This window comes from Carassius auratus, chromosome 16, assembly GCF_003368295.1.
Source record: "Carassius auratus strain Wakin chromosome 16, ASM336829v1, whole genome shotgun sequence".
NCBI classification, from domain to species: Eukaryota; Metazoa; Chordata; class Actinopteri; order Cypriniformes; family Cyprinidae; genus Carassius; species Carassius auratus.
This window is the reverse complement of record NC_039258.1, coordinates 19,831,417-19,903,505: the sequence shown is the minus strand read 5'-3', so window position 1 is coordinate 19,903,505 and position 72,089 is coordinate 19,831,417. Positions and strand designations below refer to the sequence as shown.

The 72,089-nt window shown below is 36.2% G+C and overlaps 2 protein-coding genes across 2 annotated transcripts; both read left to right on the top strand.

The window, feature by feature from the left end:
* The first annotated feature begins 12,388 nt into the window (after window positions 1-12,388).
* LOC113116490 (myelin basic protein-like) lies at window positions 12,389-44,105 on the top strand. Its single transcript, XM_026284680.1, has 4 exons — window positions 12,389-12,569; window positions 18,840-18,888; window positions 26,174-26,237; window positions 40,541-44,105. Exons 2-4 carry the CDS (start codon window positions 18,844-18,846, stop codon window positions 40,825-40,827), a joined length of 396 nt encoding a protein of 131 aa, XP_026140465.1. The 5' UTR covers window positions 12,389-12,569; window positions 18,840-18,843; the 3' UTR covers window positions 40,828-44,105.
* LOC113116491 (myelin basic protein-like) lies at window positions 40,819-49,266 on the top strand. Its single transcript, XM_026284681.1, has 5 exons — window positions 40,819-41,048; window positions 47,758-47,859; window positions 47,973-47,999; window positions 48,378-48,452; window positions 48,543-49,266. The coding sequence occupies exons 1-5, from the start codon at window positions 40,932-40,934 to the stop codon at window positions 48,576-48,578; spliced, it is 357 nt and encodes a 118-aa protein (XP_026140466.1). The 5' UTR covers window positions 40,819-40,931; the 3' UTR covers window positions 48,579-49,266.
* The last annotated feature ends 22,823 nt before the right edge of the window (window positions 49,267-72,089 follow it).

The window sequence follows — 72,089 nt, the reverse complement described above, 5'->3', positions numbered from 1 at the left end:
TTTAAGAAAGGGGAGACGCGATCACAGCGTTGCCATGGTCACACACGCAGTGCGTGCATGAACCATCCACGAACGCGCCTTCAGCGTGCTGAATGCCCAGACATGGAAGAAAGCGAATGTGGCCGTTGTCAGAGAACAGGAAACGACCTCATCCAGAAGGACGCAGACGAAACGGCGTCTTGAAAAAGACACAAATCGTCCGCGATTTGCTCTTTTAGGAAATCTGCTTTCTTAGTTGAAGCGCCCTGGGGAATGGCTGAAAGGGACACCGCTGCTTGCGCCGTACCGCCAACCAGAACAGCTTCCCGACACAGCAGATGAATGGCTTTGTGGAGTATAACAGCTTTCATACAACCACTCGGCTCCGAAGCAAAAATCTAATGAGTGGATGCACCTGTCGCCTTATTTATACCCGTCGGCACGGGAGTGGCTCAGGTATGTTAATCCACTAGCCAATTTTCATTGGCGTTTTCTCTTAAATTCAGAGATGATTGGCCTCCCAAGTGAGACCCCATTTGTCGGTCGACATAACTCGTAGTGACCGACAGATAGGGAACTTTGATCAGCTTCCCAAAAGAACCCAGCATTACATAAACAGTGGATGCAGTTTTGTAAGTTTTCTAAACAAGGCCCAGTTCGATGATGGATTTGCATATCATTTGATACTGAAAGATGAAGCAGTCCCAGCGATAAAACATCATGGTCAGGATTCAGAACTGCAGACGGTAAGTGAAACAGCATCAAATGTCTGTGTTTAGTTTTTAATCGGCACTCAAGCGCTTGTCATACTTTGGATCTGCCCATGGCGAGCATCCAGGAGCTAGGCTGTTTTCGGAGAGAATCTTTCTTTGATAAATATGATAAAAGACTCTTAGGAGGTACCCTTACGAAAAATAAGTTTATTTAAGTGTGCTATTAATGTACTTCTTTTTAACTAAAAATAGGAAAGTATGCTTTTAGTTGTATGTACTTCTCAGAAATATACTTATAATGACATGAAAGTATACTTGACTTATACTTACAAAAAGTATATATTTAAATATATTTCCTAGAATATGCCTTTTCATTATTATACAGTAGAGGACTCTAGTATAAATCTTCTGTACAGAATTTCCACGAAAAAATAAATGAATAATAAAAACACACACACAGGTGAAGAATAAAAAAAGATATATTGGATACTAACACATGTAATCTAACACGATCATCTGATATGAAAAAGGAAACCTAAAATAGGGACATAGTAGTCTAGGTATAGTATAGGTATACTTAAAGTATATAAAGTAAAGTTATAAAGTTCACTTAAAGAAAACTTATGAGTATACTTCCAGTATAAAACTACTAAACTAGTAGTTTACAGAGACTATACTTCAAAGTGTACAAAGTATTTAATTAGTAAACTATCAGTATACTCATAAGTTCACTTTTAGTATAATTAAAGTACAAATTAAAGACAGAGGTAAACTAGTTGTGTACTCAAAGTATGCTACTGTTATACTTAAAGTATACTTTAAAGTATACTTTTATATACTAGAAATGGGGCCAATTTAGTCCCAAGGAGTAATGAAACAGTACAGTTACAAATATACTGCTAGAACACTGTTATTTGTATACTTGCTACATAAAGTATACTTAAAAATACACTTGAACTTTACGTAGTATACTTAATAAAATAAACTTAAAGTATACTACTTTTTGGTAAGGGTATGAAGGATGCAATATTACTTTATAGGCAGTGGCGGCTCCAGACAATTTTGACTGGGTGGGCAACGGTGGGTCCTGGTCATTTCAAGAGGGGTCTCAAGAAAACTAACAAAAAATACAGTGGAAACGGCTAATAACAGCATATTACTGCTACTAAACAACAAAAACAACACAGCATATCAACTACTTTGTTTTTAATTAATTAAATTAATTGCAGTTTGAAACAAAATGCTCAAACTTTATATTGTTAGTTCACCCAAATATTACCTCATGACGTTCCAAACCCGTAAGACCTCCGTTCAACTTCGGAACACAGTTTAAGATATTTTAGATTTAGTCCGAGAGCTTTCGGTCCCTCCATGTGCACGGTATACTCTCCATGTCCAGAAAGGGAAGAAAAACATCATCAAAGTAGTCCATGTGACATCAGAGGGTCAGTTAGAATTTGTTGAAGCATCGAAAATTAATTTTGGTCCAAAAATAACAAAAACTACAACTTTATTTAGCATTGTCTTCTTCCGCGTCTGTTGTGAGCGCGTTCACTGCAATGTAGTGATATCCGGTTCGCAAACGAATAACTCGATTTAACAGGTTCTTCTTAAACCAGTTCACCAAATTGAACTGAATAGTTTGAAACAGTTCGCATCTTCAATAAGCATTAATCCAAAAATGACTTGATATCACGGAGTAATTAATTTACTCAAACAGTGCACTGACTGAACTGCTGTGAAGAGAGAACTGAAGATGAACCCCGAGCCGAGCCAGATAACGAACGAAAGATTGACTCGTTCTCAAGTCAAGAACCGGTTGCATTGGTTTTTTCGGATCACCAGTAGTGATGGGAAGTTCGGTTCTTTTCCGCGAACCGGTTCTTTCGGACAGTTCGATTCAACAAACCAGTTGAAAAAAAACGGTTCACCGGTCCTTTTGCGTTCGACGTTGGCGATGATTGCCCTTCATTCAAGCCTTCAGTCTTCAGTCGCTCTGTGTGTCCAGGCGGCAAGGAAGTCGACCGGAAGTTGAAGTCGGCCGCGTGCCACCATCTTGTAGCAGAACTTCACTTGCGTTAGCATCCCATTGACATCCCATTCATTTTGGCGTCACTTTGACAGCGAATAACTTTACATCTGAGGCGTTTAAAGACTCCATTTGTCCATTATTTATTTCTAAAGATACACGACAATGTATAAAGGGCTCCATTACCTTCTATGTTACATTATGTCCCTGTAGAAACAGTTTTTGTAAAAAAAGGCTAACGATTGTGTCATAACCACTCGACTCTCTGTCGCACAGTAGAGAAATTACCGTACAGACAGGAGGAGAAGCTCACAGGCAATTAACTTAATATGGCGTACTGGCGTTACATGTTAAAATAATATACAAAATAATTAATCAGAATACTTACTCGTGCTCACTCACACCAAAGAACTCCCCGCTCAAGCTCGCTGTCTCTGCAAGATTAACAATGGCAGTTTGCACGCACAGCCACTTAGAAGATTTACATCTGTCAGACAGTTTGCTGACGTCATTAAGCTTAGTTTGAGTCTGCGCGTCAGAAACGGAAGTGCTAAAAAACGCTAAAAATGGGCTTCACTTGTCTCAATTGAGTTCCAATGGGGTCGCTGTGTCCATTTCTTTTACTGTCTATTTGTGTGTCAGTCTGCTGCATGCTGAATCACACATGCGCAGTATCATCAGCTCCTCGGTTCTTGAATCGGACGCGTCTGACAGAAACGGTTCTCAGTGTATGAATAAATGTTGAATTAATTATTATTGTTCTGTGTAGTTTGAAGAGAAAAATTTTTTAATCTTTATCCCGGATATATAAACATGAGATTGGGTGAGACTGTGTGTTATGTCCCTTAAAACAATAAATAAAATAAAACATGTTATCCATTTATATTTTATCTGCACTAACAATGTGAACTTTTAGAAACCAGTAACTTTTAAATGCATCATTATCCAAAAAAAAAATTATTTATCCGCATGAAACACACAAGTGCTAGGCTACTTCTTTTCTCTCTGATGGGGTAGTATGTTAAATTAAATTAAAGTTGCAGGATGTCTGACAAGATGATTGACAGACCAGTTTATAGCAACAATGTCAGAGCATTTGTAAAGAAGACGTGATAGTATGTCCCAACACTTGGCAACTCTTCAACACACTCAAAAGTGTGTACTTTCTCTTCACAAAAAGAAAACTTAGTTAGTGTAGACTATTATTATTATTATTATTATTATTATTATTATTATTATTATTATTATTATTATATGTGTGTTGTTGTCTCTGTGCACTGGAAGCTTGTGACACTAAAACAAATACCTTGCATGTGCAAACATCTGACATCTGACATGAGTGCGTTGTAGCTCCCCCAAAAGGCAGCCGAGTTACCTGCAGCTTCCCCTGAGGTGGCTGATCTATAGACCAATTGTGGACATACTTTTATGTTAATATCTACTTTTCAAATGACCATCTTGTGTTCTCATTTCAAGATTTTATTTGATAAAAATATAAAAAAAAAAAAAAAAAAAAAAAAAGGTTTAAAAATGCTAACTGGGACTGCATACATCCATTTACACTTACATTTATTCATTTAGCAGTGCTATATAAGTGCTATAACAAGTCTAGTTAGCTTTACACAGTACACATAGCAAGGGCTTTTAAATAATATAATAAATAAAAAGAAAACCGATAGAATAGAAAAAGAATAAAGCAAGCTAGTGTTAGAGGTCTTTTATATATATATATATATATATATATATATATATATATATATATATATATATATATATATATATATCCACACATACACACACACACATACAATTGCATAATAAATGAAAAGAAAATAGAATACAAAAAGATTAGAATGGTAGTTAGAATTTTTTCATTCATAGTCAAATAAAGATGGAAGAATTATAAATGCAACAATTTTGTTACTGCCCCCATTTTTCATGAGCTGAACTCAAAAGATCTAAGACTGTTTTCTATGTACACAAAAGGCACATTTCTCTCAAATATTGCTCACAAATCGGTCTAAATCTGTGCTAGTGAGCACTTCTCCTTTGCCGAGATAATCACTCCAAATCTGTGGCATATCAAGATGCTGATTAGACAGAATGATAATTGCAAAGGTGTGCCTTAAGCTGGCCACAATAAAAGGCCACTCTAAAATGTACAGTTTTATCACACAGGACAATGCCACAGATGTCGCAAGTTTTGAGGGAGTGTGCAATTGGCATGCTGACTGCAGGAATGTCCACCAAAGATGTTGCCCATGAATTGTATCTACATTTCTCTACCATAAGCTGTCTCCAAAGTCATTTGAGAAAATATGGCAGTACACCCAACCAGCCTTGCAGACCACATGCAACCACACCAGCCCAGCATCTTCACCTCCAAGATCGTCTGAGACAAGCCACCTGACCCGGACTGCTGCTCCAACAATCGGTTTGCATAACCAAAGAATTTCTGCACAATCTGTCAGAAACCATCTCCGAGAAGTTCATCTGCATCCTCGTCGTCCTCATCGGGGTCTCGACCTGACTGCAGTTCATCATCATAACCGACATTAGTGGGCAAATGCTCACATTTGATGGCATCTGGCACTTTGGAGAGGTGTTCTCTTCATGGATGAATCCCGGTTTTCACTGTACAGGGCAGATGGCAGACAGCGTGTATGGCGTCGTGTGGGTGAGCGATTTGCTGATATCAATGTTGTGGATCGAGTGGCCCATGGTGGTGGTGGGGTTATGGTATGGGCAGGTGTGTGTAATGGACAACGAACACAGATGCATTTTATTGATGGCATTTTGAATGCACAGAGATACCGTGATGAGATCCTGAGGCCCATTGTTGTGCCATTCATCCATGATCATCACCTCATGTTGCAGCATGATAATGCACAGCCCCATGTTGCAAGGATCTGAACACAATTCCTGCAAACATCCCAGTTCTTGCGTGGCCAGCATACTCACCCACATTATAGCAGTCACTATGTCTATGATGTCTATGAATGATTACAGATGCTGAAAAGTAGTTTATATGAATCGTAAACATTAGAATCCTATTTCACATATTTGTTTACATGTGACGTGACATGTGACCAAGTATGGTGTCCCATACTCTGAATTTAACCAAAGTGAACACACACACCCAGTTGCTCAAGGGTCTCACCTCAGTTGTGGTATTGAAGGTGGAGAGAGCACTGGTTATTCACTCCTCCCATTTACAATTCCTGAGACTCAAACCCGTGACCTTTGGATTACAAGTCCGACTCTATTAGGCCATGATGGCCCCCAATGTGCATTAAATGTATTCTGAACAGAATTTTTGTGCATTCAGAACTAAAGAAAGAAAGCTAAGACAAATAATTAAAGCTTAGTTCCTTATTATTATTATATGCTTTAACATGCTGATCAAATAAACTAAAATAATAATAGAAGGAAAGTTTAAAAAAGGCACTCAGGAATCACATAAACAATTTTAAATTTTTTAAATTTAAACAACTTACTAATTAAATACCTTTTTGAAAATGCATTTTTTTTCTGTAGGCTTAGACCTTCTCTACTACATAGATGTTGTTTTCACCTGCAAACCAGCTTTCTGAAGATACTCTATGTGGATAAATTGGAAAATGTTTTAGTGTGAAAACAGATGATGAGTTTAGTGACGCATATTGTATAAATTGATTATTTTTTATGTATAACACTGCCTGCTATGTGCTATCCATTCTTCATTCTGTCTTGTGGCAACATAAGGGAAATCGTGTCTTAGACCATACATGGAATGGTGAATGAGTGCAACCTGGACACATCAGTGAGTGGTGGGATATTTTGAAGTTAAAATAACTTTGCCAGAAGAATAGTTTGAGATCTTTATTACTTCTTGTCTACTGCTTTTATTACATTTTACACAGTAAAGTGATTTTAATGTTTTCCAATGTTTCTCTGGAAAATGCTTGAAAATGTTGGACAGAGAATGTTTTGAGACTAAAAGACCCTTTTTTAATGTATCCGGATAAGATGTAGCCTCAGATAAAGGACACAATGAAATGTATACTGTTGGTCTCTTATTGCAACGAAACAACTAATTTTAGTTCGCACGAGTATACCTAAGTAAAGTGGACAACAGAGGATTCAGTAAAACTCACCACATTGAAAGTAATCATTTCGCACTTGAAATAGTTAACCTGAATCATTTTAAAACCTGGTTAAATTGAATTATGAAGTTATCTTGCTTTATGTTTCACACTGTTGACAATTGAATTTACCTGAGGTTAACAATTAATCCTCCATATTCACAAGATGACATTTCACGCTCCTAAACACTGTGTTAATGTTCTTATTTGTATATTTGTAGAGTCAGTGTCTTAAAATGGGCAAATCGGAGGGAGACATAAGCCTGAAAAAAGTTTTTATTTTTTACTTCAAATATTAGGCATAAAAAATATTGAGTAGTGTTGTACTGACTCTTGCACTTCCCAAAATATATGTGGTCTTTTAGATTTTGCATTTGAAATTGGATTTATTCACCAATCTGTTGCATTCATGCTTAAAATAGTCATATGTTGTGACATAAAAGTTATTCTACATAAAATGAAAATGGAATATACACACCCTAATCAACTAACTTCAACATAAATTGCTATCAATAATATTTTAAGATTAAACATTTATTTTGTGCAGATTCATTAGATTTTGTATTGTTTTTCTAATTCATCATTCAAAGTCAATCATCTCTTCTCAGCTTTTCCAGATATTTTAGATTTATTATGTTAAACCCAGTTATAAATCTACGAAAATGCTTGTGACTCTTGCTGATACTATTTATCTTGTAACATTACATTGACTTTTTTTGTGATTTATAATTAAGAAAGTATTTTTATTGGCACAATTCTGAATGTCACACCAAATTAGTGTCATGCTATATGATGAACCGCACCACTCCACAATTTATCAATGCAAAAAACTGTATTTTATTTGCATTCAACATTAAATTAATTCAATTCAGTTAACATTAATAAGACAAAAAAAAAAAAACATACTAACATTGTTTTAAAACTTTTACAATTTTAAGAAACTCAGAAATATGGGTAAATCAAACACCATCTCACTTCAAGAACTTTCAACATGAACAATTTAAAATTAGAGGAGAGTGTGTGTTGTACCATCAATTCTAATTTTTACACAGTAAAAAAACAAAACAAATAAATTTACAATTAGTTGAATGTTTTAGATTGAAAATTCATAGATATTAGTAAAACCAGATACAGTAAAAAGCATACAATGTATCATTTGCATATGAATTATCCAATGAATCTTTAAACAAAAACAAAAATGTTTTTCACATGGGATCTTAAACATCAGTTGAAGCTGAAAAGCCGAAAGCCGATAACATTTCAGGCCATATTAAACGTCAGCCAGTCAATCTTAGAAAGCTTGGTAGACCTATGAAGAGGATCTGGCTCAGATATTGTGCAAACTATTTGATCAAAGCTTTAAAATATGCAGTCTGGTTTATTTGTCCAGATTAAGTTATTCTTGTCACCAACTTGCTTCATGCAGTTAATCTCTGCCTCGTTGTGACATATCTTCATGATCTGGCCCACATATGGCCTATCATCGTAGTTGACAATGACAAACTTTCCAACAGTGTATTTGGTGTCATCATCAGAATCAGTGCATTCTGCTTCAGCTGGGTGGTTTGCTTCTTTTGGTTTCACACAGGTAACATCTTGTAGAAGAGCACTTTGCTGTTCCACGTTGGCACTGCCCAGCTTTAGAAGAAGAGACGTCAATGTGTAGTTTCTTCGGCTGATAACAAAGACACATCTCTGGGTACTTGCAAAAGCAACTCAGGCGTCTATATAGTATTTCCCCAGGTGAAAAGGAGAGCATTTGGTGTGTGTTACTAATTCCAACCACTGGGCACACTGTTGAAGGGAGCAACCTATCCATGGAAGAGATTTCATCTTCTTCAACCCATTCAATGGTCACTCTTTCTGTGATTTGGCAAAAATAGCTGAACAAATCTTTAGGTGTTTTAAGATCTCCACCTCCATGGATATACTTGTCAGCAATACGTTTGAGAGCTCCACCTATTCCATCAGGAGCCCCCTCGCCATGTGACCTCTCAGAAAAGTTCCAGATAACCATTTTGAAACCCCAAGAGTATGGAATGATGCTAAGAAGAAAGCAATTTGCACGACTACGATACTGGGTTGCAGGACCATCACTTAGGATGTGGAGTGTATCAATTTCATGATCACTCTTGGCCTTACAATCCTCTATAACTGGCTTGATGTGAGCCCACACTGCCCTTTCATCATGTCTCAGAGACCGCGATATAGTTGCATAACTCTGGGACCCACCAATACCATAGGCCACTCTGTTGTCTCCAAAGTGAAATGCTTGAATTTCAGTGTTAAGTGTTGAAAATGCCAATGTTAAGTGTCAGTGTTGATAGTTTTCACTGTAATCAATATGAAGGACCATTTCATTGTTTTGCAAGTTCTCTTTGAGATGTCTGAACTCCCTAACCTGATGAATCCAACTGTAGTGATGACTAGCCAGTTTGTCAAGATCTTTCTGGATGACTACTAGCAGTTCTCCAATTGAACCCGCTTTGTTTCTTTTAACCCAGTTCTTGTAGGTTTTTTCTCTGACTGTAATAGGCTCTCTCTGCCACTGTTCTCATGTGACCCTCTCAGCGGAACTATGCTCTCTGAACTTAACCTCCTCAAAACAGCATTCTGTGCATTGCCGCCTCATGCAAAAGTCATTATCCATGCTGCAGCATATGGATGACAGCAGTTTCGAAATAATTTTGTTGTGATTAGTCCTCTTTTTTAAAGAGTTGCAATCAGAAGCCTCATGTTTTCATGTTGATGGCATGCACAGGTGTTACGATCACATTTTTAGGTTTAGGTTGAGTGATGTAGAATGGTTTGTATCTGGTTAACTGCCTGTAAGACGTTCTGTGCAATTTATCACTCTTATCATTAAAGACTTGATCTATCATCTTGCTTGGGATGGACACTTCAGACACCTGTAGATTTTCACAAGGGCATTCAGGAGGAGAATTGGTAAAGGAATGTGACTGGACAGAAGGCTCTAGTGTGCTGTTGTTTGTTGGTGCCACAGCGTTACCTACATTCAGTGATGCTTCAAGAGATGGAGGGGTCAGGTTCATAATGGCATTCACTTCTTTTTTCCTTTTTCTGTATTTCTTTTGTGCATCTCTCCACATCTCTCTAATTTTTTCTTGTCTTGAAGGAGGAAAGAGACTGTACACGGAATGCCTTGAGTTTTCCCTTTTGTTTCTTCTCTTTATACCTGGTAATGAAAAATATGTAATTAAGATATTTTTGTTTCTTTCAGTTTCACCATCTTGATAATAGTATCATGTGTTGAAGTTACACTATGTTGTGGCCTAGACTTTTATCCATATAGTAGGTGTCTTTTCTGTGTTAATTTGCATGATCTCTTTACTTTTTCCTCCTTTCCCTCAGGACCTCCTCTCTCCTCGCATGGTCAGCATTGAGTCTTTCCCTGTACTTTTTTGTCCTCTCTCTACCTGACATTTCTACCTGACAGACAAAATATTGCATTTTTTTAATATGCAAAGCATTGCAAATATGGTGAAACATGGATAAATTAAGTATAAATTGAAAAGAAATACATTAATTGTATATGTAATTTAATGTTCACTATTAAATTCAATTAATATGTTTTGAATAGTTTGAATATTTATTTATCATTAAAAAAAAGGTTTATGTAATATTCTGTGACAAATATATCATATGGTGTGAATTAGAAAAACAGTCACACCATATGATGCAGTGTCACACCATTTGACGTTTTGCTCAGTTTAGCTAATCTCTTGGTTTAGTAAAAACAGCTAGCTTATACTTAGCATGTAAATTGCCACATGGCAGGAAATATTTTTAAGAATTAATAAGTAATATTTGAATAAAAGTGTTTCATTTTTATGTAAAAAATGTCACACCATAAGACACAAAACATTGACCACTAGTGAGAATATCAGATACAGAGCTTTTTCATAAAAAATTAAAAAGCCAAAACTCAGCTCTTGACCTTGCAAACCCCTCCAGAGATGACACTGCAACTTTCTGGTTGAATGTGGACCTCTTTATCATAATGATGTTCAAATTATTGCCCGTTCAAAATATAAATTGCAGTGTCACACCATATGACACCCATTTTAAGGACAAAATGTATTAGGCCAGAACTTGCTTTAAAATCATACACTGACATCAACACTTTCTGTGTCTGTTGAAATAGCCTTATTTTTATACTTAAACTGTAGATCTATCAATTATTTAGACTTTGCTGATATATATATATATTGTCATATTAGTTAGATCAAACATATCCCGGACAGTCACACCACATGACAATTTTGATGTTTAGATAAAAATTTGAAGTATAGGTCTTTATATACCAACTACAGCAATGATATGCTGTAATCATATCTTGTCAGAGGAACAACATGAATATATATTTTTAACAAATACTCATTTTTATAAGGTTATGATATCATGGACAGGTAGAATTGCATGTCATGTCTCCCACCCAGCATGTGACCAACATTGCTTCCTTAAATTGTACTGTATATTACAGAGTTGGTAATGCCAACTACTTCCAAGTTTTTCCTGAATTGACTTTTTGGACCTTAAGGGTAAGAATAAAACAATCTCTTCTGTACTCCCATTGTCTGTTGCTATCTAGCCATAACATTCTTACATTGCATCGTTCACACTGTACACTGCAATGTGGAACAGGTTTCATAACCCTGGTTGTAAAATGATTTTCTACAAGCAGGGTATGAAACAACATTAATCCAGGGTTAAGTGTATTGTGAAAATACACTTTGAGTGCAACTGTTGTATGTCTGGTTGGCTTCTATCTCCTTTACCATCCCTACACCTAACCAATAGCCTACTCTCTTTCCTGAATGGCTTGCTGTTTCACAAATCAGGTGGAGGTTTCATCATAATTATCAATATGAATTCCCATCCTACGGAATTTCCTCTGAAATTCTTCCCATGGACAGCTGCTGTCAGACATGCAAGTACAGCTCCTACTTTAGTGGGATCAAAGACAAGATACATTCCAAGAAATAAAATATGTCAACAATGGTGGAATCAAATGTACTTTTGATCAAATTACAAGTTTTCTCAGGCCGAGCTACTGCACATGAACATTCTAAAGTAGACAAGCACAGGACTGGCTCTTTTAACTTTTACAGAAATGTATTTTAATGCATTCTACACAATGCAGAGAGATGCATGTAATTTGCTTGTAATGACAACAACAACTGTAAGATTATAACTTCACTAAAAAAAAAGCTTCACTAAAGAGATATGGTTTGAGTAATTTCTTAAAACAATCAAAAGACTCCCACCCACAGTTTCTGAGTTAACAATGAGGCTGGTACAGAGTAGAGAACCAGAGAACCAGCTCAGTAGAGAGACCGAGATGGTGTGGACTCTGGGGCCAGCCCGTGTACACACACACACACACACACACACACGCTATTAAGTTGTGAACTACTAAATGCTTTTTGTTAGTTTTATTCCATCTATAGGTTTATTCCATCTATAACTAAATACTATAAGTGATTTAGAAAGCTAGACGTACGTAAACGTGTATAGCCCCACCCCACTGCACTACCTAGAAGCAGGAAGTAGCAACGTTTAGTGGATCATCCATGCAGCTGAAACCGAAAAACAAACCTACAAAATTATAATTTAGTCAGATGTGGATTTTTTGATGTACTGCTGAGGCCAGCAGCTGAATCTTGTAATCTACATATCGCGTGGACGCGTTCGGGCAAACAAGTACGTCTATGTGTGTGTGTGTGTTTGTGTGTATGTTCGTCAAATCACGACATCGTAAACGGTGCCGTCGCCTTTGAGTAAAATATGCTCTATTTCCGCTCAGATTGTTTTCTAGCTGAGCAGATGTTATAGTCAGTGGTTCTTTTTCTGTCACGACTGTACTTATTATGTAACGTGTGGTGGTTCGGCTACATATTGCGGCCACCTTTTCAACTTCTGTGCCAGATGTTATGGACGCATTCAACGCATGTTAGCTCCTGCTCTTTCTGTCACTGTTACTCACTCATTAAAACAGACTGCAAGGTTTTCAGGACAGTTTAGCACGACGTTCATGTTAACATGAGTACTTGTTTTTTTCCCGTTTCCAGAGGCCCCGATATGTAGAAAAATATGTTTTCAGTTTTATTTGCATATAACGTTACTACACTAAACGTAAGCGCGTGTCGAGCAGATGTGAGGAGATAACGTCCAGCAATACCATTGTGCTTCACGTTTTAATTATAATCATTTTAGTGATTATTTTGTGTTACCAGTATAACACATTAGAGATTAACTAACAGGAAGACATACTGTGAGGTATTTATTTTTATCGAGAGTGCCCTCGAAGTGTAAACAGTTGCCCAATTCAAAAATGTAAATGATTCAAGCTTATAATCGAATAATGCTGAGGATTTTAAGTCCTTGAGGTGAAAACACGACCGTAAGCTATCAGTTTCCGCGTTTACTTCTCTTGTTCAGATAATGTGGGCGACATACAGTCGTATTTTCGTCGAAAGGAATAGATGTATTGGGAAACCAAAGACGTCGTCTCGCTAGCTGTCTGATTCAAAACCGCTCACCTGCCGACTGTTTTAGTGAAATCTCGCCCTCTTCTGATGGAGGTCAGTGTTGCCAGATTGGACTAAAGATTTCCAGCCCAACTACAGCTTAAAACCCGCCCATTAAAAAAAATACCAGCCCAAAATACATACTGTTATTAAAACTGTTATAGAATAAAACACACCATTTTTTTTCTTATTAAACAACCAGACTAACAAATCGCACATTGGAGAGCAAGAGGCTCGCCCCAAGTATATCCAGTGCATCTTTTATATATATATATATATATATATATATATATATATATATATATATATATATATATATATATATATATATATATATATAAATGATAATTTTAATAAAACACAAGGTCTACATCATTTTTTATTGTTCTTGTGCTACTATTGTGAGAACTACAGTTCTTTTCTAATAGGCCAATTCTCAAATCATTTCATTATACTTTTATTTTTGTATTAGTAGGTTACTTACAAATTTGTGCTTAATTACCAACTAATTTTTTTTTTATATTATCATTATTAAAATTATTATTATTATTTAACTTATAGACCACTGGGGGAATCAACATGAATTCTCGTTTTCCTTCTTTTAATTTTAAATAAAATAATGACTGAATGATACACTGAATCATCATCCGCTATTACGTTTCAGAAACGATCAAACATCAGAATTGTACATCAAAATAAAACTGTAGGCTAATAGCATAAACACGCTTACCTTTTAATATGAAGTTAACGTAGATAATCCCCGCAGAACTGATGAAAACGTCTTTATTATAGAACAATTCTAGAACTATTTAAAGATAGGACCAACTTTGTACAGTCACAACCAGTTTGATTAATAGATCAAGTCAAATCTCTCCAGCAACTGCCTGGGAGGTTTGATTGTTGCCGAGGTAAACCCATTCTGACCAGGCCAGTGCGCACATCCATGATGCTGGAGAGTAAAGGTAGTCCAATGCGATTCCTAGTGTCATCTTTTAAAAGCGATACGAGGGAAATGCCTGCTCAACATGGCCATTGGAAACAGGCAGAACAAGAAGTCTTATGGCACCTTGTGCCAATTCCTTGAAACACTTGTGCCAAAGAGCATGCTCTTTCAAATCATTTAACTGTGCTCTGATTTCTGATTGACAGTATTTACAAAATGCCTTTGTATCATCGCCTACCACAGGTGTAATCCATGTTTTTAAAGACTGGTCGCTCTCCCATTCCTTTCTGTAGGACTTTTTATATTTACCCCACTTTGGCATGATGATGATGATGAATGATGATCACTGATGATGATAATGCAGTTTTGACTATATAACGAATTAGCCTACAACAACCCGCCAATCAAGCTTGAAGTCTGATTGGACAGGATTCCCCTGAACCTTATTGGCTAAGCTGAACCATACCTAATTTAAACATCATCCTACATTAGCTATATAATTTATTTTATAGTTAGTTTTCATAAAAAATAAAAAAAAAAGAATACTGTTTATAGTCAAAAATAAAAACCCGCCTGTTGTATCAAAAACCAGCCCAAATTTTAAAGACCCGCCCAATGCATTTTTTTCCGGTCGGACGTGACCAAAAGGAGGCCAATTGGGCGGGAACCCGCCCAATCTGGCAACACTGATGGAGGTCCGCCGCCACACGCTTCCGATGAAATCATTTCTCCGAATCCCCATCACGTGAAAAGCCTCAGTTTATCACACACATAGCAGCATTACACAATCCCCAGTATTCATCTATAGTTTCCCACAGGAAAAGGCACTCTAAAGAAGTGTTGCAGGCACATCAGGTATCCTGTCGATGTGATGACTGACGCGCCCCTGCTGAGAAAAAAAAAAATATATATATATATAATATATATATATATATATATATATATATTTAATTAACATTTTAATTTAATATATACATACATTGGAACCATCACTGAAAATTCTACTAGTTTCCACTACAAATACCATTACAATCATTACAAACCATGAAAAAGTGTTTTTCTGTAGTGTATTTTGGGACACATTCCATTATGATTTATTGATTTTATCAAGCCACCAATAGAAGGTGACCAATTATTAGTAGAAACCAACAGGGTCCATTACAGTTTACATTAAAACCAATACAAGTCCCATTATAACCAGCAGAACCATTACAGAATTGGTGTGTTAGTATCATCACGTTAGTATTATCACATGCAATATCTCTGTTTAGACTATTGGATCCTTTCTGGTGACCCACCAGTGATAATCAACACCAAAATGAGGGAAACTGTAAAAGGTTGTGCCGTCTTACACTTTCTTGCCCCCATAAAAAGTACAAATAAACGAATACTGAAATCTTCTGCATCTTCACTATACTTGCAACTCCCTTCACCCCGAAAACACAGTTCACTTTAAGTCTAAGGAACAAGAATGTGCAAATGTTTATGTACATTTACTTTGTGATGTGCACTAGAGATCAGTATCTTCCGTGTGAATGTATCATCTTTGCAGACCAACTGTGATGAGTTTGTAACTAGAGACTCCAGAAAAATAAAGGAAATAAATGTTGTATATCTTTGCATCCTGTGCCATATATATATATATATATATAACCACTGGCTCATTTGAAATAATATTGTCTCACCTGCCAACAGTTTTTGATAAATTCTTGCTTTTAAAAATTTCATTCCAAACCATTATGACTTTCTGTCTTACAAAAATATAAGGAGCTCTTGATCCTTGATTCATATAAGGTCGTAGGTCTTGGATTATTATTTTTGATGTATTTCTTCAGCCGTCTGAAGATAAGAAGGAAGAATTTGGAGATCCGATAGGGCACTGTTGTTTCAACTATGAAGTGGAAGCTATATATAAGTGCACAGATACTTTGAGCGATCAATATTTCCTGCCAAACAACAATGGGACAAAATACAGAGATACTCAGGTTAACTTTGAAAGAGCTGCTGTCTTGAGTATCTAAGAACAGAGAAAAGTGATCCAGATGGCTGTACAGGAGGGTGGCATTATGGTATAAGACTATCCATAGTAGGGCTGTAACTAACAATTATTTTGATAATCGATTATTGGCTGATTTCGATTAATTGGATTAAACCCCCTTTTTCTTTATTTTAATTTTACTGACAAAAACACACTATTCCACATTCTGCCCAATGTCCTTAAAACAAATGTGCCAACTGAAAGCTATGAAAACATACAGTGCTTAACAATTTATTAGACCACCTTTCATAAGAGAAAACACTAATATTTTAGGAATCTGACAAAGACATGTAATTCTAAAAGTGTTATTGTAGTTTTTGAACAAATAACAAACTGAAACAACTAAATAGTATTTATTCACATAATAACAATAATTGCCTCCTTTGATAACAGCTCACTTGCTGGCGTTGTTTATGTACTTTTTGACTAATTAAAAAAAAAAAACACTATAAAGCACATTACTTATTTTTTCCCCTTTCTTTCAAAGAAACAGCAATAATTATATTATAGCATTAAAAATCGCTTACTACTGTTACTAAAAAGCTTATGCAAATTGGAGGTCTAACCAATACAGAAAGCCAAAAAAAATATTTTAATTACCAATATTTTTAGTTAAGAGCAGTAGTGGCACGAACCTTACAAAACTGGTTAAAAAATTAAATAAATTCGTTTTAATAGATTTGTTAATCAATGTAGGCTACATAGTGAATAAACTTTAAATAGATAAAAAATGAAAACAACAAAGACGAATACAATCACAGTAATGTTGTGCAGGAACTACAGACTGTAGACGGAAACACGCGTCGTGTGCGCTTTGATCACAGTCAGTCTCCTCTTACTGTCATTTCTTTTATCCTGTAAAAGCGTCGGATGTTTACAGTATATTCAGACAATTACATGCTGCTGTCCGTTCACAGTTCCTACTCTCATACATTACTCACACTCGCATGTTGACTTTTAAACCTAAATATACATTTTAAACAACAGATTGTGGCAAACAAAATAATCTGTTCTATAACATCGGTTACTTTCACTTTCATTTTAGCGTGATTTCTGGGTGGAGTGTGTCAATTAACGGCCGAAGGGAATTGTATTTAAAGGGAGCGTGTCATACCTGAATCAGAAGCGTCATCCGTTTGTTTGCACATGAGGGTAGCCCGTATGAGTGATAGTTTACAGTGGAAAGACGGCTGTGTGTCAATCAGCTGTTTCATGGGTATGATGTCTGGTGCGTGACTGAAGCATTGCACTTCCAGACCAACTTCCATGGGCAGTGCTGAAGACAAGAAAAACTGCTTATCCACCTATCTTGGTGTCTGGTGACCCGCGATACTCATTGGTGCGTTCAATACCTGCAAACGTGCGTGACGCGGTCGGTTTCTGGCACGGGCACGGATTCCGGATAGAGACCGCTAGCGGGAACGTGTGGTCATTTCTTATGTTGTTTTATTTTATTTTTGTCCATTTTTGTTTTTCTGTGTTATGATTTTGAACATATGAAAGAAATAAATATCCTGATGACCTTTTAGTCTGGGATTATTATTATTTGTTGTGTAACAGGTGGTTATTTTTCTGCTATCCTGGGTAAAGATAATTTTTGACAGGTTTAATCCTGTCTGGCGCCCGAAGGTTTTTTTTTTTTTCCCCTTTAAAATGGTTATTTTACTTTGGGGGCGGCGACCACCGTTATAAGATATTTTAGCACAATGAATGTTTTTGTGCTGAATATTGTCTCCCTCGCCTCTCTGTGTTTCGTCTGTTTAACGCTGGCGCTCTTTCAGTAAAGATTTTAATTTAACACAGACCATCAGGGCAGTCTCTTATGCAAAAATGGAAAGGCTTGCATGAATTTGTGAGATTTAGAGATAAGGATATGTAAAGGATAAAGTAAAGTTTGTTTGCGCCAAGGATGCACACATGAATCTGTCAAAGCGACTGACAGGCAAGCTGTTACACTAATGCATCACCTTAAAGCTTAAAATAAAGGTTTATCATGTTCTGGGCAGCTTGGATCACATACTTTTCCTGCAGGAGCACATTTGCTTTCCTCCAATATTTGTAGATGCATTTTGTCCATAGAGATGCGTTATTCAGTAGTGAAATTTGATGTGTCTGGCTGCAGTTGTACATGCACTGTGAGCAGAACTGACTGATAGATTTTGAGAACCGTTGTCGATGATTTTCATTAGCGAAAATAATCAATTTTATCGATTAGTTGTTCAGCCATAATCCATAGTAGTCCAACATTAGTTTATCTCAACTGGCTAGACCTGAACCTCATTACAAGCTATTAAAATTGTTGAATAAAGTGTGTTTGATTAATCAAGTGGTTAATCTGAATTAAAATGCAACATGTTTTAGTGTTTTTTTTCTGGCACAAACAAATATCAGTTTGATTATATAAATAATTTTTTTTGCATTTCTAATTATTAATAAACATTGCTTTTTCTATTTTGTCTCAGGAGCATGGGGCAGCATCTTGGAAAACGTGAGCCACTTTCTGTTGCTAAGGTATGTATATCTGTCTGTCTGTATATCAGAGGTGTAACGGTTCGAATTACTCACAGTTCAGTTTGTATCATCTGTACAGTTCAGGATATGCTGTGTTTAGGGAAAAAGATAGAAATAAAATAAAAAGTGCTTTTCAGGTCTCATCACCTGGGTGATGACGGCATAAATGACTGGTTATATTCGAGTATAAAGCGCTGGCTTTATGTCTCTCACAATATTTTAATAATAAAACTACTACTACTACTAACAATTATAGCTGTAAATATATCACCAATTGGCCTATTTTTAAATAATAGCTGATAAATAAATAAATTCATGCATGTATACTAGCGGTGTAACATTTTTCTGTAAATAAAAAAAATATATATACTCCACTCAGCATGCATTTGCACCGCGGTTCAACTAAAATCTGACATTATAAATAACACATAAAACAGACGGGGTTCAGCTAATGTATGTTTCTGTGGATGGATATGTATCCTGGCTTCCCAATACATTACAACAACAGCGATGAGAAAAAAAAATGCAACATTGCATTATGTTGCAGTAATTTGACCTTCATCCTGAAGAAATAGTGAGTACACCATTTGTGATTGTCATTTCTTCACGTTAGATTCAATAATTGTCGACAGAATCAAGGCATTCACCATCCTGGATTTAAAGACTGCTCTCACATGTGTGTGTCAGTGAGAAATCATAAATGCTGTTTCAGATATCCATGCTGATAAATGTTCTATAGTGTTTCAAAAATGCATGAAGCAGCTAATCAAAGGACAACCATTTACTTCATTAATGCTGTTTGGGAATATATCCATTAAGGCAAGAGATAAGCATTTTCAGATATGAAGAGATTAGTAGCGGCAAACCCTAAAATCAAGCCAAGCCATATCTTGTCATATCACATAGGTATGTGTGGGCTACTGTCTCAGTCCAGAGTGAGTGGTACATTATATTCCAGTGCAATAGAAGCTACATGCTGCCCTCTTGTTGATAATCATGAGTTACAGAAATTACTTGAAATTACCAACTACTTGGTAGTAAATGTCCTGTTGCAGTGAGATAATCACTCCCTGTATATCAGCTGATAAAATAGGATGGATAATGATGCTTAAATAAATATTGCATTATCATTTAAAGCTATGCTGTGTTTCAGAACTGCTTCTTGCCCTCATCGGTTTATCACATATTCCATCAATACCAGTCCCAAATGCGCAGTCACAAGTGATCATATGCAAATGATGCATAAATGGCATCTAAAACTTTTTGTGATCTGTTCATTCAAACCACCTACAAAGGTAGTCTGGTATCCAGTGCTCAGATTGAATGTTTTATGTAGTAGTCGACTGATATATCGCTATGGCCAAAATGTCGGTCAATATTTGGTATTTTTCAAATATCGGCATCTGTCGATAAGTTTTTATGCTTGGCCAATGTGTACGAGGTGGGGATTTTTATTTTGACGGCACTAAGAGCGGCAGCGCCTGAGCGCGCACACTGTTCACATTCTCCCCGAGTTGCAACTAAAGCCGCGTTTCCACCGCTGGAACGTTACCCAGGAACTAGGGACTTGGGCTGGTACTTGGTGTGTTTCCACCACAGGAACCAGGAACTAAAATAAAGTTTTGGGTAAAAAATGCCCCTCAGAAAGTCCCTACTCGCGAGGTAGTACTTTTTCAAAGTTCTGGAACTTTCGGGGGCGGGACTTGGGTGCTAAACATGCTGATTGGTTGAGTTCCGGCATTGTGATTTCAACCACCATTTATTCTGATTATTATCAAAATATTACTGTTATTGTGTCATGAAATGTAAATCTAAAAGTATTTCAGGCGAGAATGTAGTTGTTAAAACTCAAAACTGCAGTTTATTTATAAAGACAGCGCCTATTTAAAATTGTGTTTCGCCGATCTCGGAGACGGTCAGCTCCACACGATCAGCGAGAACTCAGTCCTGTATCCGCAGAGAGCAGCCTCACCTCAGCTAGACCTTCTGACATTCGTCACTGGCTCTGATGTCTCTTTAGTGGTTAAACATAAAATATAATTTATTTTGGGTAAATCTAACAGGCAATCTTTGGTCTGTATTCAGTTAATCTATATGTTTAAATGAAAATAAAGAGGCAACTGATATAATATTTTGTTTAATTGTAATGGCTGTAAATAAATACACATTTCTCTGAACTAAGTACATTTCTGCAGCTGTTATTATGTTCAAATGAAAATGAAAGGAGGCAGTGGTATTTGATATCCTAATTTAGTTTTATATTGTATATATACAGAGAGGAAAATTGCAGTAGCCATTGCAAGCTGACTGATGCTATGTACGCTGTACGCTGCTGTTTGTAGAATTACCGTATTTGCGTCGTACCGTACATCACACTCCAGAGTCAAGTGTGCAAAATCCAAATCAGCGTATTTTGTATTGAGAAACACGAACAGACATACATCACCAGACTATTTGCATAATCTTCACGGTACGTTAGACTGTGGTGGAAACCCAGAAAGCAACAGGTCTGGGGGGAAAATAGTTCCTGGGGAAAAAAGTTCCTTGTACAATTGTTCTGGGTAATTTAGTTGGAAACGCGGCATTAAACTATTATTTGTCAACTGGCTGCTAGATGCTGGCTGCAAAAGGGAGTCAATCTCATAGACTTCTCATGTTTTTACATGTTTTACAGCAGAAAAAAATATGTTTACAGCCATGTTCAAAAAATGATTTTGGTCTGTATAGCTAATTTTACCCTTTTTTATAATTCATCCATTTAAATTATTTTAAGCCTTAAAGTTCTGCATAATTAAGTGTGTGGTCACTTGAGTGACAGATGGATTGCTACTGCTGAAGGCTTCAAAAACACACTTCAGAAGTCTATGATTCTCCCTCTTGTTTACTGTCGTTTTTTACAGTTCTGTCCAATACGGATAGGAGTCTGTCTAATAATCAAATAGAACGGTTAAACAAAGGAATTAATGTATACAAAATTTTGTAACAATTGCTTTTATATTATTAGTAATAGAAAGGTAAACATTTTAATACTTTCTCGTTTGCCATCAGCATTAAGCAAATACGCATCTATATAATTTAAACAAATCACATTTGAACATTTAATTTCACAAACCTTGCAAAAGATCTTGTGAAGTGTGCATTTTTATCCAGCATTTTAATCTAAAAAAATATGATTCCCAATGCACACAAACTTCCCAAAATACTGAGTGACCTGCTGTTTGGTTACAGTGTTTACTTCCTTCTTAATTATATTTTTATTAAATATTTATTTGTGAAAAAATACTTTAGATGACAAAGTATGTTTATTTTACACGTTTATTTTTTAATCCATTGTAAAATGTTTTAAAAATTCTTAAATATTAATAAAAAAAGATATAATATGCTTTGAACCCCTGCTTTCCAAGATATAGGCATTGACATTGGCTGTCAAGAAACCAATATCGGTCAACCACTAGTTTTATGGTGGTGCCCAAAATGTGTGTGTTTTTCCAGAGAGGATGCTTTAGTTCTCTTAAACACACAGGGACTAGCACAAAATTTATTTTCAACAAGTAGGCAAATTACAAGAAATTTATATATAACTACCACTTCTTTAGCCTTTCTCAATTCTTAAAGCACTTATACACACACACACATTTTGACAAATTTGAGGAGCCTTAATTCGACTACCAATTTCACAGTCGAATATTCATGGGCTGTTATGATTATCCCATTTTGACTATATGGGGGAGCTCAAATGTCTGATTTCACACAGAACTAACAGTTTTCTATCAGTAAGTTAATATACAGCCTATTATGATAAAGCTGTAAATAATAATCTGAAAAGAAAGATGCTTCAAATAAATATTTTTTAAAGTGCGTGAATAAATCCAACCATCTCTATAGATTTATGTTTCACTTTCCATAACCTGTGACCGACAGAGGAGCATCTTGACGGCAGGGATTTAAAACTTTACCAAGACTCAAACTGACACAGTTTTTCAATCAGGTAGGGTACAGGTGATTTCAAAACATTTCAGCCGGTTTGGATATATTGTGGATATATTATTTACCTGATATAAGATGCATTTGGCTGAGTCAAGTGCTTCATTGTAGTATACGGTGATTGTATCTTCAGTGCGCAGAGCAGGAAAACAACAATGCAGAATATCAATAACTATGACTGGGATCGTCATACACATACCATTATAATAAGAACACAATTATAATAAAACACTGTGAATTTTTTGAGTTTAGCTGCTGTGTTTCTGCACGTTGTTGCATGACAAAATCTGAATCAGAAAGAGCTTTATTACCAAGTATGCCTTTTCATACAAGGAATTTGTTTTAGTGACGCTGAAGTAAATATATGAAGACAAATATTGCACAATAAATAAATAAAAAATAAGTTAGATGATAGATGATAATGGAATAGAATAGAGTAAGATGCAGGAGTGTGCTAGGATGGAGGTGGTAACAAGTAAATATAAAGGATATTGGGGAACATTTAACTGTTTTTGAGGTAGATTGCCTGGGGGAAGAAACTGTTCTTGTGCCTGGCTGTCCTGGTATTTGCGGCTCTGAAGTGCCGGCCAGATGGCAAAAAATTCAAAAAGGGGATAACTTGGATCTGAGGAATCCAGAATGATTTTCTAAAACCCTTTTAATCTTTCTGGATGTATACAGTTCTTGAAGGGTGGGCAGGGAAGCACCAATAATCCTTTCAGCAGTCTGAACCGTTCTCTGTAGTCTTCTGATGTCTGATTTTGTAGCTGAACCAAACCAGACAGTTACTGAAGTGCACAGGACAGATTCAATATATATTGAATATATTGCTCCAGGGATGTGAGTGGGGTGGGGGGGCTTCAGCAATGGTGCCGCTGGTGCAACTTCTCATGGGCGTCGAGTCCGATCCTTGAGCCACACACTCTTCCGCAGATTGAGCAAGGGAAACCAGATACCAGGTGGCTACCAGCCTCCCTCTGGTGTCTCTTGATGAATCTCTCGGATTGTCTGTTTTTTATTGGTTTTATGTATTTGAGAGACTGCAGTGACCTGCCAGGCTGACCTGTCAAATGCCAGAGATTCGAGTTGCGTGAAGGGAATGCTCATTCGCTTTAAGAGGTCCCTGGTGTAGTTTCAGGAATGCATATGGTGTCTCCTAGCCAACGCAGATGTTTTTTGGCTTCCAGTAGGGGCGCGCGATAAATATCGTACGATAATTAATGCACATCTCATCAGTAAAGCCGGTTCTCTAATCAGCGGTAAATTCCATCAGGTGTGTGATTTCACATAGAGCATCTGTTAATTCACGGAGCCGTTGTTAACTGACTAGCTGCGCAAATAAACAATGATAATGAACGTGAATTTGCGCAGCTAGTCAGTTAACAACAGCTCCGTGAAGTAACATTTGCTCTGTGTGAAATCACACACCTGATGGAATTTACCGCTGATTAGAGAACCGGCTTTACTGACGAAATGCGCATTAATTATTGTACGATATTTATAACACACCCCTGGCTTCCAGTGCTGCTTCCATGCAGATTGAGTCAGTGTTGCTGAAGATGACTCTGGGGGGGATTCGAGCTTCCCAGGACAAATTGAGTATCTTCTGTATGCAGCGAAATGGAAGGCCTGGAGGTTAGTAATATGTTGGTGGTATGGGGTCCATGACTCTGCCCCATAAAGCAGAGTGGAGAGACATACCATGTTGTAAATGGCGATCTTGGTACAGATTTTCAGGTTACGGTTTTCAAAAACCCTGCTGCTTAGGCGTCCAAAAGATGATGATGATTTATTTATTTGGGTGTGTATTTCTGTGTCAAGGGAGCAGCATGAGGACAAGGTGGAGCCGAGGTAGGAGAAGTGTTCCACTGTTTTAAGTCGAGCACCATTTATGTGAAAATTGTGGGGTATGGGAATGGAGGTGGGGGTGGAGACTGGATATTGTATTAAGGGAGTGCTGCATGAAGTCCAGGCTGTGGGCCAAAATGGCACTGTCATCAGCATACTGAAGCTCACAGATTTGGTATGCTTTATCTTTGTGTGGGTCTGGAGTCAATGGATGTTAAAGAGGCTACCGTCAAGTCTGTATTCCACATAGACACAGTCTTCATGCCCCATGACACGCGCACACACACACACACACACACCAGTAGCACCACTCCCTATACGTGAAGTATACACTCACTAGGGGGCACCAGTCAATGCTAGATAGCACAGATAAGTAGTCATACTGGAGGCCAGCTATTTTTCAAATGGTCTGCACAGCTTAGTGTAGTTTTACATTAGAGAAAGCAAAGGTGGAGATGTTGTTGCTCTTGATTTAAGAAGAGAAGTGAAGTGTGTTTTTAGAGTGTGTGGTGAAAACAAGGGTTCACATGAAGTTTGACATTTGGATCAAGTGTAATGCAGTGTAGTTAAAAAAAAAAAAAGGAAGAGAAAGGACAACCCAGGCAAAAGACCCACGTGTACCAGGATTACAAAAATATCTCAGTGTTAACAGGTATTTTATTTGTTGCACATTTGCATAGATTTATGACAGGTAGTACTAGTTAAACTCTTTTCAAGTCTCCTATGCAGACAGAGCCACACTAGCATAATATCAATTTTGAAATGAAGTGAAATGCAGCATTTGGATTCCAAGCTGTTTGAATTTCTGTGAAACACCGGGCTTTGTATTCCGCTTTGTATTCTGGACCGAGTTTTCAAAGGGTTAGTTAAAGTTTGGCACTTGACCTATGCCATAGCCATGGATCATAGTTTATAGATCTGCACTGATGTCAAGGCATCTGTTTATTTCTCATATTATGATTGACATTTAGAACATTTTTAGTTTTGTAGAGTCCCTTATCTTTTACGTAATGTATGTAGTCATCTTTCATTAGATGCTTCAAGCTTTATAACATTCATAGATGCAAAACTACTGTAGATTCTTCTTCTTCTTATAATTATGCTGGTGGAATCTCTTTAGTTACCAAGATTACGAGTCACAGTTGTTGTGATCTACACCGAGGCTTCAGCATAAGTTTTACAGTAAATTGCCCTTAACACGTTTATTGGATTATACCCCTGGAAAATACCAGTTTTTAGGTTTTAGTCATTTGTATGATTAAATGTCTGGTCTCATTTCACTTAAAGTTGCAGAAGGATGTACAGAGTTTGAATATTTAGGTTTTGCTAATATAACATTATTTTAAAAATATTGTCACGTAGAATATTTCATGTTTCAGTGCAATTACAATTTGTGTTTTATTTAAGCATTATTTGGTTGTAAATGTAAAACTTTGTATTTGTATTTTTGAAGGGATCATCAACCGTATCTGAACACATCCCAGCAGACTCACCGGTGTCACAGGATGAGGTATTTGGTAAGAACATTTCTAAGTGTTATTTATTTATTTGCATATATATTTTTTTGAACTGTATATCTACTAATCAGGGATTAATGGCTTACCCATCATCGTCCAGCTTCTTCAGATCTTATGGCAGATTTATCTTCACATTTATCTTCACTCTAAATTAGGCTGCTTAAAAAATGTACATTTATTTTACAAGTTTTTTGTGGTAATAACCACGCATACAAAACAATAATAGCTATGTTTTTCTCTGGATGTGTGTTCTGGAATGAGTAAGCAGATGACACAGTGGTGTTTCTACTGCACGTTTAAGGTTGTTGGAGCTAACACCAGCTGGCACAGGCTCTAGAGAGACTACAGGCTTCTGCGTCCATATTCAAAAGCTCATATTGTTCAGAAAGCTAGTCTGTCACTGCCTTCACTGTTCACTGCCCAAACGTCATTCTTCTCTTTCTCTCTCTCTGTGTGTGTGGAAATTATGTTATTATCTATTACTAGTCCAGTGGTTCTAACTACAAACTGTTAAACAGTATTTATCTTCTTTGATTATTAAACATGCAGTTTGCTTATTTATTAATTTTTATGAAAATATATTTTACACTTAAAAAGCAAATAAGGAATCTGAGCTTGAAAAAAAATCAACTGAAAATGTATAAATGCAAATGAGACTACTAACTAGACTAATGAGCATCAAACGCAGGGCTGAAATATTTGTCAACATTCTCATAAATTCAGTGAAAAAATGGAATAAACAGTTTGATAATTTACTCATGTTATTTGTGATCTACACAACAAACCTTTTTTTCTTCCTAACTTTTAATAATATTTAATGTTCAGTTATGTAGAGAACCGTTTCAGTTACACAGGGGTTATCATTGTGCTGTTTTTACATAAAGAGGATGTTTAGACAGCATTTAAAGGGAAGGTTCACCCAAAAATAAAAATTCTGTCATTAATTACTCACCTTCATGTCGTTCCAAACCCGTAAGATCTCCATTCATCTTCAGAACACAAATTAAGATATTTTCGATGAAATCCGAGAGCTTACTGAGCCTTCCATAGACAGCAAGGATCCTAACACGAGCAAGGCACAGAAACATAGTAAAGACATCATTCAATTTATTAAGTATTCTCGTAGCTTCATAAAACTACGGCTGAACCGCTGATGTCAGATGTTCTGTTGTGATGTCCAGATGTCCTTACTATGTTTCTGGACATTGATTGTGGTTCATATTCAGGTTCATATTTTTTTGCCATTTAAACATTTTTTAATTAAATAACTGGTATGACAGATTTAATAAAAGTATTTAAAAATTTGACATAAGCTATACATTTTTAAGGGTTTGCCATTTCGACGAATTGCTCTATATCTGGCAAACACAAAGTCCAGCCACGATGAAAGTTAATACACAGGCAACAGGGCATTCTAAAAAATATACACGCGTAATACATCATTTTGTTCTGAATGGATTTCATTCGAGAAATCGTCCTCGGATTAATTTCCATCCAAACACTGTGCTGTCATAATAAATGAGGGCACAACACAGCCCAAAGTTTAAAATAGTGTTTTTAGACATTATTTTTCACTATTTCTATAGCCATCCTCTATGATAATCTTGATGTTTTGAACTCTGGATGTAATATGCTTATGTTATTTATTTTATATATAATGTGTGTGTATATAATGTGTGTTTATATATATTTCTGTTGTGTGTGTATGTATATGTATGCATGTGTATAATATATATATATATATATATATATATATATATATATATATATATATATATATATATATGAGCTGCAACTAACGATTATTTTTTCTGTGGACTAATCTAACGATAATTTTTACTAAAATAAATCTAATGTTTTTTTTTATTAGCTAATGAATCCTTTTATAATTTAAAAAAAAAATACAAAATAAAATAAAATAAAAAACTAAAATAAGTTCAACTTATTAACCTTTTATTTAACCTTTTATTTTATTCTATTTTTTTCAAAAAATACTTCAATGTGGTTGAAGTTTTTACAGTATACAAAAATAAAGATGCAAAGACAATTATTTTACTACGGTAATATGAGTTAACGATAGCGTTTATAATTAAACCACAGTAGCCACAAATGTACAGTTGTCTGAGACATCATGAAATGTTCTTTAGCATCACAAACCTTAAAATGTAGTCAGGGTTCTGTTATGGTTTATTTTCATAATAGGTAAACACAGGTCACAAGTTAACACGATCACATTTCCTTGATGAAGCGGCGGCAAGTCCTGTCTTGAATCCAGAGATCTGGAGCTGATTCGGTGTAAATGGATAGCTCGGTGGTTCTTGACTGTTGTCTCGCGGTGCGCCATCTTTTAACACTTAAAAAACCCGCGCCAACACAGACATACTTTATTTTTTATTTTTTTTGTTTATCCTACTTTCTTCAGCTGCTACGGGTGATCATACCAATAACTGGTAATCCTTACAAGAATATCAGAATCAAGCAATGAGCAAGTCTGCATTTATTAGACACTTAATAATATCACATCAGTTTGTGCTTTTAGAATCGCAGAATCTGCTGCGGTCGTTCCATTGCATCTGCAGCGGAGACCTGAACCAGGAAGTTGGTCACCAGATAACACGGTAACCAGTTAAACCGTAAAACACCGGAGAGCTCCAGTATATTTTCCTCGGAGGTGCTTGTGCATTACAGTTGTGTTGCCGTGGTACACCATATTCGGTTTTGCAAAGGGAACAAAGGATCATTTTATTTGGCCACTGTTTAAAGTATTCCCATACTTTTGATAACCGTGGTCTCTGTTTTTGTGATAGAATGCAACTTTCTCCATTCCCAGGAGCAGAAGCTCTAATTACGCGAGAGGTAAACGGTGTGACACGACGGCGCATTTCACGCACGTCAACGTATTTTTGTAGTTGCCGTAATCGATGACGTCGACGCATCGTTGCAGCTCTAATTATATATATATATATATATATATATATATATATATATATATATATATATATATATATATATATATATTAGTTTAATGTTCCTGTAGCTCAAGTGGTAGAGCATTGTGTTAATAAGGTTGGGGGTTCGAATCCAAGGGAACAAATGTTACGAGAAAATTGTTAGCCTGAATGCAATGTAAGTCGCTTTTGGATTCTTTGGATTCTAGCTATTGACAAACCATTAACTGACTTCTGCCTCAATAAACTCTTAATTTGCTGCTTATCAATAGTAAGTAAGGTAGTAAAGTTTAGTTATTGGTTGGGATTAGGGATGTAGAATATGGTCATGTGGAATGTGCTTTATAAGTAGTAATAAACAATAATAATAGGCATTTTAATAAGCAACCAGTTAATGGTGAGAAGTGCTCCCTCTACATTTTTCTGGCCAAAATATTTTCTAAATGTATCATCTAGCTTATTTTTGTAGATGTTACAGTTGTTTAGAGCACAAATTGAGTATTCTGCTGCAGTTAGCATGTAGAGAATGAGATGAGGAATAGCTGGTGAATGCTCAATGACAGTCAAACAGATGAGGGACTGTCTTTGGGGCCTGTGGGCGCCCTCGGTTTCTCGTGAATGCCGCTATGGAGAGGATTTCATGCAGGGGTGGGAGGCCTGGACACAGACCGCATGCCTATAGCCCCTCTCACAGACATGCTTCCCGTGCCTCAGTCCCACTGCTTCATACTGTGTGGGTCTGTTTGTTGCAGCAGGGCTTTAACTGAGTTGGGTTAACTTTTATCTGAAATCTGATCAATCTTTGAAGTATCTTTTTCATCTTTTATAATGTAGTGATATGTGAAATCTTTGGTGCATGATCCAGACACAGTAACCACATGCATATAGAAGGAGAATATACACACTAGCAGAATAACAGTATATACAAAATACACAATTATTTAAAAAAGAAAAATATACACATTAGATAAATGCATGGATTTGAAATATATACCATATACATATGCCACTTTCGAGACCAAATTGGAAGTGGGAATATACTGATTGAAATGTCCCACACCAAAACACTGAGCCATGACTCAACAAGGACATTTTTTTTTGTGTTCTGCCAATGGGCAAAATTCACACCATCCCAAAATAAGTATATTGTCATTTGTTTAAAGTCATCTAAATGCCAGATGATGAAATGCACTTCTAGATGTTTGAGCTAAATAGTTTTCTATTAAAGTGCAAGGTCAAAAAACACTTCCATCGTCTTATAATATGCATTTATTTTTTTACCTTGTATGCTAAACGACTCCCAAATGATTCATTTAATGATTAATTTTTCCTAACCCTTCCATTGCGTGAGGTTAATCTGCAGTGATTGGTCCGATTGGTCTCATTTTCATTTCATCATGCCTGTGATGCCTGATAAAGCAATGTTTGTGAGCGCAGTGCTGCTTTGTGTACAGCGTTAATCGGGAAACCACTATTTTTGTGGCTCCAAAAGCGGCACCTAGTGGCAAAGATTAAATTGGCATTTTCATTCAGGCCAATGCAAAAAGACCAACAAGTGAGCGGGCAATATGCTAATGTTTTATGTTGACGTCAACATGAATTGGCTTGCAATTCATTTAAAAAACGTCTCATTTAAATGATTCAGAGTCTACTCTTTCTTTTGAGAGACAATAACTTTATACATGGTCGATCGATATTGGATTTTGCTGATACCGATAGCAAGGTTGGACCACACTGGCTGATACTGATTAATTAACCGATAGTTTTTAAAATGGATACTGAAAAAAACAGTGCTGAACCATACTAATAGTAGTAGTAGTAGTAGTAGTAGTAGTAGTAGTAGTAATAATAAAAAAAATAATAATAATAATAAAATCTGACTTTTATTTTGACGGGTTGGAAAATAAATGAATACCTTTACAATTCTGTGCATGTGATATGATTCTTTTTCTTAAATCAAACAGTCAAATGCTCATGAAGTGACTCTCAGAGCAGTTCTGGAAATGTTCTTCATGTAAATTTTCATTTCTCATTTAGTTGCGAGCGTCACACGCGCTAAACTGTGAATTCTGTTTTTATGAATGGATTCCGTGATTCCGGCCACGTTTTCTCCATCGCGGGAAACATTAGAGTTATAGTATATTTATTGTACATTTCACATTCGTACAATGCATGTAGCAAAATACATAAGTGTATTTTTAAATTTCACATTCCACCAGCTGTCTTTGCTCATTGGTAAATGCCATCTTGGAAATTAGATGAAGCTCAGTGCTGCCACAATACGAGGGAAATCCTGTGTTATAATCATTGAAGCGAACAACAACTGCAAAATGAATGTCTTATTTACATTGTTGTTTTTTTTATAATGAAAAGATTTCCAAATGTACTTCAGCAATTTCAGTGTATACTGTGCAACGTCATGTGTAGTGATATAATGTTGTTTCTACTTAACTTACAACCCTCTACGGACACCTTGGCAATTGAATCGCCATTGGCTAGTAATTATTTTAGTTTACTCACCAGTCAGTCAAGCTTTATAATAATAAAGTATCATTTAAGAATATAACTTTAGTAATTAGAATTAAACTTGATAACCATGTTTGAATGCTTATTAGTCGTTTTAACTGAACATTTTAACTGGACTGGTGGTGGTGCTTTTTTGGTCATTCAGTGTTTCTGTTAAAAAAAAAAAAAAAAAACATTGGAAAAAAAAAACCCTTACACAACTCCTGATAAGAAAATAATAATAATACAATTCATACTACTAAAAACTAGAAAAACACACTAAGGATTACTAAGGATTAATGAGCTGCTGGATTCATGAATATTAATTAGGTTTTGTGTGTTCGCTTGAACTGATTTGCTAAAATCAAAACAGGGACGATAATAGGTGAGCACCAGCCAATAAGATTGCCGTTCACGCATTAACTCCACCCAGTACAGTAAAACCCAGCTGTTCTTAAAAGCTGAAGTCTTCCGTAGGAATGCCGTTATTTTGACAGGAAAATACAACAAATAATATTGTTTAAATGTAGCACGTCAAACCCCCCCCCCCCTTTCTCTATAGCCCCTTTCACACTGCATGTCGGACCCGGCATATTGCCGGAACATTGCCGGGTCGCCTTCTGTGTGAAAGCAACCACGTCCCGGGATTGATTCCCGCATTGAACCCGGGTCGGGGACCTAGTAACATTGCCGGATTCAACCCGGGACGAGCTCTGTGTGAACGAAAGCCAGATCTAATTCCGTGTCGAAGTGATGACGCACGACTCTTTTACCGGCTGTTTTGAAGGAAGATCAACGTTCGCGATGAAAAAATATGTTCAAACTGTAATGAAGCAGAGATCAGTTAGTTCCTCACTTTCCGTGCTGACGGCGAGATCGTTCGCTTGCTTCAGTGAAAGTATAACATGTTTTCGACTCGTACATTACTCGTCATGCCCTGATGTCACGTGTCGTTACGGGATCTTTACGGGTTGTGTGTGAAAGCACAATTGCCGGAACACTTTACCCCTATATTTGCCGGAATGGCAGTGTGAAAGGGTCTTATGTGAGTGTGAGAGAATGCGACGGCGATTTGTGCTCCTTAACACTATAGTTTATGGTACATTATACAGGTGCGTTGCGGATACATTGAGGAAAAAAAGGCACAGATCGTCTGACGGAGAGTCTGAGTGTTCGTGAGTGAAAATATCTGTGCTAAACTTAGCCTCCAACTAACACACTGGCGAGTAAAATCAGAGAATTTATTAGCCATTGGCTCACATTAGACATCATTTAGTAGCCAGAAGGAAGATTTAGTCGCATAGGATAGTGATTTACTCGCAATGTAGAGGGTTGACTTACTAGCCACAGAGCTAACTTCTGAAAAGTATTTGAAGACTGGAAATAAAATGCATCCCCCGGACAGCAGTTTTTAGACACACGACCGATAATACTGTTTGTTAGTTTGCTTATTATGCCGTTAAAAACAATAAGATAAACACAAACTGTCCATATAATCTAAAATTTTGTAAAATGCTTGAGGAGAATGAACTTACTGGGATCTGACAGAGACGTGTCAGTATGCGGAAACTTGTGCGCGATAACAAATGTAACTCTTCAAGCGATCTTGTATATCATGAGGGCGTGCTATAAAACGTACTGTAAATAACCAACAAATATATCACTCTGCCGGCCGCACTAACGTCAGCTGCAAGCACTTAACTGGGAACAATGCCACCGTTTCAAACCCGTTTTACACCGCCTTTCTCCACGGAGCTGCTTCTGATGATATTACACTTTATTGCGTGCTGTACACACACCAAGGATGAAAATTAACTTTTTTTTTTGTCCACCGACCGGGTGAAACAGTATGCTATTTTTATTTACCTGCCACGGTGGCCAGTAGGTGAATCGAGTTTACCCGCCACAACACAAACACACCCGCATTTGGCTTGTGGCGGGTGCTAATTTCCATCCCTGGGGAATATGCTGGGTACTTCTCAAATTACAAGTCTGTTTACTAGTAAGTTTATGTCCTTCTTATGCACATTATTTTTTAATACAAGAGTGGGAGCAGCTTTTTGTATCCAAATAGCTTCATGGCTTGGCTATGTCATAAATGTTTCTGCCCCAATGGTCACAGCATGAAAATACAAATAACATTTAAATGTTTTTTTTTTTTTTTTTTTTTTTTACTGACTTTCTGTTAATAACCTTCCCTTCATGACAAACTGCCTGTGGTCTCCCAGTAGTTTACATTACACACAGTTTAGCATTATGTGATAAAAAATAAATAATAATAATAAAAATAAAAATGAATTGCTTCATCTCCTAAATAATTTTTTGTATTGCATTGCATAATGAAATTGTATGTTCTCATAAATTTTCCTTGAATTCTTTTTGAATTTGAATTCTTTGAATGTGTGCAAAGTATTGTGGGTCATGGAAGTATAAACTTGCTGCATCTTTCAAAATCGGCTGAATGAAAGACATACAATAAAGGCTTATTTTCAAGGATCCTTCAGATTGACATGGCCTTCGATGAAGCTTGATGTGGCGGCATTTGCAACCTTACTAGGATGCAGCCTTTGAATTTAACAGAATTTGAACCCATAGCTTTTCACCTGTTCATTGTCAGCTTGATTAAACCGTTATCTTTTGCTTAAACCTTCCTCCGTTTTGTTCCACTGGATTAGAAAAAGGAAAGAACTATATAACTCTTGTTTTGTATTGCATGATCATGTCTGAGGTTGGGGACCATTACCTTGCCATACAGTTTATGTAGTTATGACCATTTAATCTGGTTTAAATAGCTTCATCAAAGAGCTTTTAGCTTCTTGTATCATGCAAGTGTGCAGCAGGGAATTCAGGGTTGAATTTGAATGGCTCAAGTGATCACTCACTTTGTTCATTAATGCATAGAGTGGCTAGCATTGCTGGTTGACCCACTACTTGACCTGCCCACCTCTCAATCTCAGTCCATACCGTGCATTCTAACCAGCATATAACTTTGTTAAAGTTTACATGTGATTTGAATTTTTTTAATTGTCAAAACAAGTATTCAAAAAACCAAACAGTATTATTGACCCTTTTCTTTTCAGTAATAACTTTACTGAACAATAACGTTTCACCAAGGCATGAACCAACACTATATTTCAATGATCTCTTTGTGGAGATGGAAGGCACAGAGAATTCACCATTGAGGCAGTACACAGTATGTTGTTGTTTGCAGAGCAAGTATAAATGAAACCTCATTAGTGTAACCAATCCAAAGAGCTTTCAGGGTGAAACAAGAGTGGTTCCCCCACCCAGAAACTTAACAGCAGATGAATAATAAAAAAAGGAAAACTCTGTATATGAAAAGTTGAATATCTGGACCGAAGCAACTTAGTTTTTATTTGTTTGTACACAAAGTCCATACAACTTGGATTGAAATGTATGTACTATAATATTCCTCAAAGTAGGGCAAAAAATAACAAGTGAGATGACCTCATGGCTCCTGCTAGAGCACTAGGGTTGGGACTGTGTACCTCATTTCAAGAGTGATAAACAAAGTGATAGAAAATATTTATTTTCATAAATTTTAAATGTTTAAAAATGTGGACACCACTCACTGCATCACACCATCTTCTGACTACATTATTATTTGTAAAATAGGGCATTTATGGAGTGTGTGTATACATGGATACAACTAAGTATAACAGTTTATAGTTAATTAATTTAGGGAAATGAACAAGTGTGTCAGCCTTCAATAGACTATTTGGCCAACTAGCTTATTCCTGCTTTAAAAGCAAAATGATATTAATAGTGTAAAAAAACAACTTTGAAGCACATGCTGATTGATAGACTAGTATTACTCAACATTACTACCTTCCAGCAACACTACATTCAGTGAAGGTAAAATATCAAAAAAACATGATAAAAGTTCATTTAAATGGAACTGGAAAATTTCGAACAATATCCAGCCCTGTTTATGAAGATCCATATACTGTGATATATGTTGCATTTTAAAATTTCCAACCTTTAAATTAAGTTGACAGTAAGTAATAAACAGGGTTAAAGTGAAAGTGACGTGACATTCAGCCAAGCATGGTGACCCATACTCAGAATTCATGCTCTGCATTTAACCCATCCAAAGTGCACACACACAGAACAGTGAACACACACACACACACACACACACACTGTGAACACACACCCGGAGCAGTGGGCAGCCATTTATGCTGCGGCGCCCAGGGAGCAGTTGGGGGTTCGATGCCTTGCTCAAGGGCACCTAAGTCGTGGTATTGCCACCTGAGATTCGAACCCACAACCCTAGGGTTAGGAGTCAAACTCTCTAACCACTAGGCCACGACTTCCTTGCACTCTGTATAAAGGCCCTGAACCAGGTGTGTCCAGTCCTGCCCCCAGAGGACCAGTGTCCTGCAGAGTTTTTCCGTTTAGACACATGCTTCCCTAAGCACTTGCCCTTAACACCTTAACAGCCCAAATGTTTGGTGCATGGCAAGCATGGCAAGACTTCGTCAGACCTTTGCATCGTCAGACTTTTATCCAAATAACACAGAATTACTGTGTAGCAAATGTAGCAGCAAACTTCATGTTGATCTTGAAGACCCTGTTTTTACAAAATCCAACATTACAAACCTGCCCTGGCCAGCTTAGTAGTGTTGGGTACAGATACCCGGTGCCAATATGAAACCAGTATGAACCGAATCGAATCAGAACGCAGATATAGAAATATAGAAATATTTGTCCTGGTTCTCCGAAATGTACGCAAGAAGCAATTGTTTTGCCATCTACTGTTAAGTTTTCCCTTAACACATATGAACGCATACATAAGTATGTTTAAATAAGTATAATTAAATTATATGTACTTTATACACACACTACTGTGCAAAAGTCTTAGGGACATTAGAATTTTCACCCCAAAGAATGGCATTCGGCCAGTTATTTATTTATTTTGCTGTAGTGTGTCAGTAGAAAATATCTTGAAATTAAAGTCACAGTGTGTCAATAATGCAAAATGACAGTTAAAGGCAGTTCATCATTGAATTCAGTGATGTCATCTCTGTTCAGTTAAATAGTGTCTGTGCATTTATTTGCAATCAAGTCAACGATATCACTGTAGATGAAGTGACCCCAACTAAGCAAGCCAGAGGCGACAGCGGCAAGGAACCGAAACTCCATCGGTGACAGAATGGAGAAAAAAACCTTGGGAGAAACCAGGCTCAGTTGGGGGGTCAGTTCTCCTCTGACCAGACGAAACCAGTAGTTCAATTCCAGGCTGCAGCAAAGTCAGATTGTGCAGAAGAATCATCTGTTTCCTGTGGTCTTGTCCTGGTGGTCCTCTGAGACAAGGTATTTACAGGGGATCTGTATCTGGGGCTCTAGTTGTCCTGGTCTCCGCTGTCTTTCAGGGCTGTAGAGGTCCTTTCTAGGAGCTGATCCACCATCTGGTCTGGATACGTACTGGATCCGGGCGACTGCAGTGACCCTCTGATCTGGATACAGACTGGATCTGGTGGCTACGGTGACCTCGGAATAAGAGAGAAACAGACAAATATTAGCGTAGATGCCATTCTTCTAATGATGTAGCAAGTACATAGGGTGTTATGGGAAGTGTTCCCGGTTCCGGTTTACCTAATTAATGCAGCCTAAAAATCATTTAACGGATTTGGATATTAAAAGCATATTAGTATGTTATGTGTAAGCCAGGTTAAAGAGATGGGTCTTTAATCTAGATTTAAACTGCAAGAGTGTGTCTGCCTCCCAAACAATGTTAGGTAGGTTATTCCAGAGTTTAGGCGCCAAATAGGAAAAGGATCTGCCGCCCGCAGTTGATTTCGATATTCTAGGTATTATCAAATTGCCTGAGTTTTGAGAACGTAGCGGACGTAGAGGAGTATAATGTAAAAGGAGCTCATTCAAATACTGAGGTGCAAAACCATTCAGGGCTTTATAAGTAATAAGCAATATTTTAAAATCTATACGATGTTTGATAGGGAGCCAGTGCAGTGTTGACCGGACCGGGAAACCATTGATTTATTTTAAATATTTAATGTTCTTTAAATGTTATCCATAGTTTTTTGTGGGTCGGTTAAGGCACGGTTTAGGCACCGGTACCATTTTAAAAGTATCGATATGGCACCGGTATTGTAAAAAACCCAATCGATAACAAACCTTACAGCTCAGTCACCTGGCTTGAATATTATCAAACCACAAAGGTTGGAAGCTGCATTAAAGGCAAAATACCTTAAATAAAGAAATACTGCATATTGCACAGAAGTGATAAAACCGTCTACCATCATATCATGAGCAAATTTGTTGTCAAACTTCGAGCTATGTGTGGCCACACATACAGGGGTTAAACCAGTGTAGATATTTTTTAACCTTTTTTTAAATTTTTTTTTTTACTCTTCCTACACCCCACCCCCCCACCCCCCCCCCCCCAAAAAAAGTGAAATAATGTGAAAACTGGCCAATAATTCATGGTGTCTGGTAGAGGTAGATGCATATTGTTTTGGTTGGCACTAAATGATCAATGCCAATAATCTAAATGGAGAAATAGTACAGACAGTGGAAAAGGATAAATTCCTAGCACCCCATTTCAAATGGAGTGAGCTTTTGAAAGTCTATAATTTCACTCATTTTCACAGATGAAGTGACCCCAACTAAGCAAGCCAGATGCGACAGCGCAAGGAACCGAAATGGAGAAACAGAATGGAGAAAAAAACCTTGGGATAAACCTGGCTCAGTTGGGGGGCCAGTTCTCCTCTGACCAGACGAGACCAGCAGTTCAATTCCAGGCTGCAGCAAAGTCAGATTGTGCAGAAGAATCATCTGTTTCCTGTGGTCTTGTCCAGGTGGTCCTCTGAGACAAGGTCTTAACAGGGGATCTGTATCTGGGGCTCTAGTTGTCCTGGTCTCCGCTGTCTTTCAGGGATGTAGAGGTCCTTTCTAGGTGCTGATCCACCATCTGGTCTGGATACATACTGGATCCGGTGACTGCAGTGACCCTCTGATCTGGATACAGACTGGATCTGGTGGCCACTGTGACCTCAGAACAAGAGAGAAAAAGACAAATATTAGCGTAGATACCATTCGCATAAAAGACTGAAGTATACTTTGCGCTTACAGTTTCTTTAAGAGAAAAGTGGGTTTGATGGCTAAATCCTCTGCAGATTGCAACCTGCATTTGTAAGGGATTTTTAAATGGCATTTAAATAGCAGAAATGTGTTAAAAGGAGTGACAATGGTGCACTCAAGGGTGCAGTGTTGAGGGGCACCATAGAGGTTTATACATATCCTAGCTATAAATCTAGTTGTTCTTGAGAGTTAGATGGAAGATCATTGATAATACCATTCTATACCACATTCTGTGGAGGTACTATACTCCTGTATGGGTTTACATAAAAACATACTGATTTGGGCCCAGGAACTAGTTGATCAGCCTGCTAATTACTCCAAATATGACTGTTTAGCCTAAATGCTTTAATTATCTATTTACTTCCTATCAATTTAACTGCATGCATTTACCTTTTCTTCATTCACTTTTTTTCTCCATTATCTAAGAATAATCTACTGGAGTTTTTTGTTCTTTGCCACAGTTACCTTTGATTCATATTTTGTATTATGTATCATCTATTAGGTATAAATCCACTAACTTTCCACTAACATTTCATACACGATTTTCAAAGTTGTAGGATTGCTGTTTCTTTCACACAACATGACTGTTTTGGGTGTCATGAAGTTCTTAAACAACTTGGTTCACTTGCTTAATTTAATTGTGGAAGTGATGTGCATCATCAAATAGTAATTAGGATTGCCACTACACAAAGAAGTTTTCTGAATTGTACTATTATCCAGCTCTAAACTGCTAAATGTGAACAATTAGGCATTATGACATCATGAAACTTTGAAAAGCTGCTTTAAAACAAACAGACTGTATTTTGAAAAGTGCAATGCTAATAAATTGACTTGACTAAATGGGGGAATAATTTTTCTCAACTGGGAATTTTTAACCTGTAGGATTTTGAACAACATTTTAAAGCGTACATCCTGCTGTTTAAATCCACTAATCAAATATAAACACATTTGTGACATTGCAAAACCATTTGTATAGAAGGTGTGGTTTGTTTGCTTCCACTAAAGCACAAAAGATGTCTCTAAAAATTCCACTTCTGATAAATAAATTTAGGCTAATAATATAATCGGTGTAGAAAATACAAGCATTTTTCAGTAGTTGCATTAACTTTTTGTCTCTTTTTGGACTTTCCTTAATGATTCATTTGGAAAAGACACACCTTTCGAAATGGACTTCAGAAATGAGATGAGTTACACTTTGCAGAGAATTTGCTAAATCCAGCCTGGGGAAGTTATTACTGTCACACTGTATCCTTTGTCCTTGTACAATAACGTTGTGATGGCACAAAGAAGCTCTGTAAGAAACACTAGAATTCAGATTCTCTTGTGTTGTGTGGTACAGTAGCGACTTTGTCTCGCTGCACTGGGTTCAAACCTGACGACCTCCTGAGGAAGCACTGCTCTGAAATCTATGAATCTCTAGATCTGTTAACACATACCTTTTTATGAAAAATATCCAGAATCATAAGAACTACTCATCTATGAATTTATTACAAATGGCAAAGTTTCCATAATTTCTCTTATTTTTTACAGTGCTTATGGATCTTTTGTCAAAAAAAAATTATTGGTAATACAAAGGTTTTTTTTTTTGAGAGAGAGAGAGAGAGAGAGAGAATCTGGAGCACTTGTTGCCTGCACAGCAGGGACTGGGTGGAGGGTGTTGGGGTAGGTGATGATGACAATGATCTTACTGTGAAATGTCAGATAACTCCCGATGTTTCTGTGCAGGACTGGGGGAGGCGGACCTCAACCAGAACAATGGGTGCTCCAGCAAGAGTCCGGTGGTGACTGACTCCATGAACGCTGCAGTAGATCACAGCAGCTGGAACCATCCGAGCACAGCCGACCCTGATGCCTCGGGGCCCCGCCCACACTTGGTCCGCCTCTTTTCTCGAGATGCCCCGGGTCGAGAGGACAACACCTTCAAACACCGCCCCTCGGAGTCTGATGAGCTGCAGACCATCCAGGAGCACAGCGGAGCTGGCTCAGAGTGCGGTTCCGATTGTGCAGAGTAGGACCTAAAGTAGATTTCCTCTTTGCCTTCACTTTCCTCACTCCTATTTTGGAAACCAAACGAAACCAAAAACACCGCTGTAGAGATTAAAGCTAACACTTCAGCATGGCATCTGCAAGCACTTCGCAGTCAACATTCAGGCTGGGCCGCAGTAAGAAGAACCCTACTGTTATGGATCAGATCGGGAAGTTCTTTGGAGGGGATAAAAAGAAGAAGGGAAAGGTGAGGATTGAGCAGGCATTCCGAGTTCTCCACATGAGCCTTTACTACTGTTCTATTTGCATGGATTTATCTTGACCTTCAGTTATTGTTTGATTCCAATATAGCCACCAGTAAATGAGTTGTGTGTGAATTATTATTATTATTTTTTACTTTTATCTCTTTATCTCTGTTTATTACACATTGCTGTCATATAGTATCCAGTATTTAATAAAGCTGCAATTTGATATAGGATTTAACTGTGATTCAGGGATTCAGCATACGGTGTGATGTTTATAAACATGACTTTTAGCTTTTATTAGCTTTTATAAAATGTATTTGAAATGCCTGTGTAACAAAATTAAGTGTTTTTATGACTTTTCACTGACAGCAACTGCAACGTTGAAAAGTTCTGTAGTAATCAGAAAAGACGGTACATAGAGCAAATTGTACAATGTTTGGTACTATGTCTCAACCAGGATGTTTATGTTGGCGGAGAGAATTTGGTAGCACTTTATTTTACAGTCCTGTTCCTCATGTACATACTATGTACTTATTATAGTAATTACAATAACTATGTTATAACTAGGTACTAACCCTGAACCTACCCCTAAACCTAACCCTACCCCATGTAGTTACCTTGTATTACCAGAACTTTCTTAGATAAATACACTGTAAGTACACTATAAGTACATGGTAGTACATGTACTGTAAAATAAAGTGCAACCGAGAATTTTCACATATCTATTACATTTTCTTATACAGTATGTGACCGATAAATATTTTATATTTTATAGCCGTTTTTCAAATCCATTTATCTTATAACATCATGGTGTTAAGGGAGCACCTCAGGGTTTTACAGGGTACAGACGGTGACCATTACTGATCAGTTTGGTTTCTAAAAGGAATTTACATCGTTTTGGAAATTATTATTAATATTTGTTATGCTTGTGAAATTATGCAGTTTCTAGAGCCTTAACTTTTAAGAAAAGAGGGAGATAAGAATTATTATTACTTTCCTTTTCTCTCAAAAAAAAAGATATTTAAGCTGTTAGGTGACAAACAGCAAAGTTGGGAAACTCTTTTGCTTTGTGGGAGAGGTGAAATGAGATCTTGATGTAAGTTTATATTTAAAGTGCCATAAGATGGTTAAAATGTAACATTGCAGAATTACTGACTCATGCAGTGTGTAATGTTTTGATTAACTAGTTTCAATATAGCTAACATTTTTTTTGTGGGAAAAAAATAATGTGACCGAGATTGAGATGTCATAGTTTCAGTTGTATAATAGTTTTATCTCAGACCTACATGTTGCTGCTTTAACCAGATTTCTCAAACATGCCTCAGGTTAACTCATCTCTCTAATGTGATCTATAAGTGTTAATGCCTCACTAGTAACCCCTATAGATTGTGTCCCATTTGTAACAACAATAGATTGTGTAACCTACATATTCTGGAACAACCCTGAAGATGTTCTTTAGCCTGATCCTGTCCTGAGCTCTTTGACATTTGCTTGATTAAAATGTATGTAACATGAACATTGGCCTTTTTGTTTATTTGTTTTCTAATAGTGAGACAAATTTGCGCTTTAAAAAAAAGATTTGTTGCTATGTGCATTTTTGTTTTTTTACTGGTGTGGTCACAATGTGAATTCGAAATTGCCAAAGTAAACAGTTGACAGGTCAGGTCAAATTCATATGCATGAGCAAGATTAAGCAGTTTTTGAAAAGTATTAATGGAAATACAGTTTGTTTTAAATATATCCATTGTCAAAAAGTCTGATGAGATTTTAATTAAAGAAACATCCTTGTAATATTAAAAGATCCTATGATTATTTTTCACTGACAGGAATCTGTTAATATTTAAATACAGGAAATACATTTTAACATTAGTTAATAAACCATGGATATGAAAAAACTATAGGTTCAGTTTATTATTCACATCCAGCCTTTCCTTGCTACAAGTGTTGGGCAATATAGTTAAAAAAAAATAATTATTATTGCTATTAATTAAATTATTACTATTTGACGATATAAATATTTAGATTAAGTTGCTTTGACGTCATTTGAAAGGTTTCTTCAGAAAATCCAAAATTTTGAAACTTCCAGTGTAGCCAGTTAGATTCAAAAGTGTTAATGCAACAAGTGAAATACAGTGGAAATAAAATGCAATGTCTAACCTTACTAACAAGCAAAATAACTAACAGTATATGGATTGACCCGATGACTCAGCGAGGCAGCGGTTTCATTTTAATAGTAAGATGTAACCGAATGCAAGGGGGAAAATGTGTTGATGTATCTGTGAGAGGAAACTGGGCACAATGCCATTGAGGTACAAGGCTTCATAAAACACAAAACAGGATTGTTCCAAAACAGAACATTTGTTTACGGTGGCCACCTTATTTTCCTAAACATCATAGAACACTTAAAATGTGAAAGCGCAGGACCTTTCCTTACTGAGTCACAGATGGTGAGTCCAGCCCCTTCATATGGTTCCTGTGGTGTTCCTCCCATCTCTCCTTGGCCATCATCCTTCACTTAACCCAAAGACCAAACCTGGTGTCAGATATGCAAGACAGGAAGCTGTCAAATTAGAAATATGTGTACAAGAACAACACTATAAAAAATGCATATTCACAGAGGCATTTTTTTCAAGTCAAGCAGAAAATTCGAATAGTTCTAATATCAAAAAATTCTAAAGACTGCGAGAATATGCATTTTAATATTTTTATTTTTATTTGCTGATACAGTAACTCATTTTTTATAATATATTGAGTCAGGAGTTGTAGTCAGACTGACAGGCTAAGATCATGCAGACTAGTAAAGCCAGCAATAGTGGTCAGGCTTATTGGTGAGTGTCTGCATAACAATCTTGCTGGTTATTTAGGTCTCTGTTGCAGTTTTAGCTTGTCCTGGCATGATGTGTTTGTGGCCTTTGCTGATCACCTGCATAGTGTTTGTCTATGTTTAGGAAGGGTTGTGTTATGGTCTTTGCTGTATGCGAGTGAACCATCTGTCCTGTGGCCTGTATCATGTACTTTATCAAGATAAAAAAAATTCTAAAAAAAAAAAAAAAAAAAAAGAGTTTCAGAGTTGACAAAACCAAACAAATCCAACCTGGTTTAGATCAGAATCAGAAGAAGAACAACTTTTTGTTGTTTGAACCAGAGTTTGTGATTAACTCTTGAGCCCGTGTACCTGAAACTGTGATGTGTGCATCAAACAGCTTATCACATTGAACATGGACAACATGGAGACTACAGTAAGTGTCAACTGGATTCACTTCTCGTGAGAATAAGCACAATTTACTTGTTTTTTTTTGTTTTTTTTGCTGAAGATTAAAAGATTATTAAGAGATTATTTAATCGTTATTAAAAATATATTTAAATGCATTTACAAGGCAGGAATAAACACTTCTCCTGAAGCAAAAGTTTGAGAAGCAGCAGAAAGAAAATATGACTATGTAAACGAATAAACTGAATTCAATTATTTACATTGTTTCACACAAGACTCAAAAGGAAAACTTAAGTTTAGTCATTTTAAAAGTTGGGTATATTAAAGCTTATCTGTATGTATTTATATTTAATTGTATTTAAATGCAAAACTTAAAATTAATTGCCACTTAATATAATAATTATATGAATTAATTGTTAATTTTAAACAATTATAAGTAATATAACATAAATATAAGTACATTGTAAAAAAACGAAACAAAATAAAAACGGACCTTTACGTTAAAATACTGGCAGCTGTGGTTGCCAGAACTTCACCGTTAAAAATATGGTAGCAACATTTTAGGTTTTATAGACTTAACTTAAATTCACAATAGATCAGTTAATGAAATATGGTATTTTAATTTTCTAAGGTGCACAGTGTCATTCACAAAAACACTAAACACCATCATGGTAACACACATGATCATGAATAATGCAATAAACATTAATTTAACAACTTTAGATGAAAAATAAAACCCCAATGTACAAATATAAAGTTTTTGTGTATAACTGTACACAAAAACTAAGAAAAAACATAGCTATTCCAGTGAAACATAAAATATGAAGTGTCATGCAGGGAATTCGTGGAGTGTCAATTTACAGTTTTTCACTGAAAATTCAACAATGACTTTTTCTTTTTCACTTCCAAAATATGTCATTTTAACGTTATTTGACTTTATTTACAGTTATTCACTGTATATAGTATGGAAACTTACAGATAACCAATTAACAGGTTTTTACAGTAGCATTTTTACAGTCTTTTACAGTTAAGATCACAATATTTTTTTTTACAGTGTAGCCAGCTAGCAGCTAAATTCGGGCAATTGTGTCTAAAATTCTAATATGGAGCTAGAGATATGGGGGAATGGCTTCATTGTATCAGATATATATCACGTTGCTCGCAGCTGATTGGTCCAGTTTGGGTTTGTGATCTCTAACCCAGAATAAAACCTGCTCCGGAGCAGGATAGCTACTGTCTGTAGTGTAAGTTACCATAGTGATGGAAAACCAAAACTTGCATTTAAAATGTTTATATAACATAGTTTGCACTGCTCCCTTAAAGCAAGAAGTTCCTTGGTTTGAGTCCCAGCTGAGCCAGTAGGCCTTATTCTCACCATGTTGGCAAAGGTTTTTTTCAGGTGCTTGGAGTTTCCCCACAATCCAAATTGTCTGTAGATGTGTGTATGTGAGCCCTATGATGGACTGGGAGGGTGTCCCCCACCTGTGGCCCGAGTCGCTGGGATAGGCTTCAGCATTCATTGGCCCTACAGAGGATAAGGATTTTGGGGCATGGATGGATACAAAGGCCTGTTCACACCCATGTCTATTAATGCATCTGTTCAGACCAACACGAGCATCGGTCAGTGTGACAGTTCGTTTTTAAATCTCTTTTCCATTGCACTGTGAAGAAAACTGGCCAGCTAGTAGGTTTCATGTGTTTGGTCATATGCCCAGAGCCACTGCTGTTAAAAAACACACAGTACATAAAACCATGACTCATGAACAGATCGTGCTAAGAGATCTGAAAAATCTGAGACCAGTTATCTTGTCCCTGTTGCTGTGTCCAAAAAAGGATACTGTATAGTATGTACTACATTTGGTTTAAAACTTGCAAATGTAAAAAATTCCAGTTTACACTATAGTATGACTATGTGCAGTATGAATGAAATTTGGATGTACTCCGTCGGCCTTGCTGTCATTTTCATGTGATCGACAGCATCACTTGCTTCATTGCCATTCACAAATACTTTCCTGTGGCCTCATGGGATAGTAAAGTGTCCATCAGTTGAACACTTCTAAAGTAATCTGGTAATTTTTATACTTGTTTAGTTCAAAATTTATGAAGTTTCTTTTAATAATTAACACTATATTATCAAGTTTTAAAATAAAAGGAAAAAGGTTCTTTAGTACAGTATTTGTCTGTATGGACTGTGGATAGCTCTTGTTCATCAACATAATACTGCTATTAAAAACCATTCTTATTAGAAAGTACAAAAACCAATAGAACCCATTATAATCAGTGAGACTGTCTACAGCAAATGCAGTGTAGACATATCAACATACATCTCAAAATGTATTCAAATTTTTTTCTTCAGTTTCATCACAACTTTACACATTTAAAAGGACGGTAGTGCTTGCAGGTGACCTAAGACCGACCCGAGAAATGTTTTGCCTGCAAACAGTTCAGCAGTTAATATGTGTGTCCTGTGTTCCTGACCACTAAACCAGCAATGAATTAACCACTGAATTAACTGAACACTTGCAAAGCCATCTGAATCAGATCGCACTCATTCGAACCACTTTCTCACCAAATCATCTAAACTGTTTTTATGTTAAGTTATATTGAAGTTATATTGCTTCATAATTCTTCATTCTTTACACACATTACCCATGCTTTTCCGGATACGGTATGGTAAATTTTTTATTTTTATTTTTTACATTTAAAAAACTTGTTTACGTATACTTTTCTATACTCAGTAAAGGTTTAGGACATTTTGATTTGAATTCCTTTTAATTTAAATACCTGTGTGTTACTTACCACTATTTCCCTCCAGTGGAGACAGAAACACCACAGACAAATTCAGATAAATAAAGTCTAGGCCTTAATTGCAACATAATTTTTATTTGTGTTAAAAATTTTGCTGCAATTACATCCTTTAAAAAAAATTTTTTTTACCTTTTTTATTTATGCTGATTTGTATATTATATGTTGATCACGCAGATTTTGTTTCACATTAAATCTCTTAAACCTTATATATATATATATATATATATATATATATATATATATATATATATATATATATATATATATATATATATATATATATATAGCACATATCGTTTTCACCCACAGATTGCAATGCAAATGCAAACATTTGATCATTTATTGTTATTTAAAGATAATTTCAAGTACATGTATGTCAGGATTTTGTCTTATCCCAAGCCAAGTTGTGTAATGGAAGAGCTAATACAGTTATGAGAGGGAGGGGCATGAAGGATGTGTTAGAATATCCATATTCCCTACTACAAAAAAAAGTAGTATGTTTGAAAGTATGAAAGTCATTTACAGTATTCATAATACAGTAGGCACACTTTTTTATCAGCTTTGGAAGTATATTCCCTATTCATTGTTCCCATGTTCCTACTGTCTTTGAACGTTTCGACCAAAGATTTTAGTCTGAAGCTACTGTTGTGATGGAATGTTTAATGATCAAAAATGTCTTCACTTCAACACAGGGATCTTTTCGTGGTGGCTTGTCTGCATCACCTCAAAGAACAAGCGCATCTCCTCGTCGCCGTCCAGATGAGAATGCTGTTGCGCACTTTTTCAGAACCATTGTTCGTATCTCTCTTCCTCCTTTTTCCCTGTCTCTCATACCACATCATTGAAAAATAGAATGAATATTCTTCTATAAATGATTTTCATTGGATTTTGCTTTCCCCCCAATTAGGTTTCTCCTTCTACCCCCAAATCTAGAGTAAGTCTCAATTTTCTGAGTTCGACAGCTGTTCCCTTTCAAGAAGTTTGTTAACATTATGCTTTAGGTGCATATATAGATTTGATTTTACATTTTGATTTTACTTTGTTATCATGTAAACAGCTAATTTCCACTACCCTCATTCCCAAACATAGTAGGCTATATATTTTTGCATTTTATTAGTAATCAGTACCTTTGTTACTTTGAATTAATCTGTCATTTTTCATTATATTCAATTATCTTTATGTCGGGTGCTGTTGTTTTGTTTTGTTTTGTGACTCACTCAAAAACTCTGTAACTCACTTCTTCCATAATGGCAAAATTATTTGATATGAAAAACCCCAGTATCCACAACAACACTATCTGGTTTATTAACAGAGAGACCAGAAATCACAGAGCTCTACCAAAGGCCAAAAGGGACGTGGAGACACCTTAACCCGGATCTTCAAAATGGTAACAAGTTTTTTTTTTTTTTTTTTCTTCAATAATCAACTTGTAACATCATCAGTCAATTTAAGTTTGTGTTTATTGTCTCTTTTTCAGGGTGGAAGCCAGTCTGCTTCATCTACCAAGCGTTGAAACCTCATTACCTTTTCCCATTTAAAAATAAAAAGGAAAAGGATGGAAAATGAATGGAAAAAAAGTTTAAATTTTTGTTTTCTAATACAGTAACATTGACTTGAAAAAGCTTTTGCACTGATACGTTACAACACAATCTGTGTCTTCTGAATTATTCCTGTTCAGTCTAGTCAATCTTTTACTGACATAGTTGTGTATAATCTTTGATCTTTGTAATGGTTTTGTCTTGTCTCTGTAGTGTCAGTACTCATCTTTACAAAGCTTAAGTGTAACCAGTACCTCTCTTAGCATATTGTGTACTAGACCTCAAATGTGTTTTCTACACCTTTTACACGTTGATGAACAGTCTTTTCTGTACAGTTTGATAAGGTGTGCCCGGAGGTGGTCTGAATGCCAAAATGCATAACTTATGTTCTGACATCCACCAGTATATTTTACCTCCAACCACACATTTTTAAATGTGCGTTTGGTTCCGGAGATTTCTAATGAATTTGGTAACCATAGATTACTGCACATAGTATGAATATGACTGATTCTTTGCCCTTTGCTCATCAATAGTTTGAGACTTCATTTTCTATTCATACAAAAACAACTGGAAAAAAGGTTTCTTATTTAAACTAAATAATATTTGATGTCTTCTGTGTTTGTCATACCTAATTAATGGCGACAATTAAAAGTGTGAAACTTTTTTAGTGGTTCTTTTTATGCTTATTTAGCATCTTAGCTACTTAGAATCAGTATAGCAAATGTTACAAAATGAGATGCAAGTAAGAATCCAATCATGGCAAGGGACTTCTTAAAGTGCTCCTATTATTGATTTTTGAAAATGTTCATGTAGTGTGTAACAGCAGCAGTCAGTGAATGGAAACATCCTGCAAAGTTTTAAATATGAAAATACACCATGTATACAAAGAAAGAGTCAACTCTGAATCTTTGAAACGAGTCGTTTTTAAAATGAATCCCAAGCCGTTACATGTTGACGTCAACATGAACATACGTATTATCTGCCCACTTGTTTGTCTTTTCACATTGAATGAAATGAAAATGCGAATTCATTCTTTGCCACTATGTGCCGCTTTCTCAGCGGTTGAAATGAAAATGAGACCAATCGGACGAATCGCCGCAGATTAGCATTGCACAAAGGATGGGTTTGGAAAAATTTAGCGTCGAGCGAATTGTTTGCAAGTCATTGGGCAAGTAAGGTAAAAAATAAATCCGTATTAAAAGACAATTAAAGTGTTTTTTGACCTTGAATGCATGTCAATGAATCCCAAAACCAAAATATTAACCTTTCATTACCTATAGGGGCATTTTAAATTAGAATGCTGGTTTTGTTGTTTTAGTTCAGAATATATTAATTAGATTTTTACATAGTTGCCATGTTAAAGTCATATGGCACTTTATACCTCGCACATTGGACTTGCTATTTGATGCTACCTATATAAAGTAATAATTCAAGTATTTAATCATTTAAACTGCTTATGCTACAATTCAACAGCAGCAACAAGTTCTGTATATGTTTGTTCAGGATGTCTACAGTAGTTGCCTTCTTTTTGTACCATCACTCAACTAACTGCTTGATAACCACTGCAGAAGTATTATGCAGTGATTGAAAAAAATTCAACCCTCACTGATCAACCGGACATTCCATTTAGAATCCATTTAGCTGCATGCGAGACTGAATATTCACGCAGGTTCATTCTACGCTTTTAGGACAAAAAAAAAAAAAAAAAAGGAAGAAAAGCATTTAAAGAAGTTCAACATGGATGTCTCTGTGTCAGGAGCTTTCAATCAGGAATGAAAGCTACAGCAATTCATCCAGAATATTTAGATTTCCTATAAAGAGTGTGAGTGAAGCCACAGAGCTACTATAAGTGCACATATAAAAATCAAAATATGCATTCAGTGTTTCAGATTTCATTTAAATTCTAAACTTGTCCATGCTGTCCCACTTAATCCATAAATAAACCCATATATAAAACTAGAATAAAGCTGCAGAAAAACAACAAGTTAATGAAAGTGAGAACGGATAAACATTGAAAAAAAGAAAACATTTATTCTTAAATATGTTTGCATATTAGATTTTTTTTTTGACAAAATCAAACTATCCCTATAAAACAGATTAGTGATATAGCATGGAATAAATCAAATAAACAGTTCTATACCTCTAGTATTTTACATGTAATTATGCAGTATTTTGATACACTGACAATGTCAGTGTTGTCTGTGCTAACTAGGCATTTTTCTTTACCACAGGTAAGGATACAACTTACAACTACAGAATGTCCATTCAAATACACAGTTACAATCTCTACTTTTGTAGTGACAAATATGGCTCCAAATAATAATAATAATAATAATAATAATAATAAACAGTAATGAAACTTACACAATTACAAAATTAAACTTTCAAACACAAAAGTAAGTTCTGTCTTGACTGGTTTTCTAATGTAACAAGAATTATACACAATCATGTACATTCACATAAATAAATGTGTGATTTGTGCAGGCAAGAATAAAAAGATAGTAATTGGCATTAAAATTAAGCAAACAGACTTGCTATTTGAAGTCAAATCGAGCTGAATGTGTGCTGTTGTCAGGTGTTTATAGGAAGACTGTGGGGATGTGGCACTGCCAGACTTCTGAAGACTCCTGCACCACCTCCTCCAGATCCAGCCTTGAGTGAGTCTCTTTGACCTCTGACCTGCGATGGTGCTTGCTGGGAATCTGACTCGGAATCGTGTCCCAACACCACTTCTACTTCCTGTGCTTTGCTGTAAACAAATTAAGAAAAGTTAACAAAAGAGAACATTTATGCTGATATTATTCATGGATAAAATGTTGGCACTTGAAAAAGTAAAAAACAATCGAAGAAAAAAAAAGTAATATTTCAGTATTTCTCTTGACTTCACTTCATTATCAATGATTTTAATATATGAGAGCTGGGTAGTAACGGATTACATGTAATCTGGATTACGTAATCAGATTCCAAATCTCAACTTGTAATTAGATTAAACTACTTTTTAAAAATACTTGTAATCAGACTACAGGTACTTTTTTATGGATTACATGATTACATATTATTTACACAATATGGTAATAAGTCATTCACAATTCACTGATTCTCTTTTTCCTAATAAACCAATAAACCTAATAAATCAGCAACAAGATAATGAAAAATAGCGGGGAAAGCAGCCTTTAATCACTGGATGCACAGGCATGATTTTTTTTTTTTTTTTTTTTTTACGTCACTGTTCAGTGTAAACTCTGCATACCACTGATTAATTTGCTGTCCATGGAAATCTTTGACCTAGCAAAGTTTTTGCTGTGAATTTCATGTTCTTTAATATAGTTTTGTAATGTAAATGAACTTTTAATTATGAGGGGCAGAATCAGAGTCAACAAATAACATTTAACATATAATTCATAATATTTAAAGCAGGAATATGTTGTTGGGCACATAATTAATTCTGCTGCGACTTGGAAACAACCCCTTTTGTATTCTGACAGATTATTTCTAAATTATAGGATTGAAAAAATATTGTGTAATGATGAATATTGTATCAATGAATATTGAATATTGTCCCATTGATATGAACAGTGCAGATATGTCTCTATGAATAAAAGTGAAGTGTAAATAAAAATCAAGAATATAGGCTGAACAGAACCATGATAATATGTTCTTAACATTTCTCACTCTCATCTTTTATTAACATCAAAAGGCAAGTGGGTGTGTGATACTTGAATAAATATGTCAAATTGTGATTATTAGCTTACAGAAATTAAGTTTAAATGAATGAATGTAAGCATGTAGAATACTCTTTTCAAATAAAAATAATCTAGAATCAGTGAACGTACTGACAGAAATTTGCAGGGTTCGGGACAGTTTGGTTGGAGACTATGGCATGCCTTAAAATTTTAAAATACATTACATACTTTTGTATTACATACTAAATTTGTTGATGTTTAATTTGTTGATGTTTCTCTGAGGCTTCTTTATTATGTTAGCTTGAGAAAGCCATATTTAAACATTATAATTTTATCATGAGAGTAATTGATTCCACCTAGAGCTTCACCAAACTCAGCACAGACCTTCAGACTTATCTGACTCACGTTGGTTTTCTTCTTATTTCTTTTCTAATTGGTCGAACTTATTCTTTCCCATAAAAATTCATTGACTTGCGTTATCTGAGCAATGTAGGCTGTAATACTTTATTTTGTCTACTAGAGGGTAAAATATATAGAGTGAGAATCATGCCAAAACCTCACACACACACAAAACGTGTTTTACTCACACCCGACTATTCACAAACGAACTCAGTGTGGTTTGCAAATACAAAACATCACTCACAAACTAATGCATTTTGTTCTGCAAATAAAAAAACGTAGCTATCAAACAAATACAGTATGCTTTACATATACAAAGAAATGTATTTCTTCAATGACAAAAATATCCTCTAAGTACAAAACAAAATCCTTCAAGTACAAAAAAAAATCCTTCAATTTAAAAAAAAAAAAGCTTCAAGTACAAATCGAAATCCTTCAAGTACAAAACAAATTTCTACAAGTACGAAAAACTGTCACGTGACTTTTTTCGCGTTGCTTATCCACACGCAAATGCCTTCAGATCCACACACATGCTAGTAAACTGTCATGTAACTGTCATATTAGCGACTTGCTTGGCGCCGCCACCGACATGAAAACAGAAGACAAGAAGAAACGTTAGCGCGAGGGACGATTTGAACACGATGAGTGGGCAACAGGTGAGTTTGCAGTCATTGCTGGTGAAAAATCAGCCTGAAGGGGTTGTTATTCGCTATAACAACCGCCTCGCTATACATGATCCCACTTATTACATTGCTACCTACAAAATAAATAAATAATTTGACACAAAATATTGATTTAAAAATGAGTTTATTGATTTTAAAAACGATTCTATTGCTTCCGCTAAAGAAAATAGTCTGTTCCGCGTCCATAGCAACGGTCTGTTTTTCATGACAAGGGTGTGTTTGGACCTCCAAATCAACCCTGGTCTTCTCCTGCTAGTGTCTAATAGAATATAGAGGCTTCATTCCATGTCAAATCAGTCAGAATACAGGTAAGTGGTTGCAGCAACATCTCAGATGAAGAGTTTTTCTATATTATGTTTGGGTCCCAAAACTAAGGCCTGTAATAATATTCATATTTTTGTCAGTCCTTGAGATTGTCATTCTTATAGCATCAAAAACACTATCAGAGAACCATGTTTGGGCATTAATATCTTAAAGTGTTATTCATAGCCTCACCAGACTTTCCAGGATGGAAGACAAAAATGTTCTTAGTCTAACTGAACCAAAGTTTGTACTGCATGCCTATTGATATTATACAAGGCCCTAGAGTTGGGTAAATGGCTAAACCCCTGATACTGAGGGTATTATAAACTCATTTTCTGCATCCATATGATATCAATCATTACATTTTCTTTAAGCGCAATCTTGTATTAATCGTGTGTCAATATTTGAGGTCTTTATCACTAATGGTCATGAAGATATTAAAGGGGGGGTGAAATGCTATTTCATGCATACTGAGTTTTTTTACACTGTTAAAGAGTTGGATTCCCATGCTAAACATGGACAAAGTTTCCAAAATTGTTCCAAAAATACCTCTTCCGGTTTGTCACAAGTTTCGGAAAGTTTTTTTCGAGTATGGGTCTGTGTGACGTTAGATGGAGCGGAATTTCCTTATATGGGTGCTAAGGGCACTTTTCCTGGAAGAGTGCGCGCTCCCGTGGAGCAGAGACGAGATATTCACTGATCAGAGCGAGAGACCTAAATGTCACAAAAGAAGTGTGTTTTTGGTTGCCAGGGCAAGACAACCCTGCACAGTTGTGCAAGTGTTTTTGTTTGTTCCCTGCATTTCGAAGATGCTTGTTTTACAAACAAGGCCCAGTTTGACGCCGGATTTGCACATCGTTTATTTCTTAAGGGTAATGCAGTCCCAACGGAAAAGGGTCACGATCGTGTGTTGGAACCGCAGGCGGTGAGTAAAACTGCTTCAAATATCTCTGTGTTGTTAACTTAGCTATCGGCGCGTAAGCACATCAAGTAAACAACATTCGATGTTGTTATCAAACTGCACTTTCCACATCTACAGCTTAAAAAAAAAAGAAGAAAAAAAAAAAAAGGCGACATGAAGTGGAACTTAGTCATTATCCAAAACCGCTAAGTAAATATATACAGTTTCAATACATACCAAATAGAGACGTCATTGCTGATGCTGCTCTTTTTAAATTTCAGCCTCTGGATCTGATTCAGGATCATAAATATACGGCTGTCTGTAAATATAAATCTGACTGTTAGCCATGGTTTGTTTTGGATGTTTTTTTCCTCACGGTAATGTCACAGACGCTCTCAACGCAAAAGCCTAGTCGCACTCGTGATTCTTTAACTCCGCCCACACATCATGCCTCCAGGCGCTCGTGTTTTTCCAGGAAAAATCGGTACAGACTATCTTTCTCTTATGAATATAATAAAACTAAAGACTTTTTGGAGTTATGAAGGATGCAGTACTAATCTATAGGTACTCAAGATTAACAGGATATTGAGTGAAAACGAGCATTTCACCCCCCCCCCCCTTTAAGAATAAAGCAAAGTGTAGTTTTTAGTCATTATATTGGTCATGTTCAGTTACACCAGTATTTTTGACCTCATACATTTTTCCTCTTTTCCCCTCTCTCTTGGAACTGCTTGCACAAACAATGTTAGAGAGAATCCACACACGGCTCCAGCATATTGTCTGTCAGCAACCCTTGACCTGGATTACCTTGAATTTGTGTTTTCAGGAGGCTGTTCTTTTTAGTGCTGCCTCTAACCAGGTTCTCATCCCAAAAGGCATTTTAGATGCACTCACAGAGCTGCACAAGTTGGTTAAGAAAGAGAAAACCAGGTCCCCATAGTAAAAAAAAAAAAGATAAAGATATTGTATTTTTTTTTTTTGGTTGTTCCAACCCCCCAGATGTTTTAAGATTGTATTTCACACTACAATAAAAAAATAATACAATGTACATGTGTTTGGTTTGAACATTCATTACGACATTAAGGGAGCTGAAAGTCTTAAAGTCCGCTGCTAGCACTGCTTGAGGAAAGCTATTCTTCCTGCTGCCGCTGGCAGTCCTAACAGCGGGTATGTCCGCTGGTCTGATTTTATTAAACAGAGAAAAATCAAACATTAGACCACCTCACTGATTCAGAAATATTTAGTTGTGTAACTGTAACATCTTACAAACCAGTTATTAGCAGGGGTATTGTTCTGTAAATAAGTGTTCTTTTTGTATTTGTGCTACAATTGCATTGAATCAGGTCCTTTGCTGAGTATGTTTTATAAGCCTAGTAAGTGATGGACATACTGCACAGTAAGTAGGTAGATGTCTGAGCCATGTGATTGGGAGTGTCCCAGGGGATTTATGGCTGCCCTTAGTGCTGCTCTTAGTGCTTTCATTTGTTCATCACTCAGTACATCGCCCATTTCAGGAACAGTGACACATCAGGCAGGCCACTGTCCTCCCAGTCCAAATGTGGTAGGTACAATCCCTGAAAAGACATGTTAAGTGTTTATTTAGGGCAGTGGTTCTCAAAATTTTTTACATCAAGGACCCAGACCACATTTGATAACATTTTGTAACAGACTCCAGAAATACACAATATTAATTCTGAGACTGAATAACATTACTTTCTTTGTCAATGTATGTTCAAAATAATGTCAATTATTATGTCAATTATAATGTCAATATAATGTCAGGCATTTTTTGTGAAATTAAAAAAAATATTTGTGGAAAAATAGTATATTTCTAGAAAAAGTCAGAATTAAAAAGTTGTGTGTATTTATACCCCCCACCCCCCCCCACCCCCCCTTGAACCTCCCTCAAGGACCACTGCCAAACCCATTGCCAAGTTTAGTATTAAAACTGATTGAATATACTTCAATTCAAATAAAATCTTCGCACATACTTCATGTGTATAGTTCTTTTTTGCAAGGGTTAAACAAGCAGGTTATGCCCTAATTTTCAGCTTTAAAAAAATGCAGCACCCATGTATGCTGACAGCCTGCTGGTATGATATGGATGCAGAAAATGAGTTTATAATACCCTCAGTATCAGGGGTTTAGCCATTTACCCAAATCTAGGGCCTTGTAGAATCTCAATAGGCATGCAGTACAAACTTTGGTTCAGTTATACTAAGAACATGTTTGTCTTCCATCCTGCAAAGTTTGGTGAAGCTATGAATAACACTTTAAGATATTAATGCCCAAACATGGTTCTCTGATAGTGTTTTTGATGCTATAAGAATGACAATCTCAAAGGACTGACAAAAATATGAATATTATTACAGGCCTTAGTTTTGGGACCCAAACATAATATAGAAAAACTCTTCATCTGAGATGTTGCTGCAACCGCTTTCCTGGATTCTGACTGATTTGACATGGAATGAAGCCTCTATATTCTATTAGACACTAGCAGGAGAAGACCAGGGTTGATTTGGAGGTCCAAACACACCCTTGTCATGAAAAACAGACCGTTGCTATGGACGCGGAACAGACTATTTTCTTTAGCGGAAGCAATAGAATTGTTTTTCTAATCAATAAACTCCTTTTTAAATATTTTTTTTGTGCAATGTAATAAGTGGGATCATGTATAGCGAGGCGGTTGTTATAGCGAATAACAACCCCTTCAGGCTGATTTTTCACCAGCAATGACTGCAAACTCACCTGTTGGCCGCTCATCGTGTTCAAATCGTCCCTCGCGCTAACGTTTCTTCAATCACCTTTATTTATATAGTGCTTTAAACAAAATACATTGCGTCAAAGCACTGAACAACATTCATTTGGAAAACAGTGTCTCAATAATTTTTTAAAATGATAGTTAAAGGCAGTTCATCATTGAATTCAGTTATGTCATCTCTGTTCAGTTTAAATAGTGTCTGTGCATTTATTTGCAATCAAGTCAATGATATCGCTGTAGATGAAGTGACCCCAACTAAGCAAGCCAGAGGCGACAGCGGCAAGGAACCGAAACTCCATCGGTGACAGAATGGAGAAAAAAACCTTGGGAGAAACCAGGCTCAGTTGGGGGGCCAGTTCTCCTCTGACCAGACGAAACCAGTAGTTCAATTCCAGGCTGCAGCAAAGTCAGATTGTGCAGAAGAATCATCTGTTTCCTGTGGTCTTGTCCTGGTGCTCCTCTGAGACAAATTCTTTACAGGGGATCTGTATCTGGGGCTCTAGTTGTCCTGGTCTCCACTGTCTTTCAGGGCAGTAGAGGTCCTTTCTAGGTGCATTCCATTAGTTTTTCAAATTGGTGTGTTTCACCGGGCTGCGAGGAAATATAGAGCTGAGTATCATCAGCATAACAGTGAAAGCTAACACCATGTTTCCTGATGATATCTCCCAAGGGTAACATATAAAGCGTGAAGAGTAGCGGCCCTAGAACTGAGCCTTGAGGTACTCCATACTGCACTTGTGATCGATATGATACATCTTCATTCACTGCTACGAACTGATGGCGGTCATATAAGTACGATTTAAACCATGCTAATGCACTTCCACTGATGCCAACAAAGTGTTCAAGTCTATGCAAAAGAATGTTGTGGTCAATTGTGTCAAACGCAGCACTAAGATCCAATAAAACTAATAGAGAGATACACCCACGATCAGATGATAAGAGCAGATCATTTGTAACTCTAAAGAGAGCAGTCTCAGTACTATGATACGGTCTAAATCCTGACTGGAAATCCTCACATATACCATTTTTCTCTAAGAAGGAATATAATTGTGAGGATACCACCTTTTCTAGTATCTTGGACAGAAAAGGTAGATTCGAGATTGGTCTATAATTAACAAGTTCTCTGGGGTCAAGTTGTGGTTTTTTGATGAGAGGCTTAATAACAGCCAGTTTGAAGGTTTTGGGGACATATCCTAATGACAATGAGGAATTAATAATAGTCAGAAGAGGACCTATGACTTCTGGAAGCACCTCTTTCTCCTTCTCTTCTGTTTTCATGTCGGTGGTGGCGCAAAGCAAGTTGCTAACAGCGCCACCTACTGTTGTGGAGAATTTACATGACAGTTTACTAGCATGTGTGTGGATCTGAAGGCATTTGCGTGTGGATAAGCAAGGCGAAAAATTAGTGCCAAAAGTCACGTGACAGTTTTTCGCACTTGTAGAAATTTGTTTTGTACTTGAAGGATTTCGTTTTTTTACTTGAAGCATTTTTTTTTTTAATTGAAGGATTTTTTTTTGTACTTGAAAGATTTTAGCTTGTACTTGGAGGATATTTTTTGTCATTGAAGAAATATGTTTCTTTGTATATGTAAAACAGTACGTATTTGTTTGATAGCTACGTTTTTAATTTGCAGAACAAAATGCATTAGTTTGTGAGTGATGTTTTACGGTATATTTGCAAACCACACTGAGTTTGTTTGTGAATCGTTGGGTGTGAGTAAAACACGTTGTGTGTGTGTGTGTGTGAGGTTTTGGCATGATTCTCACTCCATGAAAATATAATAAGAAATGTTTTTAGTCTAGACTCCTCTATCTCTGTTTACATCAGTTTAAATTACAAATAAACGCGTGAATTACATTTGTACTGCCATGAATAGGCCACAACTGTGTACAAGAACAAGCTTCACACTTTAAGCTGTACAACTACTTAAAGCTTTCTTTTAAGAAATTGTTTATACACTGTTTTATGCACTTAATTATATGCATCCGGGTGGAATCATTAGCTCATTTTAGAGGTGTTAATAAATCACATTCAATTAATGTGAAGAGCTAATGTCAGGGATCTCATTCCTGCTCCTGTCGGTTTTAGTCTGCAAAATTCGTTTTCTTTCATAAAGTGTAGACAACAACTTATGCTTCTTCTGAACTATTGCTATACTGCTCAGAATAATCAGGTTTTTTCCCCATGAGATGTCTTTAAAAACTTGCATAGTTTATACAATTTAGGTGAAGACATATACAATATTTCCAGTTCGGTTTGGACTAATGTTGTACTATCCAGTTGATTCTTTTTTTCTTGTGCTTCATTTTTTAAATGCAAACCATAACTATATTACAATTAAAAGTGATATATATATATATATATATATATATATATATATATATATATATATATATATATATATATATATATATATAATGTTATTTTGAAATCATATGTCAAATATAATGTTGTTATTTTGAACTTTCTATTCATTAAAGAATCCTGAAAAAATATATGGAATTCTTTTGTATAAATAACCATCAAAGCATGTAAAATATTTGTAAATGATACCTTCTGCTGCTTTAACTTGAATAATACACTGCATTAATTTCTACTGTAAATCAGCCATTGCAAAAAATCCTCTATTTTAGAGGACACAACTGAAGTAAAAAAGCAATTTTACGTTAAGGAAAAAAAAAATGTGTTACAACGTGTCTCCACGCGTAAACAACGCGTTATGTTATGAACACAATCATTACTCGCACTTCCACCGGTCGCCATAGGAACTTGTTAACAACACATAAGCACATGTAGGATCGTGTTACATATTATTTTATGCAAATGATCAATAATTTAGTTCAGGCTCATTGATTGTTTGTGGAAGACATTAAAAAAATAAACGAACCTTAAACAAAGTTTGGTCTGTTTAAAGAATTTACATATTTAGCTGACTAGGCCTAAATTATAAGAATTTATTAATTTTAATTAAGATTCAGTCATATTTCTCTTTAGTCCTTGAAAATAAAAGATCATACTTATATTTTATTCACTTTTATTAATTATAGTTATTTGTTTGATATTATGCATTTATTTTTATGCATATGTTTTTAGGGATGGCTTACTTTATGGGTTACTTTGGTCTGGTACAGATTTGACAAACACAAACAACAGAGAGTAGAATGAGGTTATTAGAGATTAAGGGTGTCTATGACATATATGTAGTAAGTAATTAATATGTTAAACATTCAATATAAAATGATTGGAGTGGATTGAGCGTTCAGCTGTGCAGATGTGCAAGTTTGTCGAGTGAATATCTCACACGGACATCACTAGAAAGTTTGTAGTTCGGTCGGATATGTCAAAAGAAAGCAAGCAAAACAGTGTACAGGTTAAAGTTATTTGACGATGAGGAGAGAGAGAGAGAGAGAGAGAGAGAGAGCATGCACTTCTGTTGCATGATCTTGGTTGCTGTTTGCTCCATTAGTGCATGCATTTGGATTAAAACTAATGTGTGAATATAAAACAAACAATAATTCACTATAGCATTCACTATAAACAACATTTATTTGAAACAACAAGCATACACGATTACAACAAAAGTGAGACTAGCAGACTGTGTGAAATACTCTAGACTGGAAGAGTCTTCTGCACCAGTACAAACGTGTGTGCGCTGCACATGTTTAGCTTGCTCTAAAATGATGGTTTTTATTCATATGCGAGTGTCTGCGTACAGTGCGTGTGATGCAAATTACATCACCAAAATGGCGTACTCGTATAATGTACTGTATAAGTAGTGGTTCCCTGCATTACAGCATTGAGCTGCTGCAATGGGTCATCTCGAAAGGGCCATTAAAATGAACAGTGAAAGTAACAAAAGCTTAAACAATACATTTTAACAGATATAAAATGCCGTAGCCACCAGATCCAGTATGTATCCAGATCAGAGGGTCACCGTAGCCACCAGATCCAGTACGTATCCAGACCAGATGATGGATCAGCACCTAGAAAGGACCTCTACATCCCTGAAAGACAGCGGAGACCAGGACAACTAGAGCCCCAGATACAGATCCCCTGTAAAGACCTTGTCTCAGAGGACCACCAGGACAAGACCACAGGAAACAGATGATTCTTCTGCAAAATCTGACTTTGCTGCAGCCTGGAATTGAACTACTGGTTTCTTCTGGTCAGAGGAGAACTGGCCCCCCAACTAAGCCTGGTTTCTCCCAAGGTTTTTTTCTCCATTCTGTCACCGATGGAGTTTCGGTTCCTTGCCGCTGTCGCCTCTGGCTTGCTTAGTTGGGGTCACTTCATCTACAGCGATATCGTTGACTTGATTGCAAATTATTGCACAGATACTATTTAACTGAACAGAGATGACATCACTGAATTCAATGATGAACTGCCTTAACTATCATTTTGCATTATTGACACACTATTTTCCTAATTAATGCTGTTCAGTACATTTGACGCAATGTATTTTGTTTAGAGCACTATATAAATAAAGGTGACTTGACTGTAATTAAGTGTGGAATTAACTGAAGGAAATATCTGTTTGCTAACTGAGGCTAACTAACATGATTGTTCTTCTTCTTTTATTAGTATTTTGTCTCTGTACCCAATATTTGTAAAAATACAGAATACTTAATAAAATTTGCTCCTGTTCACGCTCGCCTTCTCTGGAAGATTCGGTGAGTGATTCAGATTTCTCTTGGCACAGCGATTTAGAAGACTTACAGGTTGCTCACGTGACATCTATGTCATCAAGCTCAGTTTGGATCTTTGAAGTACGCCCGACCCCCAGGAAGTGCGTGCTTCTGATTGACTTCACTTGTCTCCGTTGAATCCAATAGGGTCACTGTGTCCATTTCTTTTTTATTATTATTATTATATTCAAAAATAGGACATACAGTAGGAAAACAACATCTTCTGTACATCAATAAAGTCTATGGACAGATTACAAATAAGCCAAGGAGGTCAAGGGGTTATCAAAAACAAAGTATAATTAAAAAAATAAATAAATAAACAAATATCTTGTAAAGCTTACAGAGGTCATATGATCTAACAGCTTTTCTGTTTGTATACTCAGATATTGAGAGAACATAGTGCTTAATATTAGCAACAAGTTCCAGAAAGCTTGATTTCTCTTTAAGAATTTTGACTTGTGCAAATAAAATTTGGTTAAAATAATTAAGTTAAATTTATCACATAATACTCTGAACATAAACTTTTGTCATGTCGAGTAAAACCAAACAAAACATTTTCCCATGGCAATGCAAATTGAGGGTAAATATGGAGAACAATAAATTGAGACATTTTGCTCCAAAGATTTTTGGGATGTGGGCAAGACCAAAATAAATGCACCAGTGTTTCGTTTAGCTCTTCACAGAAAGTACAGCTGATATCCAAGTCTTTTTCATTTTTTTCAGGTAATAGTTAGTGGGGTAAAACCTGTGGAGCATTTTGAATGAGATCTCTTTGACTTTGTTGGTTAAAAAAAAACTTGTCAAAAAAAGCCAAACTTTTCCCCAACAAATGTCTCCAACAAATGAGGACCAATAAGATACAGCAGTGGGTGTATTCCTAATATCCTGTTGAAAAAGTTGACGAATTGTTTATTCTTGCTTTTAGGTTGCAGTGAAAAACAGATATTCCCAACAGTTGTTTCCTTCACATCCACCAGTTTAGGGGAATCAACAAGCCCATTAACACCTTTAAAAAGTGAGAAGATAGCTGAAGGTCGATATCGCATCGAAGACGATAGAAAAGTCCTTTGTTGAAATAGGGATACCAAAGTGATAAATAAATTCAGTGTAGTTATAAAGTTGCCACAATGATTGAATAATTGATTTACAAGCAAAATATTATTGTCATACCACTTTTGAAAGAAAAGGGTTTTGTTTTTGTACAAAATATATCCATTGTTCCAAATATAAAATCTGTGAGGAGTGAAATTGTACTTGTAAATTAGAGACCAAGCCAGTAGCATTTGTTTATGAAACGAAGAAAGTTTAACAGGAATTGGAAGTGCATACCAACAAGAACTGGAGCCCGCCAACTGAAGAAAAGACATAATGAGCATTAAATTCCACAGATTGGTTGGGCACTCTAAATACCGCTTAATCCAATGAATCTTGAAAGTGTAATTTAAAGTAGAAAAGTCTAGAAAACTAAGGCCACCTTTACTGTACTCATTCATTAAAACCAGAGATGTATAAAGTACTAGAGACCCATACTTGAGTAAAAGTACAAGTGCTCTATCAAAAAAGTGACTTGAGTAGAAGTAGAAGTGCTCTTTAAGCACCACACTTAAGTAGAAGTACTAAAGTATTCAACATTTTTTGTACTTAAGTATTGCAAGTAGTCTATTTTAAAATTTACTACTCAAGTACTGAAAGTAAAAGTAGAAGTATTGTGTTATGTAGCTATTAAAGAAAGTAGTCAAAAGTTTGAACATATTGTTTTTACTATTTCAAATGATTAACCTAAAGGACAATCACAGTTCCTTTGACTGTAACTTCTTGTAAACAAAAAAACAGTTACTAGGGTTAGTTAGCCCAATTTGCAAAATGATGTCATTAATAACTCACCCTCATGTTGTTTCAAACCGGTTAGACATCAGAGGTCATTTAGAATTTTTTGAAGCATCGAAAATACATTTTGGTCCAAAAATAGCAAAAACTACGACTTTATTCAGCATTGTCTTCTCTTCCTTGTCTGTTGTAAGACAGTTAAAAACAAAGCAGTTTGTGATATCTGGTTCGCGAACGAATCATTCGATGTAACCGGATCTTTTTGAAACAGTTCACCAAATCGAACTGAATCGTTTTAAACAGTTCGCGTCTCCAATACGCATTAATCCACAGATGAATTAAGATGTTAACTTGTTTAATGTGTCTGACACTCCCTCTGAGTTAAAACAAACCAATATCCCGGAGTAATTCATGTACTCAAACAGTTCACTGACTGAACTGCTGTGAAGAGAGAAATGAAGATGAACACCGAGCCGAGCCAGATAATGACTCGTTCACGAGTCAAGAACCGTTTCTGTCAGACGCGTCTGATTCGTGAACTGATGAGCTGATGATACTGCGCATGTGTGATTTAGCGTGAAGCAAACCGACACACAGAGCGTCTGGAACCGAACTGATTCTTTTGGTGATTGATTCTGAACTGATTCTGTGTTAATGTTATGAGCCCAGGTGCAGTCATCGCCAATGACGCCATTGCATCAAGCGCAAAAGAATCGGTGAACTGTTTTCTTCAACTGGTTTACTGAATCGAACTGTCAGAAAGAACTAACGTTACTGGTCATCCGAGATCCGATGCAACCGGTTCTTGACTCGTGAACGAGTCATTATCTGGCTCGGCTCGGTGTTCATCTCTCTCTTCACAGCAGTTCAGTCAGCACGCGCAGTCTTCTTAATCGCTTGTTTCGCTCAATGATGTGCCAGCTTCATCAAACATGCCATCTACAGTTCTGGCAGTGGTTTGTAATGGAATGATTCCTAACATTTTTATGATTGTAACGAGTAACGATGCAGCACATAAAAAAATATCGGAGTAAAAGTATTAAACTCAGCGAAAATATGTACCGAAGTAAAAGTGGAAGTAGGAGAAAAAAATAATACTCTAGTAAAGTACAGATACCGCCTTTTAGTACTTAAGTACAGTAGTGAAGTAGTTTTACTTCGTTACTATACATCTCTGATTAAAACAGACTTTTTCAGATAATGATTACAATTTTCCCATACAAAATCATAAAGGATTTTATCTATGGTTTTACACATGGGTTGATCTATGTATAAAGACAGAGCAGCGTATGTTACCTTTGATATCCCTTCTGCCTTTGAGAGTAAAATCCTGCCTTTCAAAGATAAATCACGTAATAGCCACAGGTTAAATTTGTTCATTTTTTCAACAATGTTAGTGAAGTTATTCTTGCCTCTTTGGGGTTCATTTTTATCAATCACAATACCCAAGTAATTAACAGAGCTTTTCACAGGAATATTAGCAGTTAACTCAACATCACAGTCTTTAAGAGACAGCAATTCACATTTTTTTAAGGTTTAAGTGGAGACCAGAGGCTTTACTGAAGGCTTCTATTATGTCAATAGCAAGAGGAACCTGGGAGCTGTCTTTTAAAAACAGAGTTGTACCATCTGCCAGCTGACTAATGATAACTGTTTTTCCAGCAATGGAAATGCCCTGCAAATTACTATTTTTAATATGCTCACACAAAAGTTGGGATGCAAGTAAAAAAAGATAGGGAGAAATAGGGCATCCCTGTCGAATTCCTCGTCTGATTTCGAATCTGGGTGAGGACCCATTTTTAAGCTTATTTGAGCCACTTGCATTGCTATACAAAGTTTGGATTGCATCACAAAATAAATGCCCAAAGCCAAACTTCTTAAGTGGAAGATAAAGAAAATTATGTTCAACTGTATCAAAAGCTTTTAAAAAAAGTCTAAGAAAAATAGGAAGCTGTCATCTGAAATTAAATATGAATAGTCAATTAAATCTAAGACTAACCTTATATTGTTGGAGATATGCCTCTTAGGCATAAAACCTGATTGCGTTCCATCAATTATAGAATCTAATACTTTAATTCTTCTAGCAAATAATAAGGCCAAAATTTTGTAAACATTGTTTAATAGGTTAACTGGACGCCAATTATCAATATAAAGCAAATCTTTGCATGGTTTAGGGAGTAAACTGTGACTTCTGCCAGGGATAACGGAAGGTCACAAAAATCCCTTTCGGAGTTGTCCAGCTTAGGAGTATTATGTAGAGAGTTAAGAAATATCGAAGAATTATAGTCAACATATTCTGAGGTATTTAGCTTTTTATAAAATGAGGAACAATTTTGTTCCCCTTCTTCTAACCACTGTTCCAAGACCTTATAAAAGCTCCTTCTGCCTTCTTTTTATATAGATTATCCAGGCTCTCTTGTAAATTAAGCATTTCTATTTTTTCTTCCTCTGTTAAGGTGTCTGGTGAAATTTGAGACATTAGAGATACCTGTGATAACTCTCTGTTCTTCCAATTTTCTAATTTTAGCAAGTGTGAACGAAACGAGAACGAAATGAGAAAAGAACAAAACTTCATCTGGTAATTTAACTCTCCATATGTCATTTAAATCATATCTGTCCATAAAAAGCTTAAAATGTTAATTTCTATTATTTTCATGTGTAGGTGGCCATCTGTCTATCTCAGAATTTAGAGTAACATTAAAGTCTCCTTCAAGTAAAATGTGAGAGTTTGGGAATTTCTTTAGCCAATACTTGAGTCTATTTTCTATATTAGCAAATAACTGGACGTTTTCTAAACTAGAATTGTACCCGTAAATGTTGAATATGATTAAGACAATCTTGTTATAATCAACCACTTGGCAGATAAAATGCCCTTTTGTATCTCTATCTGTGTGTAATATGTCTCCACTATATCTATGCCTCAATGTTAAGACTCCAGCTGATCTTTCTGAAAAGTGAGAAAACCATAACTCGTTCCCCCACTGAGATCTCCAAAAATTAGAGTTTGAGTGAGATTCCTGACAAAACGAAAAATCTGTGTTCAGCTGTTTAACAAATAAAAATAACGCTTTACGTTTAGTTATATTTCTTAACCCCCTGGCGTTTAAAGAAACAATAGACAATAAAATTTTCAAGAAAATAAAAGGCTTATATTACTATGTCTTAATTACAATGGAACAATTAACAAAGTTATACTGAGCCCCTATTGCACTTTAAAATGAAAAAATATATATTAAATGGTGGAAATTTAAGACCATATTTTTTGCGTCCCAGAAAAAAGAAAGGAGACCATATATATCAAAAAATAAGTCTTCTAAATTGTTGGTCAGTAAGCTACATCCCACATAAACGATCTTCAATAATTAAAAAGGATCAGGCTTCAGAAAAAAAAACAAAAAACAAACAAAAAAAAAAACAAGAGCCTGGAAACCCACTTAGGATTGTGTCAAAAAATATAATATTTTACCCCCAAAAAATGAGGATCTAAGAGATCATCTCATGTAGCCTACATTGTTCCGGGGATTTCAGGTCAATGTCAGTTCAGATCTTCAAATGATTTCCTTCCCATTGACAAAAGCCCGTGCTCCAACGAAGTAGGCAGATTTACCTTCACTGCGCACCTTATTCACCAAAGGCCACAACTTCATCCTAGCTTTCTTGACAGGTTGCGGGAGATCTTCAACAAAACGGAGTTTGTTATCATGCATGACAGGGTGATTTTTTGCCGCTTTCCATACAGCATCTCTGTAGGATCTCTGGGAGAATCTGAAGATGATCTCTCTCGGCCGAGAGCTGGCTGGAGTTAGTTTCCCAATGCGATGGGCAACGTCGATCGCTGGCGTCAATTTGTCATCTGACAGAATATTCCGGCAAAGCTCTGTAACCTTTTCCTTCACATTTTCTGAAGTATTTTCGGCCACTCCATAGACCTTCAAGTTCCACCTTCTTGAATAAGTCTCCAGTTCACACACTTTTTTTTTACTCTTTAAGGAAGCCATCAATATTCTTAACTCTTTGCAATGCTTCTTTAACTTCACTACATACAAAGTCCACCATTTTCTTTAGACCTTCAATTTTCATTGCGTTTCCATAAATTTTCTTGGAGTTTTCACTCACCAGAATTTTTATGGAGTCAGCCTGCTCCTTAATAAGCTGGGAAAGAGTAGAAATGAAATTTTGAACAGTGAAATTTTGCATTATAAAGAGCCTTTTTTGCCACTGGGGAATCACATGGAGTCACAGGTAGCAGGGGAAAGTTTTCCTCCGACATGGATACCTCTATTGATGGCATGGTGCTAGCATAATCGTCATAATTGTCACAACGTCACAAATGTCATAATTCTGCGTTGAAGTAGGCGGGAACGAGAAGAGCCACTCACATCAGTATCCCACCACTCCTGGCTGCGTCTCTGCACCCACACGTTTCTCTGTACCGACATTGCTAACACTGCTCCACAAAACACCATGGCCAAAAACCTTGCTCTCCTCCTTCTTTTTAATTTTCTTCTTAAAACGAGAAGATTGTAATTGTGCTGGCTCCATTTGGAAAATAACTTTAATATTGCAAAAAGAGCTCCGCTGTTGACTACACTGTTGTTGACATCCATGTTTAACATTAGCTACTTCCGCAAACAACGAGTGACGTTGTTCACTGTTGATTACTCTTCTGCGCATGCGGGTCACTTCTGGGTCATTTCACATTCGCACAGGAGATCACAAAAGGTCGCATTTAATTGGAAATGTGAACGGACTTGCAAAAAAAAAAAATCTAAGACATATAAACTAATCTAACACATAAACGCACGCACTCACACATTCACACAAGTTGCAGGAAGATCGAAAGTTAGGGAAAGATGAGTTTAAGAGAATGGAAATATGGAATCCCAAGTTTACAGTAATACGTTAAATTGCATAGACATGAACAACCATCAATCACGTAATTAGAAGAGGACGACGTTACAAAACTTAACTCAGAACACGAAACTCTCAAACGGAAAAGAAAAGAAATAAATTTTGATGAGACAAGGTTGTGTTCCTTCTCATCGTGGCTAAGTAGCAGCAGGCGTGCAGGCTGAAGCACGCAGAACCACGCTCAAAGAACAATGATGATTAAACAGCATGGCTAGAAGCTAAAAGCTAAAGCTAGGTAGCAAAGCTACAAGCTAAAAGCTAAGAGCAGGCATGACTAATAGCAGAGACTAAAAACCAGAGACTAAAAGCAGACTAAAAGCATGACTGACAGCATGAGCAAGGCTAGAACTAAAAGCAGAGATTTTACGATGTCCTCAGTTTTTAAACTGGCCTGTTGGCCACACCTCAAATGTTGTCTTGACCAATCAGATTTTGTCTTGGCTCGGGGGGTATCATAAATCATATGTTTATCTTACCAAGCATGTGGTCCGTATTTTCCTGCTCTGGCAGGGTCTAATTTTGGACATGATTCCTAAAACACCAATACGATACATGGGACAAATAAATTATTGTCAGGGCTAATTCAATCAAGACGATTCGATCACACACATACCAAACACAATTATGCATCATTAAGCTATGCCATAGATATATAAAAAAAAACATACACAATAAGTGATTATAGCATGATAGTCAAATGTGTGGGTTACACATAAATGAATATTGAGTGAAGCGATGGACTGATTCATTTATAAGTCTTTTTGAGTTCATTCTGGTCCATATATATGTACAAAAGAAGTTTCTTTGCCATTCTCTGGCAAAGGGATGTTCTGTGAAGACAGAGGTTTGAATTGAAATTGTAAATAATTGTTCCAGTGGTGTTAATGATGAAAGCTGTTGTGTGAACAAGTTGGTTGGTCATCTTGCTTGGTTCTTGTGGCACTAGAACTGATTTATGACTTCCTGAGGAATTCGGCTCTCGTGTTTCAAACATTGCTTTGATAGACTCAAATTATAGACTAATCTTCCCAGCTCTCTCTCTCTCTCTCTCTCTCTCTCTCTCTCTCTCTATATATATATATATATATTTACACATAATAATAGCAAAGGTCTGCAGTATTGTTAACTAGTGATATGATGAAAGTGTTTTTTTTTTTTTTTTTCTGGAGATGTGTCAGTTTCTTCTCTCACAGGAACAGTCTAATTACCAAACTCGGGGTATGAAGACGCACCAGCTCCTCCTCACTCTCTTTGATACATACAACCTCTAGACTGTCAGCAACCCCCAACTTACCATATATAAATGTCTAATTTCTATAGAATCAAAGCATATGCTCAATGAGGCCCCCAGTTCCACAGATCCAGGATATCAGCCAGGCGAGTGGCCCCCCCAATGCTGAGCAACCACTGATGGTGCCATTGACACACCATCTGAATGTACAGTGCTGTGGAAATGTCTTTGTCCATTTCTGGTGCTGCTACAGCATTTCATTGGAACTACAGTAATTTTGAACTTTGATCATGTAAATTAAAAACTTCAGTTTTTTATGATTTTAACTATTCTGTGGTAGACTTATTTCTATATACCGGATCATTTTCTTACTGCATGACCTAACTGTGCATGTCCGAATCTAGCAAAGTCTACCAAATATTTTCACTTTTGATTCATTTGCCCATACAACATTGTTCCAGGGGTCGAATTCACACACCAACACCCACACACACACACCCACACACACAAACTGCTTCTAAACGAACTCTGGTATGGTTGAATAGATGAACTAATGAATCGATGACCTTTTTTTTTAACAGTTTCTGGTTCACTTGCAAGAAGGGCAATGTGAAAGCGAACCGCAAAAAATTTGGACCAAAAGCAAGTGAACTAGCGGACTTTCCTGGTGTGAATACACTACTCCATTGAAGCATTTTACATACATATAGCAAAAGCAACCCAGGAAGATAGTGGAATATTCTACAATGGCCAAGTCAATATCCTAAACAAGATTGAGCATGCGTTTCACTTGATAAAGACAAAACTAAAGGCAGAAAGACCTACAAACAAACTCCAACTGAATTCAGCTCCAGTAAAGGCCTGACAAAGCATCACAAAGGAGAAAACCCAGTCCCTGGTGACCGTACCAGAGTTAGTTTGGAAGCGGACCGAGACTACCTCTCTTCAGCTGAGGAAGGAGCTTCTCATTGTTTAACGTCAGACTGTTTCTGCCTGAAGCCAGTCTGATCCCAGTGTTCATATTTTAAGAAGAGGTTGGACAGTGCTGGGGTAACATGCCTGAACCCTTAAATAGTGTCAAAGAACAGATAAAATTAGCTTTTTTACAAAAAAAAAATGGCTTTTACAAAACATCAGAATTTTATTATTATTTTTTAAACAAAAATACACCAGTTTATGCATCACACTTCTTTTTGCCTTTAAGCAAAGAAGAAGAAGAAGAAGAAGAAGAAGAAAAAAAAAAACTATTCACTTAAGACAGTCTCTGGCTGCCACCTACTGGCATAACAATATTACCTGCAATGAAAAAAGCCCAGGCATGATGGTGCTCTTTTATGGTGAAAAAGATTTTGAATAACATTTTCAATTCATTATTTGAAGTGAGATGGTAAAGGGTATGATTAGCTGATGTATTGTTGTGGGAGCATGTGATTAGTTGATGAATTGTGTGCATGGTTTAATGATGGCTCTTAAATATTTAAATGCAATGTGTTGAATGCCTACTAAGACTGAAATATTTGTGCATAATGTTTTGACCCTGTACGCTTACAGAAGGATAACCTTTTATTTATGTGCCAGAAACATCATGAGCATTCATAATTTTTGTTGGTTCATGCTAACTGGTGTTATTTTTGACATAATTTTACTCTTTATGTTAATAAGCAAATTTTATTGATATTGTTACTGTTTTTATGTCACATTGTCTGGAGATTTTTTAATTTTTTTCAGTGTCCAATTTCTGTTTGATTTATTTTGAAAGGGCAAATTATAATCTCTATAAAATAAAAACATTTACATATATAGATTTCATTTATTTACATACAGTTTGTGTATATAAATATGTATATATAAATATATTCAGTGAAAACATGTTTACGTTTATTTACTTATATACAATGTACAGTAAAAAGAAGCATTAATTGAATATTTGAATTTTTAAAAAATAAAATATATTTACATTTATAGAAATTTTATGTATTTGCATATACATGTATGTAATATGTTAACAAATATTAGAAATTAATATATTGACATATATTGCAAACTAATATATTTACATAGTCTGATATCTAAATGTATTAACATATAAGGAAGTAAATAT

Excerpts from the sequence above, each read along its gene's own strand:
- LOC113116490 (XM_026284680.1), top strand. The coding sequence starts at position 18,844 with ATGGGGCAGCATCTTGGAAAACGTGAGCCACTTTCTGTTGCTAAG. Across the intron at positions 18,889-26,173 it reads AGCCACTTTCTGTTGCTAAG|GGATCATCAACCGTATCTGA; the intron begins GTATGTATATCT and ends GTATTTTTGAAG. Across the intron at positions 26,238-40,540 it reads GTCACAGGATGAGGTATTTG|GACTGGGGGAGGCGGACCTC; the intron begins GTAAGAACATTT and ends GTTTCTGTGCAG.
- LOC113116491 (XM_026284681.1), top strand. The coding sequence starts at position 40,932 with ATGGCATCTGCAAGCACTTCGCAGTCAACATTCAGGCTGGGCCGCAGT. Across the intron at positions 47,860-47,972 it reads CGCACTTTTTCAGAACCATT|GTTTCTCCTTCTACCCCCAA; the intron begins GTTCGTATCTCT and ends CCCCCCAATTAG. Across the intron at positions 48,000-48,377 it reads CTTCTACCCCCAAATCTAGA|AGAGACCAGAAATCACAGAG; the intron begins GTAAGTCTCAAT and ends GTTTATTAACAG.